This window comes from Emydura macquarii, unplaced genomic scaffold, assembly GCF_026122565.2.
Source record: "Emydura macquarii macquarii isolate MOO-44397 ecotype Brisbane River unplaced genomic scaffold, CSIRO-AGI_Emac_v2 contig_1644, whole genome shotgun sequence".
In the NCBI taxonomy this organism is placed as follows: domain Eukaryota; kingdom Metazoa; phylum Chordata; order Testudines; family Chelidae; genus Emydura; species Emydura macquarii.
Window position 1 is genome coordinate 27447822 of NW_027131781.1, and position 72089 is coordinate 27519910.

The 72089-nt window shown below is 48.9% G+C and overlaps 1 protein-coding gene across 1 annotated transcript; it reads right to left on the reverse strand.

The window, feature by feature from the left end:
• Nucleotides 1-2836: 2836 nt before the first annotated feature.
• OAZ2 (ornithine decarboxylase antizyme 2) lies at nucleotides 2837-22629 on the reverse strand. Its single transcript, XM_067556066.1, is given in 6 exon segments — nucleotides 2837-4531; nucleotides 8025-8110; nucleotides 10655-10830; nucleotides 18745-18816; nucleotides 18818-18893; nucleotides 22334-22629. Coding segments are annotated over 6 exon segments (840 nt in total). The 3' UTR covers nucleotides 2837-4397.
• Nucleotides 22630-72089: the final 49460 nt, after the last annotated feature.

The following is a 72089-nucleotide window of genomic DNA, read 5'->3' on the forward strand; positions in this document are numbered from 1 at the left end:
GAGCTTTAGAAATGGAGTGATAAGGCTGAAAATTAAACTGTCTCCTCACAACTTCCCTTGCCTAGATATCTTCATCTAACCCTGCTGCTAGATGTCCCCTCGGGCTGCCACTGGGCAGGTGCTCTAGAGGAAGGGCACCCTCAGGACATTGCACAGGGCATAATTACCAGGCCTAGTGTTTCCAAGGAAACAGAAGTCAGAAGCTGATATTCATTTCAGCCTCAGGTGGCATGTGCCACTCAGTCAACAGAGCCAGGACTTCCAAAGCAGGGATGACACGCAGCTTTATCTGGAGGGAGCTGACAACAGAAGAGAGCAGCCCACCCTGCCCCAGGCCCCCTCACAGCTCGCTGAAATTTTACAAGCATCCTCGCTCCTACTTGTCACAGACACTCCACCGCTGTCAGATCATACAGAGCATGTTTTGCTGTTTACAGCTCCATGTGTGCAAGTCTGATGGGCCTGAGCAACGGAATCCCGCCCCCCCAAAACTGAATTTTCCCAAAGCACAGGGGGCTGTACCTACGTTTTGGTTTAGACACATCTCTAAACAATAGCACAACACCACACCCCCTCTCACGTATTCCCTGCAGGAGGTGCCCTCAGTCCAGGATTTTCTCCCCAGGCACAGCTGAGCATCCCAGCAGTTAGACCAACACACTGAAAGCTCATGATTTAGGGCCAGTTACCACTGCACTGGAACAAAGCAAAGGCTGGGGAAACCACCTTGCATCCGCTACCGCCAAGATCATCTTTGACAGCACCTTAGAAATAAGGCACAGTGAGCCCAACCTGAACCGAGGCTGTGGAGAACTATTATTGCTCATGGCCTGGAAACTGGAAAACAGGCACCAAATGCCCATTGGCCTGAAGATTAGCCCTACAGATCACTGTGAACCCAGACTGCCACCCTTCCCCCCTCCCCGCCATGGAAAGGAGTGAGTCCAACTTATTTTCTATTTTTGCTTCCCTCTAATAGATTTTTTTCCTACGTTGTCTTCAGTCTCTTCTTTCTCCCTACAGTGTGTTCTCCACCTCCTCTCCTGTTTTTGTCCCATCTACATCCCTAACCTCTCGTGTTTTTCTAGTTTAACCCATTACACACACCCATCTCCCCTAGGACACGGACACCTTAGCCAAAGGAGTAAGCCTACGGGCAGAAGACTGACATGAGGTTTGTTCTGCGGGATTGTCCAGGATTAACACCCAAATCAAGTCTGCTGCCACGTTTGTGGGAAAAGAGTCCTTCAAGACCTTTATTAGCAGCTCCACATTTTGCCTCAGCCTCTGGCTAGTAGGTATGGTGAGGGACAAACTCCTACCAGTTTCTGGAAGGAAGAAGGCAATTGTCCCCACTTCCCCACACACCTCCAGGCTGCTGGGAGAATGGCAGGTCTCCACCCTTCTACCTCTCCCCTGGATTTCACTACTGCATCCTCCTTCCCACTCAATTTACCTGTGCAGCTGCTCAGCTCTCCATGGAAGCAGAACGAGCCAGCTCAACTCACATCAGATTCAATGCTGTCCACAAGACTCCTCTAGCAAGACTCTGCGCAAGCTCTCTGCTGCAGCCTGGCAAACCACATAGGCAGCAGCGGTGACACTGGACCAGTGCCTGCACACTCAGCGTAGCAAGTCTGCCTCAGTTACAGCCTGTTCTGCTGAAGGTTTTCCCCCACAATTCTAAGAGCTAGAAATTCATTTTAATCGCCCTAAAAAAATAAAAAAGTCGACATTCCACTGAATTGACATGTGCCCATGAAAGCTGCTTCTTGTGTTGTGGACACCTAGTCCAGCACATTTTATGCTGCAAATTAAAATCTCCCATCCCACCACCTTAATGCTGGTACATTATTCTCACCTTTTATACACTGGTTGGGTCCTCTCCTCATGCTTCACACTGATCTACATTCAATTTTACACCTTTCTCCAAAGCCATCCATTCTTCAAATCTGTCAGATGTTACCCAGTTTAATCAACCCTCCATTGCTTACCAACTCTCTTCGTTTTTGCATCTGCTCATCTAAGGTGCAATTTATCTTCCAGCTCTTTGAAAGGTGATGTTAAAATAACGATCACACACACGGCCAAACATCACTGCTTACTGCTCCCAACTTGGAGGCTACGCTATTCACACCTAGTTACAATTAAATTGTTGGGGAAGTAACACCCATCTGCCACAAATATAACTTTGCATAGGAAGTTACCAACTAATTTTATCAAGATCTAGAGAAAACCATTTAGAGAGCAGAAAAACAAGGTTTAAAAAGCTGCTACATCTCATTTTAGGTTTTGGAGAAAAATCTGCAGCAGCCTCATCACTCAAACACTGCAAAACAAATACATTGTTGGGTGTGTGAATTAGTACAATGTGGAATTCCACTACACATTGAACGGCTATGTCTGCTCAGAGCTAGCCGAGATCTCAGATCAGCCAGTCAGTCTTAACAGGGACAGTGCAGGGTTAGTCCCTTCAGTGCATTTAATTTTACACCTCCCACCACTTCCTTGATGGGACTATTCCACAGTTTTCTAAGGTACATGGGAAAAAGTCTCATAAGAACAGACTACATAATAGAACATATAGATTAAAAATATATATTGAAAACATAAATTGAAAATATAGATTAGAGGATGATGGTGAAATGCCTTTCAAAAGCCTTGGACTCAGCTCAGTCTGGTGACAACTGGCCTGGCTACCTATGTGGAAATCTCCCCCTCCCTTCTCAATATCAAAACTCAACCAATCTAAACCCTGTCATGGGGGGCTTGGAGGTCCAAGCCAGCGTCGGAACACTTCCATCTTGGGGGGAGGGGAAGGAGGGAGAGAGACACCAACTTTAAAACCATTTATTCACACACTAACAACATGTGATCTGACCCCCCCCAAGCCCGCTGAAAATAAACAGTGACTATGAAAGTTTATGGAATGGCTTCAGCTTTCAGACAACATCCTCCACAAACATGAAAGCAGAACAAAGCATACAAGGACAATGCAATGGATAAGGCAGCCAGGTCAGCGAGAGAGCTCACAATGCATCCCCAGTGGAGGATTTATAAATATATATTTCTCATGTAGCATTCAAAGAAAGCCAGTTAGACTAAAACCAAATGGCATCAACACAAGAGCTTAACCCCCTTCTCCATGGAGAGACGCACGCGTGAACAACAACCAGCAGCTCCCCCCTCCTCCACTCCCCCAAGTCTCAGGTAGGGAGAATTGCAGAACTGATCTGGGAGGAGGAAGCTGGTACAGGAGCCTCCTTCACCATCCTGGTGCTGTGGCATGTGCTACATTCCACTCCCTTGGGTGTTTGATGCAGTTCTTGTCTCAGCAGCCCCTGAGGCCTCCAAGGGTCTCTTTGGAACAGGTAAGAGGCATTGACATCTGCTTGGAGAGGAGGAAGATAATGAAGGACGTGATCCATTAAAAACTAAAGCCTCCTTACCAGTCTCACTAGGGACTGTGACCCCCCCATTCAGACAAGATAGCTCACACCTTTCTTAAGGACTCCCAACTGCTCCAGGCAATTAACACACAAGCAGCCATAGAAGAGCTCACCTGAACCAGAGGCAGTGCCCTCATGCTCATTTTAATCAATTTAAGGAGAGTAATTACCACTGCAGCACTGCCAGAGGCCTAGGCTTGTCTCCTCCTAAAATAAGTGCCAGTGTAGTAACATTAACCTGAATGCCCCTTTCCTGACTGCTGCCATAGTGCAGCAGTAGCCTCAAACAGAATAAGACTGCTTAAACCAAAGCTGGAAGAGCAAGAAGCTTTTTTAACAAAGGGGAAGCTGTGTACAGCATTGGTTAACCCAGTACAGAAATGTATCGGCTTTTTAAAATGTAGTGTCATTCAGAGCGAACTCAAGCACATCCCTTCTACGTGTCTACACCCAAAACATGCCTTACAGTTAAGAGTCTGAGTGAACATAAAAATAGACAAGTCTTTCAAACGAGTGTGCCACACATCAGGTGATCAGGAAAAAAAATCAAAATTGATTTAAGAAGTCAAGAAGTTGATACTGCTTCTAGCCACCGTGTTCTCCCTGGCGTGCCAGGAATCCATTCCCAGCCCGAACATGAGGCACTGCTAGGCTAACAGGTATAACACACCGCTGCATTTAAAGAGCTTCTATGCCAGTTCATAAACATCTTCCATTTACTATTTGAAGATTACGTGTAGGTGTGCGCGCGTGTATATATATATATATAGTTCTCTATGTAACACATTTCAATGAAAAGTCAACTCGGAGGATATACAGGCCAACCTAACAATGAGAAATGCAGTTTCAGTCCAACAGAAACTTGTTTTCCCTTTCCGCAGGAAAGGATATTTAACCCCTTCTCCCCTCAAAAGCATCTTCAGTTCACGCTGACGTATTCCACAGTGGCTATTCTTCATCAGAGGAAGAGTTCTGATCCAGAGAGTACACCATGAACATCACGTCTGGTCGCGATGGAACGGAGGGGTGGCCAGGCCTCACAATCTCAAAGCCCAAGAAACTGAACGTCTTCAGAAGTGGAGCTACCCGATGGAGGGGGGAGAGAGAGGAAGAGAAAAAAAACCTTAACTTTAGGTATGAAGCTCCTTATTAGCGGTATTCCCCAGCACAAAGTCCACATTGGGAATCAACATTCACATGGGCTAACTCTACATTTTCAGTGCTGTACTGCCCACCAAAAAGGCCATTTTTAGGAGGTCTGTTCCTTTAAATCAAGGTTTCATGTTTACCCTGTCCTTTCCCCATATCTGGTTTCATCACCTGTTGTATCTTGTCTGTCCTTTATGCTGGATCTCCATCTCCCTCTCTCCCCACTCCTTTGGGTATCTTGTCTAGAGCTCACTGGGGCAGGGACGGAGTGTGCTGTGCCTAACACAAGACCAGAGGCCTCTAGGTGCCAATGCAATACACAATTTCAGAAAATGTACGTACCAGAGATATAAAAATCATTGCAGTACCTGAGCATCTCACAGTGACCTAGCCCCTCACTCCCAGGGAGGCTGTGAGAAATATTATTTACAGATGGACAAAGGAGGCCCAGGGAGATTAAGTGACTTGCTTAAGGATACACAGGGAGGCTGTGGCAGTCACAAATTCTGCATAGCTCCACATCCAGTGCTCTTAGACACAAGACCATCCTACATCTGTTGGTAGAATCTGCCAAGTGTATACACCCTACCAAAGTGCGACCTTCCCACATCACCTAGGAAAGCAGTGAGTGTCGTACAACAAACTAAAGAAATGCTTCTAACCTCTGCAGAGGGGGAACTGTCAGTTCCGGCTCATTTCATCACACATACATACTAGGTAACAATGACAAATCTCCCAACACCTACTGTGGTCTTAGTAAGCCACATATTTAAATACTAACAAGTTCAGGTGTGCAGTGTTGTAGCCGTGTTGGTCCCAGGATAGGAGAGAGACAAGGTGGGTGAGGTAACATCTTTTATTGATCCAACTTCTGTTGGGGAGAGACGTTGGTCCAATAAAAGATGTTACCTGACCCATCTTGTCTCTCTAATAAGCTCAAGTAGTAACTTGCTTCTTCCAGCTCCCTGTAAGACACTATTGTTGAGTCACTCCACACCACCAGCTACAACATTATTTATAGACCAGACTTAATTGGGAGTCTGCATACATCTTCCCTGGCAGATGCAAATTTGAGCTGGGGAGCTGGCAGAGTTCACTCCACATGATTACATAAAAAACAAGCAAGCAGCCAACAGCATTCTCCAGCTGACGTGGGGACCCAGGGCATCTGACACACCTGGTGGGCTTGCCTGTAGCAAAAGCCTTTGTGCCCAGATGAAGAGCACACTCACTCAATGGCAGGCAAGGACTGACTAACGACAGCATCCAGGGCTTGAAGCACACTGGGTCACAAAGCTGGGAAGGAACATGTCTAAAAAGTGAGCCAGGTTGCTGAAGGTAATGCAGTTAGTACCCGCAGCAGGACAACCACCATGGGCAGTGCTTTCCTCACCTCCAGCGGAAGAGGAGCTGACCAGGGCTGCTGCAGGAAAAGCTGGAGCTCTCCAATTCCTCTCAGGAGCCGCCACCATCCCCGTGGGAAGGGAGGGGGAGGAAGGACAAGGAAGTGCCCGGCATCTCAGGGCAGCTCTGCTCCCTCCTGCAAGCAAGGAGTGGCTCTTCTGCGTCTCCCCTTTCCCTGGGAAGGGGGGGGGGAGGGGAGAGGATCCTGCTGCAGCCCCACCAGGCCTGGGAAAGGAAGTGAAGCCTCTCTGGGGCTGCAGCTAGAGCAGAGGAGGCAGCAGAATTGATGTGCAGAGCGGGGGAACAGGACTGCTTTTAGGGACAGAATGAATTGTTGGGCAGGGGGACAGACAGATGCGGAGGTGATGACAGACCCCACTTTTAGAGCACTTGAAGCACAGATGGCTGCCAAATGGAACTCACTGGCAAAGCCACCACTGTAGGAATTATCTACAATGGCTTGGGACATTCTTCCCCTCAAGCAGCTTGCTGCCTTAGTACAGTGTACGATTTCACCACCAACACATCATTCATACAACTCTGGCAAAGTGGGTCAAGCCCACAAACCCACACACAAACAAGTAATGGACAAACAAAGGCAGGTAACGGGATACCATGGATACACTTGTTACTAAGGAACCACAGCAGGGTGATCTATGGTAGCTACACTGGGATGACTACCAGGTACTCCTTCAGAAGCATACAAATAATACTTAGATACTCTAAAACCAGCTGGTGTTCTCTGATTAACCGGGCTTTTAAAAAAGGAGGAATCGTCATGGCAGATTTGTTCTGGCTATGAAGTATTCAGCAACTGGAAATGTGCACTCCAGAGCACGTGATATCACACGAGGAAGAAAGGGTTTGAACACTGAGTCAGTTGTTTCAGGATCAAGTATGAAATTTTACTGTAAGGTAAAATATTTTTAGTTGCCTTTGCACACATCTCCCAAATATTACTTGCCTCCAGAGTGGGTAACTCAAGTGTGCTGCCAGCTTTCTATTCATAAGAACAAAAGTTCCTCATTTTCAGAAAGACACTGTTCAGGTAACCTATTTATAAAAATATTTTCCTGTGTTTAGCGCAACTGAGGGGCTCCTAACAGTCTGAAGATAAAACAACCATGCAGGAAGAGATAGAGAATAATCCTCTTTTGAAAAGCAGAGGATTAAAATAAGAATTATAAAGAGTTTTGTTATATCTACTCCCCACTCCTACCATCACATTGCTGTTTGATTACTAGACATTCACTCACTCATTCTTGTAAGATTTAAGACTGGCTCATTCATAACCTTGTGCTTGGACATAAATTCCCTCAGGCTTCCGTGCTCCAATCACCTATCCATTACATCTATCATTAGATACTAGCATAACCCCCTGCAGTCATAAGCATCTACAGTCAGGATAAGAATTACCCACAGGTCTGGAAGAGAACGGAAGTGCTGGGAGATCAAGTGGTCAAAAATCCGCTCAGAAACCATGACAGGGATCAACCTCAGGGCAAACAGCCAGGTACAATCACCTCTCAAAGTGCATTAGTTACCATGTGGGGTAGGATAGCCACTCCATTCCAAATCATGTGAACCTGGTATAAAAAGCTTCAGCTTCACTTCTTGCTGAGAGGAAACATTAAATGAGTCCTGACTAAAGATATCAGAGATCTCATGTTGCTACTCAAGTAGTAAGGGAAAGGCAATTTTCTGCATGGAATCTTACTGTCCCTACGACTCAATTCCTACTGATGCGAGTTGCTATGGACACCCAGCCACAGAGAAATCCAATATTCCTTCTGTACAAGAAATCATCAGTCATTCAAATAAGTAAACAGAAATAATTTCCTATTGGGCAAGTAATTTACAAGAGCTCTAATTAACAGTGTGCTTGTGCAGCGATCACAACAGGAAACTTCCTACTGGCGGAAGTGGCATGGAAAAGACTTGCAGATGACAGCATTTCACAGAGTAGCGGTTTCACTCTAGACCCAAGGGAGAGAAAAATACCACAGAGGTTGAAGTTCTCACCTCTATCTTCTCTGCTTTTTCTGAAGCAAATAAAGACATAGCTTGCTTTCATTTTCTCTTCAGCAAATTCCAGCAGTGCTAGTAATCTGTCAGGGAGGAGGAAAAGGAAAGAGCAGGTCAGTCACACCAAGCTATCAGCCCCAAGGAAGTGGCTGGGCGCTGCCAGCCTAGCCCGAGGAGGAACTGCTTCGGTGTTTTGACACACACGAGACGCTGTCCCACAGACACCCGGGTTAACACTGGAGGAGGAAACAGAGGACCTTCCTGCTTCACTGCCTGCCTCCCCTCCTCCCCCAAAACCAGAAGCAATCCTGCAACTAACTCTGTCAAGATAGAGCCTGTCTTTTTGTTGTTTTATTGCACCTAGCATAACTAGGCCCCACAGTAATACAAGTTATTAATAGGAGTCACTGAGTGAGTCCTCCAGCCCTCTCATTTCATGTAAGTGTGAGGGAAGTGTCCATGAATTTCCTTGGTACTAGATGGGGTGAGCTCTCCCACATTCACGCCAGGGCGCTAGGCACTAATATCTATCCCACCAGAACAACTGCTCAAGTCTGGGAGTTAGGCCTGTTCTATACTGAAAAGTTTTATCAGCAAAGCTATGTCAGCCAGGGGTGCAAAAAAGCCACAGCCCTGACCGACAAATATGCCAACAAAACTCCCGGGTAGACACAGCTATGTCAGCAGAAGCCCTCTTCCAGTGACATAGCTAACTCTGCTCATGGAGCTGATGTTTCTACACCCACAGGAAAAAGCCTTCTGTTGGTGTGGACTGCATCTATGCGACAAAGGTTTGCTGGCATAGCCATGCTGACAGTCTCTATGGGGTTTAGACATACCTTTAGTCTGCTCTAGCAGAAAAGTATTTGGTAACCAAGATCTCCATATTTCAGACGCAACAGTTCATAGCTGCTATTGATCCAACCTGTGTCCTGTTTTCTCTCACTTAACCTTTAAATCAGGGGTTCTCAAACTTTTTTTGCTGGGACCCCCTTTGAAAATATTTCCGGCTGTGATGACCTCCCCCCCAAAAGTGATGATCCCTCCCATTCCATGCCATCCTTACCGGCATGCATGGCGGCTTACAGCTCATGACCCCCCCCCCCCCCCCATAACAACCTCGCAACCCCGGAGGGGTCACAACCCCCAGTTTGAGAACCCCTGCTTTAAATGATTCGTGAAGTTTCTCATACAAAAAAAGTAGGGTTGGGGGAGGAGAGAAGGTGAAGAAGTTGCCTCAGAGCCAGTGAGAATTTTGCATATTGTTCACAGAACAGGTCTCACATTGTTAAGACTGATGAAGCTGTTTTCCATCACTGCCATGCTGGTGAGGGTGCAGAAAACTTCTGAAATATTTTCTACCTACTAGTAAAACAAACTGCACTAATCCCAAGTACTACAGCCCCACTGATCAGTTTAGTCTGGACTCTTCAGTCAGTCATTGACCTAAGACTCTAGCACTGCACCACTGGAAGTTATGAATAGGAATTTAATCCAGACCTAATTAAACCTCAGCCAGCAAGATTGGAGAACATCTAGGGGGATTAATTTGGAAAGGATTTTGTTAATATGATAAGGATCTATTTTAATTATAAACCTCAACCAGGCTTATTTTACCTAACTAAAAATAATCTTATGAAATTGTAGTGACTTGGGCAGACAAATACCCTCACAGAAGAATCTGTGCCTGTGGATTGGGAGAGCCAGAATATTTATGAATTACGGAAAACACAAGGAGATTTCTCTGGACACCATTGGTACAGGATGGAGTACAGTGCAGATGTACATAGTACACAGTCTAGCATGGTGTACATACATGTTTAAGTTCCATATGCAGTTGGACCCAATTTTTAAGGAACACACAAACCTACATTGGGGATCAAAAAAAACGTGGAAAGGCAAGTGAGGATGGAAGGGTGTGGAAGAGGAAGGAAGATCCTGATGTGCTGTTTGGTAAGGGCCCAATGAAATTTATACACAACATCTATAATCAATCTGTGCTGTCCACTTCAACACAAAGTTATTGGATCTCAGAGTTCAGAGATTCTTCAAAGGGTTCTGGGATGGCTTCAGTAGAACAACGAACAGCTGCACTAAGAGTAAGCTAACTCAAACTGATGACACAGGGAAATTATGCTTTGGGACAGTGTAATTATCTGTACGGAAATAAAAATGCTCACCCCAAAAAGCTTGTCCAACTGGTCAAGTGCCAAAAATTTGGGGAGATAACCCCCTTCCCCCAACGCATCTAGTATCTGTTCCTGCCGGAGGCAGGTTACCAGAGCAGGGTCACTGCTGGTCTTACCTGGAATGGGAAATACTAAGTACCAGACAGTCATGCTGATCCTTTATACTATTTGAATTCTTACGCTAAAAAGGAGAAGAGCAAATCAATTTTGATCCCCAGGGGAAAAAATACATTCAGAACCACAAGAACAAGGAAGCTGTTTTGGTGTAGAAGGGAGTAATGGAATATTTATATTTACAATCTAAGAATGGAGGTATAGCACAAACCCCTCACTTTATCTTGTCAACGCAACTGCCAGCGTCAGATTGGTTATCAGTCATACCTTCTTCCACAGGCAGCTCACCCTGCATATGCTACTCAAACATCTTTAGGATCTTACCCTTCTTTGCTCCCGTCAGCTAATAAGCCATCAGGGATTTCCACAAAAAGGCTCTGATTGGAGAGTACTGCATCCCAGGAGGAGACCTTCACTTCCGTTATCTTGTACTGGAAGTGGACGATGTGAGGTTTCCCTTCATGCACTGGGACATCTTGGTTAACAGTGAGCTTCTCGTCCTTCGGTTTTTGATGGGGAGGGAAAGAAAAAAGGGAAAAATGAAATACAGCCCGAGCTAATAAAATAAGCTCAGTTATTTCAATGTCTCTCAACACTGGGTAAAGTTGGTGCTACCTGTAGGGTTCCATTTAGAAAAAAAATCTCAATAATTTAGATTGGTTTTACAAAGCCTTAGCATGGTTTGAAAATTTTTAGTGCAATTTCAAATTCAAGTTTATAATGATCTAAAACTACTACAGCTAAGACTATAAAGAGGTAAAGAACACAAATAAAACAAATCCACTCGTTCTTTAGGTTTTGGTTTTTTGTAAACTATTGTCTGATACTACAGTAGATCGTGTTGACATACTGTAATGATCACCGTAAAGAGAACTCAAGCTTCCCCATTCAAATATCCTCCAGTTCAGTTATAACTTGTTTTGCTGATACCACATTGAAAAATTACACTTATGAACAAGAGTAGTGTCATTTCACTCCGTAACAGGTTACACTGACAAATAAAAACACAGCTCTCTTTGATTTCAATACTTGTCTAGTAGTTCAAAGTATCTGCTGCTAAGGTCTGGCAAGTTGTGCGCCCAGTTTTCAAGCACCACCACAAGAAAGCAAGCAGCTGGTAGATTCCAGGTCATGTCAGTGTGGAGCACCATCTGTAGCACATAGTAGTGATCCAGTTTGGCAATGAGAAGGCCCGGATTACTCTGGAGCGGTCTCACAATCACAAGGAATGGTCCTGGCCAGGGGCAGAAGGTAAAAAGCATTCCCAGATGGGTGAGGCTATTTTTAGCACCCAGGAGATTGATGAATATTGTTGAATTGGGAAAAACCTGATGGTCAGTGAGTTGGGTTTTTTTTTATATAAAGGGAGTTAAACTCCGTTCTGACCCAGCAACTCTTGACAGCAACCAACAGCCCCATGGTCCCCACCCTAATCACTTCCTCACCCCAACTGTTACAGATAACCACAGTTGCTGCATTTTTCTGCTAAATGATCAGCTTTGAAATAGTTAAGGATGACACTGAAGTCACCATTAAGTTTCGGAGTCAACACTCCTTGGAGACAAATGGTGCCATTCATAGCTCCCAGGTTTATTGTTTCAATCTGTCTGGCTGTAGACTAAGGAAGACAAAAACATTACAAATGTGACTGATGTGGTGTTTTCTGTGCAATCCAGAGGCTAGAATCTAATCTGGAAATAAATTTAGAATAGGCAACCAAATTCTACTGTAGGGGGAAGATTCTAGGGACAAATTTGCTACTGAATCAAAAGAGGAGGAGGAAGGGAAAAAAAAAAAAAAAAAGACTTCAGACATACTCATGACCCCTCTTGCCTAATGGTGTCAATGGATGATGGGATGGAGTTAGATCCTAAGCACACTTTGAGACCGTTCGGTCAATGAACAAGTGCATAGTCCCCTGAAGAGGATGTAACCTGATGAAGTGAAAAAAATCCATTGCTAATGTCATAACTTATGCTGGAATCTTATTTTTAAGTCAGACTATTTCACCAAATCAGTACTATAACTCCCACCTGCTTGGTTCATGCTATTCTGTTAGACAGACCTAATGTACTGCATACAGCAATTAAACAGAGCAACACTGCTTCAGACAAACACCATCTTGTCAAAACATCCATTATTAAAAAATGTACTGTCAGGAGCCTGCATCTATTCTAGCCAGCAAACCCACACTACAGTGGCAACTATGCTGCAACCAATTTTAAGTGCTACTTTAGTTCAGAACCAATGTGAACAGGGATATCTTCTTCTTCCACATAATCACAGAAGCCGAACTGTGGTACAGATTAATCTTCTACGTAGTCAAACAGCACAGTTCTAACAGTTGTTAGGAAAAAAAAGCCCCTGGTGTTTCAATGTCTTGCTAGCTCAGTTTCAACCAAAGAATGGCCAAGGCCGAAGTGTCACAGTAAGGTTGATGCTACAGTCATAACTCAACAGCATTGAGCCTTTGTTTACAGATGGATTTGAGGAGCGTGAGCCTCAGATTTACATTCTGACTAGTCAGCTTGTCATAAAATGGTATTAAAAACAGATCATTGGTGTTTGCTTCTGACTACTAAAACTGAGAGGACCCTATTTGGTTGTAGTGTCCAAGGCTGGATCAGGCAGCTTCTCACATCTCATCAAAGGGTGTTTGGGTTTGCTAAGCTGAGCAAAGGAAGCTGCCATCTGTTCTGAATGCACAAAACACAGAATATCAGTGCTGAAAAACGAGTTGACATTTAGTCAGACTAAGACTTATCCTGTGGGGAACAGGTTTATTCATTAGATGTGAAGTGAGCCTGCATGGTTGCGCACACTCACTGTATTTACTACAGCTTCAAACCATCAATCCTAACAAAACTAATGGGGGGTAACAGCTGTGCTTAAGTGGTGCTTAACTTGTGTGGTAGCCAAATCAGCTTGTAACAACCGGGAGTGAGTCAACGTTAAAAGCCATGCCTTAGCCCATGGACAATCCTGAACTATGTTTTAAAAATATATTGTTAAAACTGTTTGGCTCTATGCACTAGCCAACTAGATTCCTCACCAGGAGGCTAATATGGTATTTTCATGATGTTCTTGTTTCTGTAGTGCAGAAAGTACTTGAAATTTCAGAAAGATCTCCTTTTTCCACTTTTCTGCTTAAGAGAGATTACAAGAGGGAAGCACACAATCAGAGTATTAGAGTTGGAAGGGACCTCAGGAGGTATCTAGTCCAACCCCCTGCTCAAAGCAGGACTAACCACAGCTAAATCATCCCAGCCCAGGGCTTTGTCAAGCCACAGCTTGAAAACCTCTAAAGATGGAGATTCCACCACCTCCTTGGGTAACCCATTCCAGTGCTTCACCACCCTACTAGTGACAAACTTCTCCTAATATCCAACCTAGACCTCCCCCACTGCAACTTGAGACTATTGCTCCTTGTTCTGTCATCTACCACCATTGAGAACAGTCTAGCTCCATCCTCCCTGGAACCCCCTTTCAGGAAATTAAAGGCTGCTATCAAATCCCCCCTCACTCTTCTCTTCTGCAGACTAAACAAGTCTAGTTCCCTCAGCCTCTCCTCATAAGTCTTGTGCTCCAGCCCCAAATCAATGTTTCAGAAGTCAAAAAACTAGGGCCAGGGGAAGGGAGGAAGGAGTGGGCTGGGACTGATAGGTTGAAAAGGGAGGCCTATGTCTACACAGATAGGATGGCAGAGGCTTAGGGTATGTCTGCACTGACAGCGGCAAAGTCGCCACCATCAGATCAACTTATCTGGATCGACTGAGCCATCAGTGTAGACCTGCTCAATTGATCAGGAAGTCGAGGTACTAAAACCAGCTCCTCAAGTGGAGTAGGATTGTGTTGACAGGAACACAGTTCCTGTCGGCTCAGTGCAGTGAAGACACCACGCAGAACAGAAGTACAGCAGTCTACAGGAGTTACACAAGCTACTCTGTGTAGCTCGGGTAACTCCCGTCGACTGCCACCAAATCGCCAAGTAAGTGTAGACCAAGCCTTACAGAATAGGGGAAAGCTTCCCATGTATAGCCTGTCCTCTCTGCTGGAAGTAATTATGCACTTCTGAGGGCTTTTTTCAGATACTTGAGTAGCTATGATGAGGGTTCCTTTCCTGTAAAACAACCCCTCCACACTTGCACAGACACCCTGTCCCACACACGCTATTGCCATAACCTGGCTGTTTATTCCAGTAGTGCAGCATAATTACATGGATTAACTTGTGGCCAGTTCCCCCAATTGTTTGGGAATTAAGTTTTATATGAGCCCCCTTTCTCACGCAACTGTTTCTTTATCCATGTACATTAAAATACAATTAAACCACTATCTCCGCATGTCAAAAAACACTTGGAGCTGGGAAGAAAAGTCTGTTTCCAAGAAGGGGAAGCAGATCAGGAGTCTTTCAGAATCTGCTCAAAGTGAAGTTCTATTTATGCCATTAAAGTTTGGTTTCAGGTCAACTCTGCAGGACACATGCAAACTAGTGCTAGAGGAGAAGGTGTCAAGATAGCGATGTCTTAAAAAACAGACAAAAACTTTTGCCTCAGTTATCAGTTCTACAGTCTTGAACTAAATCTCTCAATGAAAATTTGTCCTTGATTCTCTAATCTATTTTCATCAGAATTTCCTGTGCACAAGAAATCTAATCTGATTATATTTCTTAATTAAGCCAAGAGAAACAGCAGGAAGGACCATGCGTACTGACAGTTTATTGGGGAGAAAGGATGTTATGATCCACCAGAGCCAAATGACTTGAGAACCCCATGTGTGCAGTTTCCTCTTGGCGTATGCAGCACCCGCATCCTCCTGCCAAGTTTACCACCCAGAGCACGTACTTCAGCACAAAGTCACTGCCTGCAATACAATAGCAACGCTGACTGCTGACTTTGCGTTGTGCAGTACAGTCCTCTTGATTAGAGCTGAATCTTTTAAGTCTCTTAACATTAAAAATGGCAATAAAGGCAGCCCCAGCCTTTTCATTTATAATACTGCCTGTTACATGTACAATCTGTTTAATAGTGTAGTCCCAAATGGGCTGGGGGGAGGGGAGGAGGGAGGGATTCTCAGGAACAGATGTCCATGGACAGAAGTTAAAATCTGGGTTCCAATCACTAACAGATCCTTCCTCCTTGGGCTGATGGGAGCTGTCTTGTGGTAGCTTATCCCATAAAGCAGAAACATTTGTGTCACTCAAAGATAACCCCATAGAACTATTAAGGAGTTGTGCTTTGTAGGAAGGGACAGCCAGTTCTCACTGGCTGCAAACTGAAGGGAAAGAACAGGACTGATGGCAGAAAACCAAACTAAAGAAAGATACAGAGGGGTGTACTTCACAGAATCACAGAAATGTAAGGCTGGAAGAGACTTTAAGAGGTCATCAAGGGACCAGCCTCCTGCACGGAGGGAGGACCACATAAACCTAGACCATCTTTGACAGGTTTTTGTCTAACCTGTTCTTAGAAACTTCCAATGAAGAGGATTCCACAATCCCCTTAGACGCCTATTCGACAGCTTAACTACACTTAGAGTTCAAAAGTTTTTCCTCATATCTAACCTAAAAATCTCACTTGCTGCAGATTAAGCCCCTTACTTCCTGCCCTATCTTCAGTAGACATGGAGAACAATTGTTTACACTCCTCTTTATAACAACCCTTAAAATATTTAAAGACTTATCAGCTCCCTCCCTCAGTCTTCTTTTCTCAAGACTAAACATGCCCAGGCTTTTTAATCTTTCCTCATAGGTCATTTTTATTGCTACCCTCTGGAGTCTCTCCAATTATTCCACATCTTTCCAGAATTGGACACAGTACTCCATTTGAGGCCTCAACAGTGGAACAGTTATCTCCTGTGTCTTGCATTCAATACTCCTTTTAATACACGCCAGAATATTAGCCTTTTTCACAACTGCGTCATATAGTTGACTCATTCAATTTGTGATTCACTATGACCCCAACACCCTTCTCAGCAGTACTACCACCTAGCCAGTTAGTCCCCAATTTTCAGGTAGGCACAGTACTTTGCATTTGTTTTTACTGAATTTCCATCTTGCTGATTTCAGACCAATTCTCCAATTTGTCAAGGTCCTTTTGAATTCCAATCCTGTCCTTCAAAATGCTTGCAACCCTTCCCAGCTTGGTGTCATCTGCAGATTTTCTAGGCACTCTCCACTTCATTATCCAAGTCATTAATGAAAGTACTGACTAGTACGGGACCCAGGACGGACCCCCCCCCCAGATATTACCTCCATTTTGACAGCAAATAATTGATAACTATGGTCTTTCCAATCAGTTGTGCACCCACCTTATAGTAATTAAATCTAGACCATATTTCCTTAGTTTGCTTATGAGACTGTCATGTGGCACTTGGTCAAAAGCCTCACTAAAATCAAGATGTACCATGTCCACTGCTTCCCCACCATCCATTAGGCCAGTAACCCGGTCAAAGAAAGAAACTAGATTGGTTTGGCATGATTTGACCCTGACAAATCCATTTTAGCTATTCTTTAACCCTATCATCCTCTAAATGCTACAAACGGATTTAATCATTTATTCCAGTATCTTTCCAGGTACTGAAGCTAGGCTAACGGATTCTCTTTGCTCCCCTTTTTAAAACAGGTACTATGTTCGTCATTCTCTAGTTCTCTGGGACCTAACCCATCCTACATGAGTTCTCAAAGATAATTGCTAATGTTTCCGAGATTGCTTTGAAATAAAAGATCAGCCAGAGGTATTTTACTATGCAATCTCTTCCTATGTACATTTTAAACAATACCTAGGGTAGCAGCTGAAAGTGGGGAAGTAGCCCCCACCCTTTTGTAATGCTATCAGTAATTTTTAGGATGTAGCATTCCTAGCTTCCTGTCGAACCAGGACGATTGTCAGCCACTTTGGTTTAGCATTTTATCTTTTTGGTCCCTATTTCCTATTGTTCAGAAGATGTTTAGAAAGTTACTTCATGTGTTTACACAGCAGTCTCATGTGTACCAGCAGGAACACAGAGCTCTGGGAACAGTACTGCTGAGTTCATTGCTGAAAGCAGACCAGCAGGGAGAACTCACTTGTTTCTCAATTAGCCGGGGGTATTTTTTCATTAAACCAAGAACAGCATTCAGGTCTGTGTTTCTACTTTGACTAAACTGGCAGTGTCACTTTAGTTTAAGGGTCTTACCTTATTTGTTCTCCTAGTTCAGTTACTTTTACCCTCGTAATTCAAGCACTGGGTATAAAGTACGGGAGGCTGCAGCGAGCAAGATGCAGTGTATTCAAGATGCAAGGGTATTCCTTGGCCTGCTCCTGTGCTGGCATCCCTGCACTGCCAAGCCAAGCTTAGCTGCACAAGACTGCCTTATCCTCCGCCCCCCCCCCCGTCCTTACCACCCCTCGCTGCTTTGTCCCCTGCCTCTTCTCCTAACTCCCACTGCCCTTCCTGCCCTATCCCTAACTCTGCTATCACCCCTACCTGTTACTGTCAGTCTTCTGCCCTGCCTCTTCTTGCACTCATAACTCCCCCTTCTGCACCCAACCCAGCATCCCCTCTCCCTGCCACTATCACTCACACCCTGCCTTTTGACCCCACCTACTGGCCATGACTTCTCAAAACTCTGCACCCACCCAACAACTCCTAGCTCCCCAGCTGCCTCCCTGAGCTTTGCCTCTGTTTCTTCTTCCGCTCTGACTCACCCAACCCACCCATGCCTCTCCTAGTGTGAGGCTCCTACAAGGGCCAGGGTTGGATCTTTGTCCCCCTAATCCCCTGTGGTGACAGCTCTCATTTTCTGCTCTTTTCCCCTGGTAGGGTTCCCGGCTGGCCCAATCCTGCCTGTTCTCCTTTCCCGTCTCTTCCCAGCCTGTGGCTGGAGGAAGAGCAGTTGGCACAAGCAGCAGCAAGCTTGAGCCGATCTCTGCCAAGCAGTTGACTAGGGTGCTGGGCAGCAGTCTCGCTTCCTGCCAGGATGAAGGGACTTCTCTAGACCACAGTGTCAGAGCCTGGGATCCTCCAGTGAAGCACTGAGTCTGGGCAGCGGGACCTGCTGTGTTTGGGGGACTCCCCACCAATGGAGTGGTGGCACCAGGCCTTCTGATTGTTCAGGAAAGCCTCCCTGTTTCTTCGCAGACCATCTCCTTGTTGTGCCCCAGCTCCCCCTGCCACGAAGCGGGGGCACCGGCTGATTTCCCTGCAGCTCCTGGCTGCACAGGGAGAAGGGCCAAAACTCTGCCCCCAGCACCTTTGATTAAGTCAGAAGTGGTATAGCCCCTAGACGCAGTAAGGCAACCCAGCCCCGCAACCTTCCCAATCTGAGCATTGCTTATAACAAAAAAGTAACATTTCTTTAAGTGCACAGGAGAACCCAGATGTCTCAGTTATAACAAAACAGGAAATTAGTTCTCTAGATATCAAATTACGCTCACCTTATATATCAGAGAAGGATCCCTGCCACCCCCTCGCCCACCGGGGATCTTCGACAGTGGGTGAGGGGCATCAGGAGCACCACAGAGGCCCTGGAACAATGTGCCTGGAGCACTGTAGCTGTGGACTGTTACTCAAAGGTAAAATACTACTGCAAAAGAGAAAGAAACAGCACAAAGTTACATTAGCAAATGTTTAGTGGTTCAGCTATCAAAACTCCAAACGACAATTCGAGAACACTCATGTTAACATCCCCTGACAGAATGTCAGTGACAAATTTCATGTTTCTAGCATGTGGGCGTGTAACTCAAAGATGCCTGAGCTCTGTTTTACCAGAAAAACTGCTGTGCTACTTGAAATAGGGGAGCGGCTTCTTGTGAAAAGTTGGGAGTGTGCTGAACAACCTCATATCAATAAGGGAGGTTTGGGAAACTGCCAATAGCAGATGGCTAGAAAGGCACTACCAGATGAGCATACATTATCTATAAACAAACACCTACAAATAGACAGGCTCTAGAACGAGAAGGTTTAAATTTCACTTTTTCAAAAGGGGGAGGAACAAGGAACTAGTTGTCGAAAAATTTTAAGCGCACTATTAAATGTTTATGGTGTTGACATTTTCATACTCAAATGAAGCCTCGTGAGATCCAACGTCAGGCTGAAGGACACTTGCAAGTTTTCCTCATGCACTTGTGTCCTAAACCTTGATTTCTTGGGGGGTGAGCACAAGGGAGGAGAGAGTTCAGAAGCTTGTTACTTAGGTTAAGAAACCTTCCCTTACAGTTCATGTTTTAAAACATGGCTACAGGGTCACTTGAGCAAAGACTAAGGGCACGGCTACAGTAGTGCAGCAGAGTGCTCTCCCATTGGCTTAATTACTCCAGCCCCCACGAGTGGCACTAGCTGTGTTGCTGTGAACAGCGCTGTCTGTGTAACTTATATTGCTCAGGGGAGTGGTTTATTCATGATCCTGAGTGATGTAACTTATGCCAACATAAGCTGTATTGTAGACATAGCCGAAGTCTCTTTCAAACTCCACCAGATATTCCAAGACTTCTAGCAAGTCAATGAGGGAAACTATTTTACTTCTGGAGCATTGCTTCTTCCGCTGGCATTGTAATGGCTCCTTTTTCTGGGACACTGCTTAGCAAGAATACTACACTAACAAGACCTGCAAAACCCCATGCAAAGAAGCAGGTGGTCATTCTTCAGTATTCCTGTTATGCAAAATCCAAGTATGAAGTTACATAAATACCACCTTCCTAGTTCCATTGAAAACAGTGGTGTTTTGAGTAACTCTCTAACAGAGATAGCCAGTAAGGAAAACCCCACAATAAAAATGCAGCAAACATCCACATTAAACATCATAAGTTTGCATTAGGTCCTCCCACACCCTTTCCTATAATTTTTGTACACATTAACTTAATTGCAAAGTAATGTTTTCCTACATTGTTTTCCCTCTGTGCCTGCAAGAATCATGTAAGTTTCCAAGGACTAAGTCCTGACTGATCCTTTACCTCAGGACTACCCAAACCAGTTACACAGTATGTTTGCATGAAGGGGGATTGTTTGTATAGCATGTGACTGATGAAACATTTACAGGAGAGCCAATCTCAACTTGCAAAAAAACAACTGTAAACACTGTGGCAAAATGCAGACCAAAAAACACTGGCTACAAGTACTAGTAAAATGCTGCAGAGTTTAAATATTCTTCCCCTCCGCCATTTCAAATATTCTAACACATAACATGCTTTGGCACTAGTCTGAAGGCACAGTACTTGCAGAAACAAACGCTGTTTAAACAGACTAGTAACAGACAGATACAAAGCAGTTTTACTTAAAGTGATGTATGGGCAGGTTCGTCTACACACATGCTCAGTTGCATTTTGTATTAACTCGGTCCTTCCTCATCGCCCACATCACCGGAACAATCAATTGATTGTCACACCTCTCTAGCAGTTGTTGGCATAGAGCTGCATGACAAAACGCTTTGCTGTGCAATGCTCATTCCCTTCCCCAAAGAATGTTGGAAGCTTTATTCCCCCCACCCAGTGAACAATGTAGTATTGATAACTCCCCCTTCAAGTCACAATCATTGCTTCAAGAAGCTGAATAATGAAGTGATGAAAACCAAGTATTTTCACCCAAGGTAGCTCAGAAGAAGCATTTCCTAATGTCACTTTTCTTGGTAAATGTGAAATTTATTACAGTGGTTAGTCCTACTTCCTAACCTTAAGGTGTGCTATGAATCCTTTATGCTATGCCAGGCCCTTCACAGCAGCCAGAAACCTCTGCCAACATATTTAAAGAACAGCGAATTATTTGATCTCTTCCACTGCTATGTTTTCTTGGACCTCCATATTACTGCCACACACTCATCCTCCACCCTCTATCTATGCCCCCAGAAAAAGGCCCAAGCCAATCTAGCCAAAAGTTGTACCTCATGCTACATGCAGAGGTAGTACTATGGGGCAACTCAGCTCTGCTTATAGGGGGAAGTAGATGTGGAAGGAGCAGATTAAAAAGCATCGTTCACTTTCCCAACTCTGTACTAATGGCAGCTTTGGAAGGAATGGTATACGTCTTAGGCCTTGTCTATACTACAGACTTTTGTTGACAAATGCAAGCTTTTGTCAACAAAACAGTGAAGGTGTACACACTACAAAGCTCCGACAAAACACTTCTGCTTTGCTGACAAAACAGAACTACCTTGACGAGCAGCACAAAGCTTTTTGAAGCAAAATTAGATGGACAAAGCATCAGTGTAAACACTGCGCTTGGTTATGTTGGTGTAAATGGCATCCAGGCCGTGTCCCACAATGCCCATCCTGATTGCTCTGGTTGGCAATTTGAACTCCGCTGCCCTGCAGACAGGCACACAGGCATTGCCCCAAACCTTTTTTTTTTGAAATTCCACTTCCTGTTTGTTCGGCCTGGAGAGCTCACATCGCATCTTCCTAGCTGACCATGGCCGCTCCAGGCAGCAAACACTCTCCTGCCTGGCACACACCTAAGCTGCTGCATCTGCTGGCTCTGTGGGGAGAAGAGGCTGTGAAGTCCCAGCTCTGCACTCCAGCCGTAGGAACGTCTATACATACAGTCAGATTTCTCGTGGCATGGTGGATGAGGGCTACAATCGGGACACGCATCAGTGCTGTGCGAATATAAAGGAGTTGTGGCAGTGTACCAGAAGGCAAGGGAGTCAAACTGTCGCTCTAGTGCTGCTTCTAGAAGAAGCTGGACACCATCCTTGGCAGCAACCCCACCTCCACTGCCAAGAGCCCCCTGGATACTTCGGAGAGGGATGGAGACAGCAGAATCAATGCCGAGGATAAAGTGGTGGACAAGGAAGTCAAATCTGAGGATGAGATGGGCTAGGCGACATGGCTGTCTGGTACCTTCGAAAGCCAAGACCTCTTCTTGACCCAGGAGGGTTACAGCTGGTCCCAGCACTCCCTCTCTGGTGCACATGATGCAGGTGAGGGGAGTCCAAGTAAGTGATTGCTTTGAGTTGATACCGCTCAGTTACACAGAGGTAAGAGCTGTCCTTTGTGTTATATGCCAGAAGTGGGTGAAGGGATAGAAATGTACCGTACTAGTTGGGTTTGCATCTGCTTCACATTCTCTGGTGCAGCTATGCAGCGGGGAGGAACAGTGCACACCGAGATTTCATGGAAATCCTCCACAGAGATCTCAAGGAAAAAGCTTTCCTGGAGGTACTCGCCAATCTTCTGCCAAAGGTTCCTTGGCAGAGCTACTTTGTTCCTTCCCCCGTTGCAGGAAACCTTCCCACACCAATCGACAGTCACTTGTGCAGGGACCAAGGCGGCACACAGGCGAGCAACATAGGGACCCAGTCTGAAGCTGCACGCATGCAGCAGAGGCATCCTTGCTTACCCTCAGGAGCGAGATATCGGCTTGAATGACCCCCAGCTATGGTAAGTGACGGCAGAATTTATAATTTTGTTGCTAGATGCTTACTGTAATCCCCTTAGAAAACCACCAAGACCCTTCCCCCCATTTTGAGTGCACCCTGCCCTGGGTCGTACTCACCATGTTTAGAGCATTTGCCAAGCTGTGTGCTTGCTGAGGGACAGTGAGAAAGAGGTGTATTTTACCATAATGATTCGATGCGGAGAGTGCACTAACAACCATGCTTCTGTTTATTGTCTCTTATGCTTCTGCAGATGTGGCCTTCAGGGGAACCCACTACACACGCAGGTGGAGTGCCTCTGCCAGATAAGGAAGTGAACGAGGAGGAGCAAGGACAAGCTGAGAGGTACTCCAATCCTCAGATGCCGAAAAACAAGAATACAGGGCATGGAGAGAGATTGTACATGAAAATTTCAAAACAGGATAGGCAGGAGATGAATGAGAGCCAGGAGCAGATGATAAAGGTGATGGAGGAGCAAACAGAGACGTTGTAGTCCCTAACTGCACTGCAGGCAGAATATGTGCGCTCTTCTCCCCCCCTGCAGCCCATACGGAACTGCTTTCCATGCCCCTCAAACTCCTCCCACACATTGCTTGCATTGTCCTGGTCCAATGCAATATCCCATTCACTCCATCCCTTCGGACAGCTTCCATAATGATACCTGGAGTTACACACAGCTATGAGAGCCTACATCAGGAGACTGCTCTTCACTATTATCTCCCTTTACAACAAGTGCAGTGTGTGTTAATTGGTATTTAATAAAAACATGCACTCTGAAAGGTAATCAGTCTTTGTCTCCTACACTTGGTGGTTGCTGCTGCAATTAATACACAGTAGCAACTGGAACATTTGCAGATGACAACTCATGGTCAGGAATCATCAGCCAAATTTCCATGCAGGGCAGCAAATAAATGGAAGAGTGCTTTAAAGAAAGACATTACTGTTGCTCATTGTCAAAATGGTGCCTCAAAGCCTCCCTAATTCAAATAGCCCCTCCCACTGTGCCCCTCTAATAGCCTTGGTATTTGACTGCTCAAAATCAGCAACCAAGTGATCTGCCTCCACACTCCACCCCTGGAGAAACTTTTCACCCTTAGCCTCACAAATATTATGCAGAGTACTGCAGGCTACTATGACTATGGGAGTATTTTCCTCATTTAGATCTAACCTGCCATAAAAGCAGCGCCAGCAAACTTTTAATCTGCCAAACACACATTCAATGGTCATTCCGCACCTGCTCAGCCTATTGTTGTAACACTCCTTGCTGTTGTCCAGGTTTCCCATGTAAAGGGAGTAAGGGGTACATTTATGGGAATTTCAACATCCACCATTAGAATCTTCCGGCTTAGAAAGAAAGTCCCTGCTTGCAGCTTTCTGTACTGGCCAGTGTTCCTGAAGACATACGCCTCATGCACCTTCCCTGACCACCTTGCATTCCTGTCAGTGAAACGAACACGGTGATCCACAAGCGCCTGCAATACCGCAGAAAAATACCCTTTTCTATTGAGGTATTTGATTGCAAGATGGTCCACGGCCAAAATTGGGATATGCGTGCCATCTATTGCCCTGTTGCAGTTAAGGAATCCAATTGCCGCAAAGCCACCCACTATTTCACGCACATTTCTAAGAATCACAGTCCTTTGCAGCAGGATGCAATTAATGGCCATGCACACTTGTGTTAACACAATCCCCACGGTGGACTTCCCAACTCCAAATTGATTCACAACTGACCAGTAGCAGTTTGGAGTTGCCAGCATCCACACGACGATTGCTATGCACTTCTCCACCAAGACAGCAGCTCTCATTTTGGTGTCCTTGCATCGCAGTAGTGGGGTGTGCTCCACACACAGTTACAGGAAGGTGGCTTTGCGGCTCCGAAAATTTTGTAACCACTGCTCATTATCCCAGAGCTGCATAATGAGGCGATTCCACCACTCAGTGCTTGTTTCCCAAGTCCAAGAGCGATGGTCCACTGTGTGCAACTGTTCTGTGAACACCAAAAGTAATCTGGCATTCTTTTTTTCCCATGGCACACAGCAGCACATCTCGGATTCCTGTTCAGATTAGGAGCTCATGATGCACTGCATAGTCAGACACATTGTGTTCATAGCACTGACCACAACAGCAGAGAGCAGTGCAGGATGCATCCTTTCAGGCAGAGATGGCAGGCGCACAGTAAACAGGGACCATTGAAAAACGGCATGAAACACAGTCGGAAGCCATGGAATGATGGGACAGAAAAAATGCATGAGAGGTTCAATCCGCGCCCATGATGCCCTGCGATCCACTCCGCCTTCCCACAACTCCTAGCTGCAGAAAGTGGTGAGTAGCACAGTGGGATAACTACCCACAGTGCACTGCTCTTACTGCCAATGCTAGAACACCAACTGTGGATGTATTCCAACAGGAGTCTTGTGTGAGCATGCACAAGCGATGTACTTATAGCGGTTTTTGATCGTCAACGTAACTTGCGCCAACAAAACTCTGTGGGGTAGACAAGGCCTTAGCCTCAAACAATTTGAGGAACAGTGTTGCTCCCAGCATTTATGAACACCAATTTGTTTTTATACATTTTCTAAACCCCTCACATTTCACTTTCTGCTTATTTACTGAACACCATGAAGATTATCCTCTTCTCTCCTGCTTCTCTCTTTCTCCTTCCCTTTTCCTGGTGTTGGCTCTTTCTTTTTAAAAAGCTGTATTCCTTCAGCTACAACATATAATTGTGTATTTATTTACATAAAACCCTTTTAGCTAAAAAAGGACACTAGATTGTCTAAAAAGCACATGTAATATACTCCCTACCTTCTAAATACAAACTTGTTTGTGTTAAGTCCTATGCCAAATACGAGCTATTTTCAAGTGTGCATTTGTGTTTAGTGGACACCATTTTATCCTGCTAAACCTTTAGATACCCTAAATTACTGTCCTACCAGTATTTTGGATAGCAGTCTCCTCCAAGCTTCTTTGGCCTGGACAACAAGGAAGCATTTGGAGCGATAGCTCACCAACTCTAGATTCCAGCCTGGGTCAACTCCACTGTGCTGAGAGATCCTTTGAACCAGAAGCACCTAGGTTGCTTTCTAATCTAATGGCCATCACCAAAATATCTGTTTGGCTCTCAAAATCCCCATGTGACTATTTTTTTTTAAACTGGCACACTTGTTGACATGGAATCTTTTCCATTTGGCACTTCCACATCACTATGGTGAAATTAACCACGGAGACTTTTTAAACTGCACACAACAGGTTCTGAGTAGACACGGGAGTGTTCATTTCTGAACACGCTTCTACAAAGAAGAAAAATTAGTCTGTTACTCAACCCTAACAAGTCAATTTATGAAGTGTTTTGTTTGTCTCTTTAAATATTAAAAAGATATCATGTGCACAGAACACCTCTTCAAACACATCACACAGAAAATAAGGCAGATACACCCTCCAGTGCCTATTATTGTCTGAACAATTCTGATGAAAATCTTAAGAAATAACACTTAGTTATTCAGGGCTCAAAACTATGAACTGGTTCAAGTAATAAAATGCCTTGCTGAAAAAGAAACTGCTACACTTGAAGATATGGTTGGGCAAATGTATCACTACTGATTATGAATTTTTGTCAGCTGACATATTGGATCAATCTTTATTCACTAGATGAGGCTTGAAAATTGCTTCTATTTAGAAGCTCCTTCAGAAGTTAAGAATTGCTCTGAATTTCAGCTTCATTCACCATCTAGTGATTAAAACTTAAATAGGTCAGCAAGAATTGCTAACTAAACGTTGATTCCTAGATTATCTGCATTATCTTATTTTGGAACCAGAAGTGGAAGAAAGCAGCATGAAGGGAGAATAAAGAGGATCAGTGCTGGAATTGAAGAGAATGAGTAAAAAAAATACATCTTGAGAAGAATTCATAACCGCTCCACATCTAGTTTAGAATGTAACATGAACAGAAAAATGTTAGCCCATTCTAGGGACATGTGGTACCCTGTATCATTCAAGGGTGAAAATTAATTGCACTATTACACTAAAGCCACTAGTTGAAAATATATACATTCTCCACATGCTCTTACCTCATAGACAGGAATAATCCATGCATAAAATAAATACAGTTTATCCCAAATTTGCAGAAGAAAGATAATATCCTATTCTGAAGCAGCCATGATTTTCTTTTGTAAAGGTTTTGTTTTTAAACCTCAGCTTTCTTTTTAAGACTACCAGAGAGAGGCTTACTAGTCTCTAGTTTCCATTACTTGCTATTGGATAGTCATATGACAAACAACTCACTGTACATACTGTGCTGGGCAGAAGTAAAACTCATTTGTGTGGCACATTAATACCGCTGTGGAAAGTGTCCACTTTTCCCACATGTACTAATGGTGATTGCTTAGGTTGAAGGTTTGGACACTTCTTTTTTTTTTTCTCATGCACATAAGGTGCTCCCAGGAAACAGGAATACCCTCTTTGGAGACCCAAAATGTCTACCTCATGACAGAGAATATCACAAAAAAGCATTTTAGGACAACTGGGGTTTAACAAGAAATCCAGATATTTAAGTCTCAGGATACAAAAGAATACCTTTGGGTAATTTTATATGGAATGTTCAGCTAATGGAAGGCCAGCTTTTGAAGAACAGGAAACACTGAGGGAAAGTATTAAGCAGTGGAAACATTTTGTTTTTCTATTTATCACAACCAGTTTCACATTAGTGAACACCTGCCTCAAGACAATACATAGATTAAGTCCTACAGCTGTAATAACCAGCCCTCACTGCTTCAAAATCGCACTAAAGCACAAGAAAATTACTGAAGGTTACAATCTTGCTTTTGTAAGGGGTGGACAGGATCACCTACCAGATCAGAATGTCAAAGTTTGGCATGCTAACTTGCACACAAGTATCTTAAAGAGACAAGGTGGGTGAGGTAATTTTACAGAACTAACTTATGATGGTGAGACACACAAACTTTTGGAAGCTTACAAAGAGCTCTTGTCTCTCTCACCAACAGTGGCTGGTCCAATTAAAGATATTACCTCACCTACCTTGTCTCTAATATCCTGGGACCAACAGGGCTACAACAACACTGCATACACAAGTAACTTGACATGCATGGGCACATTACCTTGGCACACAAATGTATGCAGTAAAATTGCATGGGCATGACTTTGAAAATATGGCCATATAAATATTTTCTAGCTGTGATGTTTATAATCCCTTGTACTAGGTTGTACCTTCAGGACAGATAATGCATGAGGAAGATGAGTAGTTGGGTAAATTTGTGTGTTAAAATTTTTGAGTTAAGTTTAAAAAGAACGCAAGACATTAAGAAACACTAAGCAACAAGCCTTTAAAAATTTTGTGTACAACATCATGATATTTCTCATGCTTCATATATGATTGAAAATAAAAGACTTAAAATAAATTATTTCACTTTGTGGATACTCAAAAGCTAGACAGACTGTTCATGTCTAATTCTAGTGAATGCAAGCGAAGATCATCACCTCACTGCTGATCTAATTTCTAGATCCCTGGATAGAATTAATTCTTTGTTTACATAACACTTAAAAAGGTCTTGAGGGTTTTTTTTAGACAGTGCTGTTCTGAGAAGTCAAGTACAAAGTCATTCTGGTTTTGCACTTTTTAATGTTTAGAAACCACTCCTCAGCCCTCCCCCATGTAATGACAGAATTAACACTGAAGGGATCTGCAGTATGAGTGGGTCCTTTTTCATTTGAGAGCCCAGCTGCCTCAAAAAGTCTATCCTGATTTTACCAAAAGTAGGACATTGTACTGGTGTCAGATCATTTTTCCAAGATGTAAACGAGTGACGCTTCATTCGCAGTTTTCAGTCAGAGACTCGGTTCAGGTAAGAGCTAAGAATTGCTGGCCTACGAATTCCAGAAAGAAAAAACCCTTCCTGTTTTGCAAACCAACACGTAGATTTTTTTTTGAAGTCGCCTGCCGTGCTTGTCTCCCCGTTAGAGCGACAGGCCGGGCAGCGACAGGCCAGTCGAGTGAGTGGTGTTCTCGCCAGTCCCTTCCTCAACCTCCACCCGAGAGAGGGGCGGAAAAGGGGCGTCAGTCACCGCTGCCGTCTGTGGACGCGGCCCCAATTTTCAGCGCTGCCCCGAGGCCTCGCCCCGCGTCCCCTGGGCTCCCCGGAGCGAGGTTTACACCGCGACCCCGCTGTAAAATGCTTCCCGCCCCCCGCCCCAGCCCTGGGTTGCAGCCCCCAGCGAAGCGCCCCGCAGGGCCCCGAGCCGCTCTGAGGGCCGGATCACGGTGCCCCGCTCCCCCGCACAGCCGACCTCCCTGCGCGGGCCCGCCGCGGCGAACGGCCTCCCCCCTCCGGGCCCCGGCGCTCCTGCGGCTGAGGGACCGAGCCCGCCAGGCAGGCCCCGCCGGAGCTGGCCGAGCGCGGGGCCTGGAGCACCCGCCGAGCTGCCGCAGGCCGGGCCCGGGCCTCTCCCGCCGGTGCCGGTACCTGTCCTGCGTGTTTATCATCCTCGGCGGCTCCTGCTGCTGCTGCGGGGCCGGCCGGCCGGGCTGCTCTGGGCTCGCGCTGTCTCGGGCCGCTCCGCGCACAGGCCGCACCACCAGCTCCTCCCACTCCGAGCGCCGAGCTCCGACTGAGCCGCCTGGCCCCGCCGCCGCGCGCGGCCCCGCCGCAGCCACGCCCCTTCCTCCGCGCGGCCACGCCCCCGCCGCCGAGGAGCCTGGGAAACCGCGGCCTAAACAAAGGCACCGCTGCGCCCCGCCCCCCTTCCCCCCGCGCTGCGCACGCGCCAAGCCCCTCCGGCTCCGGGCGCGCGCGGGTTTGCACATTGCGACTAAGTCAGCAATGAGCGTCCCCCCGCGGCGATCCTCGGTCAGGCCTCCTGAGCCTGGCTTTCAAAATGGGGCTGCAGAAACAAAGCCTGCGGGGCGCCCCAGGCAGCCGCTTGCTGGGGGCTGAGCCGCCCATCAGCATCTTGCAGCTGCACCTTTGCCTCCAGAATCAGCGGGGCTAGACACCTCCTTTGTAAACAAAGGGAAGGGGCGTGCTCCTGTGATAACGTGACTCCAGGAGAGGGGGTTTAAGAAGGACACCAAATAGCAAAAGCCTAGGCAATGCTGCAGTCCAGGCTTGCTGATGTGATCTAGCAATGGAAGGTATTATCTGACACTCCCCCCCCCAACCCCCTTGCCTCCATTACTGTAGGCTTTGAGCACCTCACAACACCCCCGTGGGGTAGGGCAGTGCTACTATCCCCATTGTACAGATGGAGACTTGAGCCTCAGAAAGACCAGGTGACTTGCCCAAGGTCACACAAGATGTCTGTTGCAAAGTGAAGTGTTCAATCCAGGACTTCTGATGGCCACCCTAGCTGTGGGAGCACCTTTCCTCTGCTTTATTCCTGCTTTCTAATATTTGAATTGAAGAGCAAAGGTTTGTAGACAGCATAATTTCTATTTTTGTAACTGGTTCATTACCTGCTGTGTGCATCACAGATTGCTGTTTGGGCTTTTCTGACAGGTGCTCAGCCCTTAATCCTTTCTGCTGCATGCTGGTGCACCTCTTCTGTCTGCTTCCTATGCAGTTTTTTCACTCTAATCCATGACAGTTTGGGCTGCCAGCACAACTGAGCTAGGATTTGACGCGCACTAAGAAAATGATTCATCAGTTTTCAGGACAGAAGTAAATATAATGATCATCTAGTCTGGCCTCTAGCATAACATAGTCCAGAGACTCCTGCATCAAGCATAGAATTTTTGGTGGAGCTGGAGCATTTTGTGACCTGCAAGCTGCTCTACACAAGCACTTCATGGGATCCAACTGCAGGTACGGGACCTAATCAGTTAGTCCAACAGCGTTGCTAAATCCCAGGAGTTGCACCATATTTGCCTCTTTTCTTCAAACCCCAGATGCTGGAAAGGAGAGAGTCTCTGGATAGGGGCGACCAACCTATGGCCTGTGCGCCATACACAGCCCACCAGAGCATTTCATAAGGCCTGCAGCCTGCTTCAACACAATATACTAACGGCCGATTCGTTAGCATTTGTCAGCATGTTTACATCATTTTAGTTTACACAAGGAAGTACTGCACATAGAAACAACCTATCTAAATATGTACAAAACAAGATGAACCTAAAATATAAATCAATACAGGTGACTTTAAATCTTATTAAAATACGTAGCATCAGTTTGGCCCACACAAGGTTGTTATGTGGCCCTCCTGTGTAATGGGGTTGGACACCAATGCATTAGAACCTGCGTGTTGTTCTACATTGGGACGGATAACTCATTCTGCCAAGGCTGGAGTCGTATAACATCTAATTACAGACACAGCAGGTAGCAAATCTATAGTTAAGGTTGCCTGACACTTTACATTATAAGACCAGTTCTCAACTGATTATAGCGTTGCCAGACTTTTACCAATTGGGATGAAGTTTTCCATGCTGGGTGTCTGCCTCAGACTGACTTGTTTTTTCGAAAGTTTCAGTTAAAATGGTTCAGCCATTTCCAAGAATGAGATTATGGGAAAATACGTTGTTTCGCCCATATTAAAAAGAAATCTTACAACTATTTTGGTGAGAAGCTCTAGCACATCCAGGTTTTTCAGCAGGGACATACAGGTAGGTGGAAGGTGTCGCTTTGGTGTCAGGGAAGTGCTTTTTGCTGTTTCTATGGGAAAAGCAGCCCAGATTTGGTCAAATTATAAACTTCTGGGAAAAGATCTCAATTTACACATGCTCAGTAGAGACTTATAATTTGGCAGCTAAATTCTCTAAAGATTCCATCTGCACTGAGCATGCTCCAGCCCAGGGCTGGAGTGTCTCAGCAGGATTTTTCCTGCAATTGCTCCTTGTGGCTGCCAGGGGCTTCTGTGGCACTGGGTTCAGGAGCAGAGAGATTCTCTCTTGTGTTCTCAGTGCTCCCGCTGTTGGTGCCCAGCCCGCATGGAGGAGAAAGAGAAAGAATGCTTGCTTTATGGGACCCTTCCTTTATTCAGGGCACGGGATGGTTGAACCAACTCTGGGGATCAATCAGAGATGAATAGTGAATGAGGCTGTTGTCTGTAGGACATCTGCCTCCTTTCAAAAGCTATTATTCAGATACTGTAGTGAATGAGGCAGGGGATTGCAGGAAGAGAAAGGGCAGTCTCCATGATTAAGTCAGTTGACTGTTGCGCTGGTGAATTGGGTTCTAGCCCTGTGTATGCCACAGCATTCCTATGTGATGCTGGGCAAGTCCCTTAAATCAAACTTTTCACACTAATTGTGTGTTCCTCATTTTCTGGTTACCCAATATGAGATACCTGGAGTCTGATTTGCCAAAGTGCTGGACACTCAGACCTATAACTGAAATCAATGGGAATGGTGCTTTGAACATATTAAGTGCTGTATAATGCTAAGTACACTGAAAAACCAGGTCATCCCAAATTAGTGGACACTTCTTAATCTCTCTGTGCCTTAGTTCCTCATCTGTAAAATGGGGATAATACTACCTCTCACCTCACTGGGCATTGGGGAAATAAATTAACTAATGTTTGCAAAGCACTTACATGCTATAGTGATGTGTGCTGTACAATAGATAAATAATTTTGCAGTCAGTACAGGTTTTGAACAGAGTGCAGTAAATGATGTATAGGGCCGCATACTGGATTATGTGGCTAAAATAAAATATTGAATAGCTACTCTGATTGAGCACCAAACATCATGTGTGCTGATGAGGTGGGGTGCTGTGGAAAACGTGATCGTATAATCAACGAGAATCGTAGTGCAACAGAGGACTGAATTAATGTGTGTGGGCAGCCTTCATTCTGGCATTTCCTAATTTATGAGTACTTGACTTTGCAACCTTAACGTTCTTTTAAAATGGTTTTTGGGGAAGTGATACGTACTTAAGCTCTAGGAATGGGAATATACATCTGGGACCATTAATGTAACCTGGGTAATAATAGTAAAGTTAACGGTGACCCAGACAGGAGACGGTAACTAGCAAAGCAGAAAAAGGCCTAAACTGAATCTTGTGGGATTTCACAGAGCAAGGTTCTTGGTGCAGAGGTGGAGCTGACATCAGAGGTAGGGTGCTTGGCGGCAGAACGATGGTGAAGTGGAAACAGAGATGCCTTCATGAGTGTTGAAGTGGTCCACTCAGTTGGATGGAAAGACCCACAGTGTCCCAACCCTGTGCGGTGGTTTTTATAGATAGTGAAAGCAAGGCACAGAGAATTTAAAGCCAAAATTTTCAAAAATCATCAGTGCTTCTGGAGGCCCAAATAGGGCCTCTGTAGCTGAGGCGTTCAAAATCACTGGTCTGGACACTCTTAAAACACGTGGCCTAAATCGTTTGCCCAGAATCACAAAATAAGGCAGTGGCAGAGCTGGGAATAGAATAGACTCCCAAGTGCTCAGAGCACATAACAACCCAGAAAATATCCACTGTCCTGGTCCCAGAGCACTCCAGGTGCTCAGAGCTGGCCCACCCCAGAAGCACTTTCACACTCACCCATCAGGAAGGGAGCAGCAACTGTGCAGGAAGTTGAAATCTAACCAGAGTCCTAGTTCAAACAGAGCCCATTATGCCGCCCCCCCCAATCATTTAATGGCATGCCTGCAGCCGGAACTCTATTTATAATACTCAGGAAAAACAAACTGAGCCTTTCCCACAGTGCCTGCTTCTCAGGCTGATTGTTATTGGGGAAGCTGGAATGTACTGGGTATTATTTTTGTATCCCCATGGGGAAAAGCCATCACTGCCTGTCACTGCCTGTCCCCATCCAGGCCAAGGGAAGCACACTAGGCACGCTGTCTCTTTCCTACTAGTTGTAGTTCCCAGATGGCTTTACCAGCTGCCTTTCAGATGCTGGCTTAGAATCGGTGACACCACCATTTACAAGGTAGCATGAAGTGCACAGTTGCTTTGAATGAGTGGGGCGGGGAGGGGGAGAGAGAGAGAGAGTTGTCCAGTGGTTAGAGCAGAAAAATGGCAATCAGGCCTTTTGGTCTTTTTCTTGCTCTGGAAGGGGGTGTGTTCCAGGGAGTACAGCAGAAGAATGAGACACAGGATCCCTGAGTTCTCCACTTGGAGAAAGGGAATGGGGCCCAGCATGCTGAGGTTCTCTTATCGTCTTTGCCGTTGGTTTGATATATATGACCTTGAAGTTACTTCATTTCTCTGGGCTTCAGCTTCCCCTTCAATAACATGGGGATAACATGCCTCTCTCTTTCTCTCCCAGGTGACAGGTGGGAGCATTAATTGGTGCTTTGAGATCCTCACCTAGAGAAGAGCAGCAATGGGAAGTGCCAGCCCAAAAGGAAGATGTTCTAAGCAACGCACAAGAGAGGCTTGGACTCTCCGCTGTAGATCTGTGCTCCCCTTTCCCATCAGATGAGCCTATCCCCATCCTAGAAACAAGGGCCCAAGAGGACAACAAAAGAAACCATGTAAACAAACCTAGAAAAACAAACCCAATTAAACAGTCCAGGAAATCCACTGTCTGCCCATGGGCTGGGCAGTTATTCCCCACATGGCTGTCATCAGCTAAGGCTGTGTGTTCAGCATTCTGAGCAGGGCAGGAGACACCGACAAGGGAGCAGTGCTAGAGACTCCCTGAAGTTCACAAGGGACTTTGCCACTGCTATTCATTTCACACGGAAGGTGCCCAGACGCTGCAGTGATGGGCAGCACTATAAAACCCTTAGATAGATAGATAGATAGATGTATGGGAGATAGAGAGTGAGAGATGGTTCAGGGAATTGAGAAGGGGCATATTGGAAAGACGTTCCTCCCGACACAGTTTGGTGGGCTGCAGTAGGCAACTCATTTCTCATCAGCCAGCCAACGGCATCAGGTGGGAACCTCTTTTTGATACTCCAGCATGGGGACAGATTTGACGCAGTGGAGAAACACTCCCTAGGCTAGTTCCTTCTGGACAGGTATTCACACTGGAGCGAGGTAGGGCCTCTCTTGGTAGCCCCAGAGCATAAAGGACAAAATGGGGAAAACGACAGTCTTTCTCTTTGTGCTTGTGTTAGGATGGCAAGGGAGCGACTTGACTAACGCCCCGTTAGCAGGGGAAGGACTGGCATGCTGGAAGTGCTAGGAGCTGCAGCAGCTGGGAGCAGCAGCTGGGGGCTGTGTCAGTCGGGAGTGGAAGTCATGGGCTGTGCCGGCTGGTTCCTGTCTGCTGAGAAGAGCGGTTAGTATTAGGGCTCTTGAGGGCTAGACACGCAGCCTGCTGAAGTTGGGGGAGTGTGTGTGGGGGGGGGGAAGTGTCTGACTTCAATGGGCTTTGAATAGTCCCTGGAGAGAGACATGCAGGGAATAGCCCCAGCGAGACAGCCCCAGCAGCGAGTCCTTGTGTAGTGGGAGGTAGGAGTCTGGGTACGTTCCTTTTCTTGAGGAAATTCCCAGTTCCCTGACTGAGCAGGGAAAAACGAGGGTTTCAGCTGTTAACAGCTCAGCTGCGAAAGGGAAAGTCTATTTATAAATTGGCTTTTAGTAGGCAAAGCTCCTAGGTTTGGATTTCTCCACATCACGCCTCTCACCCAGGAGCAGGGCCCTACCCAAGATTAGTCCTTTCTTTAGCCCACTGCCCCTGTCTCTAATAGTTCCACTGAGCCAGGATCCTCTCGCTGCGTCTGGGATGGTGATATTGTGACACTTTCTGGGGTTATCTGAGGTGTCCAGGCTGAATTGTTACCACCGGTTTACAGAGTGAGAGCGCTTTGTCTGTGCCCTCAAAGGGAAACCTTTCCCCATGACCCGTTGCTAGCAACTCAAGCGCTCCACGAGCCCCACTCTTTTTTTCTGTTAGCAGTTTCCACACCCCACTTTGTTACGCTCTCATGCCCAGCCCCTTATCTCGTGGACACCCACAGCATGGACTGATCTGCTGCCTCCGTAAAAGCAGCCCTCTGGTTTCACCTTTGTTTAACACTCTCCTGCGCACAAGGCACTTAGGGTTGTTGTAAAACCAAACTAAAGTTTATTTAACAGAGCTTGAGAGAAAGATTCAAGTAAAAGCATTTGGCAATATAAGGTTACAGGTAAAAGAAAAACATAAAACACAAATCAGAGCCTACACTTACTAAGAAGTTCCTTTCCTGGCTAGTAAGGTCCTCTCTTCTGCAGGTCAGTCCCTGCAGTGCTGGTCCAGTTTAAAGAACTGGGATCCACCTTTTAGGACTCCCTCTGGCAGAGTTTCTTCTCTTCTAGAACTACAGTCTATTGTTTCATAGGCCGGGGGCCCCGACTCTTCCAAGACCCCTTCTGGGGTGTATTTGTTTTCGTAAATGCTCCAGTCTCCACCTGATTCAGGTGGTAAACCAAGTGCTGTCTCCACGGGTATCCATTGTTCTCAACATTGATAGAGTTGTCCCTGAGACCCCATGTCATGAATCTGTTCTTGGCAATGCACCCCCTTTAAGAGAGACGTGGGGTTTGCAAGCATATGGGTGCAATTATCTCCAGCCCAGCAGGTGCTGTGGGGTGTGTCCCTCTAGCTAGTTGGCAGTTAACAGCCATGAGGCCTTGACTGGAAAGTTTCTTCCCCTTTCAGAGGCCCAGATGCAGAAAACCAAACAGGCTACATCAGCAAACAAGGTTACATAAAACTATGTTGGAAAAGAAAACCCATAGATCGCGTTAGTCATGATGCTGCCTCTTTTACTTCTGAGCCCTCAGAAGTATGACAATCTCCTTCAGAGTTCTCTGCATCTCCTTTACAAGTCTCAGTTTCCCCTTCTACGACACAGAGACCCATTGGTGGGTCACTGCTCCATGTCAGCAACGCCCATCCGGCCTGACAAACTCACTACACCTGATGCAGCTCAGTCATGGTATTTGCCTGTAAAGAAGGTTGTGTGAAGCATCAAATGAAAGTTGATATCAAACGGTCATCAGAAGTGTTGCGTGAGGTATGTACAGGTGATAATTAAGAAGTCTGTATTTACTAAAAATATATTTAAACCATGTAACCAGGCAGGGTGGATAACAAGTTTGTTCTAGACAAAGGAATGTTGATTTACCTGTGTGCATAGGTCTCCAGTGTACATCTAGCATTGTATAAACCAAAACACTGAGAGAGCTCCATTTGCACGCAAGTCAACAAGAAAAGCCAGGCTGATGGGCCAAATCAGCATGGGAAGACATGGAATACTAAAACCGGGGTGGGGGGTTGTCTTGTCTCTGGGGTGCAAACAATCAGTTTTGGGGAAATAATAAGGAGACGCACAAAGACATTTTGTTATCCATGTCACTGAGGAGCACGCGGCGGAGGGGAGTGATTCACAACCATTATGGATCCTGGTTGTGACTGAAAACAAGCAAGGTCTGCAGACAGACTTTGGGGGGTGAGAAACTGCTTTAGCCAAGGCCTGTGAGCTGCTAATATTCTGTTTTGTCTCTCAGAAGCATGTTCTGCTTTGGGTTTATTTGTAACCAATTCTGTTTCCACTAGCTTTACTCAGTATTGCTTAAATCTCTGTCCCTTATTAATAAAGTTAGTCTTGGTTTATTATAAGTTCATCTCAACGATGTTATAGTAAGTAAAGTGTGAATCCTCCACTGAACTAGACAGGCTGGGGTGTGTACTGTCTCTTTGGAGACAGCAAACTTGGTAGTTTGTGAGTGTCCAGTGATGGGTTGGATCCTACAGGGCGATGCTCTTTCAGGGGGCTTGGGGTGCACCTAAAGTTAACCAGCAAAGCAAAGGCTGATAGTAATCCAGACAATCCCAAAAGTACTAACAGAGTGGCGTTCCCAGGAACTGACATCCAATTCAGCGCCAGCAGGTCTCTCTTTCACGGAGGAACGGGGGCATAAGGTGACTCAAAATCCTGGGTGCCCTGAGAAAATGTCACATCATCTTAGCCAGGGACTCCATGTCCTCCGCCTGGGAGGGCAGGAGCTGGGCTGGCTGTCAGCCTGTCTTGCTGGAAAGCACGACAGCCTGCTCCCATCTGAGCCAAGTTCCCTTCGTTTAACTTCTCCTCTGGTCCTGGCACCATTTGCTGTCAGGGGCTCCTCCCTCCCAGAGCAGCTCCTTAACCCCTTCCATGCTGGTGTGCGGTATATAAACCCCACGACACCTCACCTCAGGTGATGAGTCACTTCAAGAGTTTTGCAGCCAATACTTTACATTTTCCATGTTTTAAACTATTTCTAGTCCAAACATTTCACAGTATCCATGACAAGCAGCTAGTTGTTAGCTTTTGGTGCAGATCCCCTTTGATGAAAAATGAGAAGATGGTTGGACACTGGAGTAATATACCTTCCTGCAAGTCGGTCACACCTCTCCCCTGCCATTGATGCAATAGGACTAGCTGATGGCTATTCTGAACGCATTTGCTCTGGGCTCTCTTGCCTGGACAGAGCAGAGCATCGGTCACCACATTCTCTGCCCTTGATGCGTTTAGTTTACATATCACATTCTTGGCGTGCCACTGTGATGCTGGCAGGCCAGAATGCCAGCTCTTGCCACTGCTGCAGGCATTAGCTAAGAACTTACAAACTCATAGTTGAATATTAGATCAGTTCACTTATTGGCTAGTGTTGCTCAAAACAGGTATCAGTCTCATGAGAATGTATTTAGTGTTTTGACTCTGTAGATTGTAAGTTGCTGCATGCATTAATCCAATTTGTAATGTCTGTGTGTTCCATATTATAAAGAAATAATATAAGTTTTGCTTTATAACTTAGAAAATTTTCCTTTATTTCCTTCATTCAGCCTCCACATCCATAGGACGAGCTTCCTTGCATGTAGCATTTCCAAGATGCAGTAGGGCCATTAACCAGGTCTTTATGTTGCAATTTTCCTTGATGGCTCGTCTGGTTTTGATTATTCTTTTGGACCGACAGGGGAACAGTCTTCCCACCTAGGTTCACAAATTGAGAGCAAACATTTTCAATCTCTTTGCACTCTCACAGGGCCAGAGATACCAAACTGAAGCCAGAGATCCCCAGGGGCTACCTCCTGGCTCTGCCCCGAAGGACTCTTTGAATTGATAGATCACTATAACGCTGTCACTCTTAGGGTTTAGGTAGCAACTTATTTGTATATATGTTTGCTTGGTTTACTCTGTAAATAAGTCATTCCTTTTTCTTAGTTAAACTATCTAAAAGTTTATTACAAGATTGACTACAGGTTGATGTGGGGTAAGTGACTGGTCTCTTGAGACTGGGAGCAACCTGAATACTGTGTGATTTTTGGTGTAAGTGACCATTTATCACTAAATCCCGTTTGCCAGGGTGGCAAGATAGACTGGAGAGTGTAAGGGGACTGTCTGTGACTCCACGGTGAAACTGTTATAGGGATCCAGCTGTTCACATCTGGTACTGGCTTTGTAAAATCTAATTATAGAACACACCACCATTAGGGGTGTCTGCCCTGTTTATGACAGTCTGCCCTGAGGTAGGCACTCGTGGTGAGCCACTCCAGATAGTGTAACAATTGGCATAGTTTTGGAAGAATTCATGTGCCGCAGGTCAGTTGGGTTTATAGATCATAAACCCCGCCCTGTTAAAAATGTAAATTTGTTACTGAGAGCTTAAGGGTTAAAGAGCACTCACACTGAGTGAATTACAGCTAGATGAGGGGCTTGGGGCAAAAGACCTTGAGCATTGGTGCTTGCAAAGGAGATTATCTTTGAAGTGGAAAACCTCAGATCAGGATCTGAGAGTTTTGCTCCTAAACTATGACCAGGCATCCAAGGACTCTACAGTCCCACACACAGCAGGAGAATTGGCCCAACTGCAACACCTGGAATCCCAGAAAGAATGTGAACATTTAATAGTGGCAGAGCTGTGGATCAGGGAAACTGAGGCTGAGAAGAGAGCCTACCAAAGAAACATAGAACAGTCAAAGCCAGCCCTGAAATGGAGGCAAAAGCCCACCAAAGACACATGGAGCAACTAGTGGCTTAGGGAGAATTCACACATTGCAGCTCAGCGTGCTGGAGCAGCAAAAGGAGCAGACTCAGCCAGTGAGTCCAACCTCCCCCCCAGTACCAGGGAGTGGGAGAAAGCCTGCCCAGTTTATCAAGAGACTGACTGCGTAGAAGAGCTCCTGTCCACCTTTGAGAGACTGTATGGGAGCCAGAAGATTCCAGAGGATAAGTGGCTGCCCATCCTCTTGACAGATCAAGTGGAAAAGCCGGACAAGTTTTTAATGATGTGGAGGAGGGTGATACTAAGGTGTGTAAGAAATTTAAAGAAAGTGCATTGAAAAAGTTTTAAGATCACCCTTGAGTCCTGTCAACTGAAGTATAGAAAATGGAAATCTTAAAATGTTTGAACATCACTCGTGTGGAATATGTGCATAAAATGTGTCATTTTATGAAAGAAGTATGATAGAGGTGGGTGCTGAAGGCAACTATGAAAAACCGTTTAATCTGGTGGCACAAGAACAATGGTTGTGGCCAGTCACTGATGAGGTAAAAGTGGCCATCGGTGACAAAAAACCCAACCTTCCACAGTTTGAGGCAACAGAAATTGCTGATAAATATATTGAGTCAAGGGCTTTGGGGGCACAAACCCCACGGGAAGGAAAATCCTCCTGTTTTCCTGGGTAAAAGGGAGGAGGGGTCTAGGAATAAATCTAACCTCAACTTTGTTAAAGGACCTCGAGAGTGCCCAGATTTTAAAACCTCATACCCTAAAACGGAAGGCAAGTAGTCCCTCATCACTGTCAGGGGCTCCTGGCCATATAAAACCAAATTGGCCAAAACTTAAGGTCACCCCACAATTTGCACCCACAAACCCCACAGTGAGTGCTAATGCTCCCACTGTGATCCCAGAGGAAACTGCAGAGGAAAAGCCTGGCCTCAAACTATATTAAGACTGAATCGTGGGACGGTAGTGAGGCATTTATTAGGAGTACTAGAGTGAATAGCATTGACTGTACAAGGTGGAGAGAGATGGCATTGCAAGTCATTATGGTGAAGGAGAATTTAGTAAGGGAAGAGGACAGGCTTCCTGGCAAAAGTCTAAATATTTTAGCTTTCAATTTGGTTGAAGTTTCTGTGACTGTGCTCCTGGCTAAAATCCACCTTGAGTGGGAGGATTTTAAGGGTGATGTTATTGTAAACAGAAATTTGCTGCCTGCTGATATTTTAATAGGTAGTAACATTTTAGCCATGTCTAAGCACGTTTCTGTTATAACCCGGACCCAGAGAGAGAGAGTACGGATCTGATTCCCTTCCTTTGTCTGTGGTCAGCAGGGAAGGCTCTGAAGGGGAGGGAAATGCCCTCAGCCCTGTGTGTGTTGAGAGTAGCAGCTTGTCTTCAGAGGAGGAATTAGAAAACTTTTCTGTTGTGCTAAAGTCTGCTCTGGACTTACGTGAAAGGAGCAAATAAAAAGTCAAAAGGAGGCTGTGACTGCCCAACAAACTCACCCTTCTCTGGATCGAGAGACGGTTGCAGCAAGCAAATTTTTTTTTTTTTTTTTTTTTTTTGGTAGAAAGTTTGTTGTATAAAGGCTCTTACAGGGAAAAAGTGTCCTGGTGAGCTTTGCAGGTAGGTAGTTGTGTAAGATTAAAGGGACCCTGCAAAGCACCTTTGCCCATCATTAAAGAGGCGTTTGCCAGAGTGTCTGTAGATATTGTTGGACCTCTCACGAAACCTTCCAGGAATGGAAAGAGACATCATATATATGCTTGTGGTGGTGGAGTCTGCCACCAGCTATCTTGAAGCCACAAGCCTTGTCTAATATTGAAGCTGAAATGGCTACAGCCTTATTTGCCATTTTTAGCAAAGTAGGTTTTCCCAGAGAAATCTTGACAGGCCATGGTGCAGATTTCATGTCTGGAGTCTTTAAAAAGTGATGGGAATTATGTGGAGTGAGCCATATAATGGCTGCTTCTTATCACCCACAAACTAATGGGCTAGCAAAAAGATTTGATGGAACTTTAAAAGCTATGCTAAGGATGTAAGAAGTCACCAGGCGTGAGAATGACTGGGACGTGTTACTCCCTTATTTGCTATATGCGTACAGACGTGTCCCCCAACAATCTACTGGCTTTGACCCCTTGGAGCTGCTGTGGGGAGGCAGGCTAGGAGACCCCTAGATTTGATTTGAGGCTCTTGGGAGGGCAGTACAGAAGAGACAGGACAGCCGATAGGAGAGGATGTCGCTTGTTTTAAAGAGACCTTACAGGCAATGATGCACTTAGTGCAGCAGAACCTCAAAAGAAGTCAAGGGCTGCAGGAGGCTTGCTATGACCAGCCTGCTGAAGAAAGATCATTTGACATTGGTGATTTGGCACTAGTGCTGATTCCGGTGAGGAAAAACAAAAACACAAGACCCTTGGGAAGGACCTTTGGAGGTGATGGAAAGAGTGCATCAAGTCATATGTTGTAAGGAAGCTCCACAGCAGGGAAGCAGGGCAGACAGTTACTTGCCCTTGCTCTGGCGTCTGTCCTGAAGAGGTAACAAAAGTCTTGTTTCAATATATATTGAACTCTGAGCGAGACGGAGTTAATAAAAAATGCCTGAGAAGCCTAGAATCAGGATGTTGGCAGAGAAGAAATACAGGAAGGATGGCAAGAGATATGGAATAGTTTCTTCTTTCTGCTGTATAAAGAAGGGACATTATTTTACTCTCTGTACCAGTGGTACTTAATATTAGTACAAAAAAATTAAAGCACTGCAGTGTCTTTTAAGCCCAGGAATATGCTGGAAGGGGAGTGGAAAGTCAGGATGTTTCATCCAATATTGTAAGGTGGACATATGCAGAAGCACAGAACTTTATTCCATGCCAAATTGATTTGATAACGAATTCATTTAGTTCTATGATTCCATGTAACCCCACTGAAATTTCCTTGAAGACACCATGGGCCAGGTGCTAACACCCTTCCTTACACCGACTAGCATTTTATTCCACTGAAATCAGTGGGACCACCCGTGGAGTAAGATACAGCTGAACACGAGCAAGAGTGGATATGGCTCTTCGTGATTCAAGCCTAACCTCAGTACCAGACAAATTGTTTGAAAACTATAGTAAAGAACAGAATTGTCAGACACAGATTAACACAATTTGTTGGAGAAGAGTCTTTCGTAACAGGAAATCAAGCCTCAATCTATGAGAATTCTTTGAGGGTGTTTGGACAAGAGTGATCGAGTGGATATAGCTATGAAGGCTTTCTGAAAGCCTTTGACAAGGTCCCTCACCAAAGGCTCTTAAGCCAAGTAAGCAGTCATAGGATAAGTAACTAGTTCCAAGATAGAAAACAAAAGGGTAGGACTAAATAGTTATCACAATGGACAGAGATAAATAGTGGGGGTCCCACAAGTATCAGTACTGGGACCAGTGCTCTTCAACATACTCAATCATGATCTGAAAAAGAGGTAAACAGTGAGGCGGCAAAGTTCGCAGACACTATAAAATTATTCAAGATAATTAAGTCCAAAGCTGACTGCAAAGAGTTAGAGGGATCTCACAAAACTGGGTGACTGGGCAACAAAATGGCAGATGAAGTTCATTGTTAAATGCAAAGTAATGCATAGGAAAAAATAATCCTACCTATACATACAAAATTATGGTCTAAATGAGCTGTTACCATTCATGAAAGAAATCTTGGAGTCATGGATAGTTCTCTGAAAACATCTGCTCAATGTGCAGCAGTCAAAAAAGCTAACAGAACGTTAGAAAACAGATAGATAATAAACCAGAAAATCTAACACCACTATATAAATCCATGGTATGCCCAAACATTGAATAATGTGTGCAGTTCCGGTCATCTCAAAAAAGAAGAGCTATTAGAATTGGAAATGGCACAGAAAAGAGCAACAGAAGTGATTAAGGATATGAAACAGCTTCCATAAGAGGAGAGATTAAATAGACTGGGCCTGTTCATCTTGGAAAAGATGAATATGATAGAGGTCTATAAAATCATGAATGAATAAGGAAGTGTTATTTACTTCTTCAACACAAGAACCGGGGTCACCCAATGAAATTAAAAGGCAGCAGGTTTAAAACAAACAAAAGGAAGTACTTCACACAATGCACAGTCAACCTCTGGAACTAGTTGCCAGGGGATGTTGTGAAGAACAAAAGTATAACGGAGTTAAAAAAAGAGTTAGCTACGTTCCTGGAGGATAGGTCCATCAATGCCTATTAGCCAAGGCAGTCACAGGGATGCAACCCCATGCTCTGGGTATCCCTAACTCTCAAATGCCAGAAGATGGGATTGGACAGTAGGAGATGGATCACTTGAAATTGCCTGGTTCTGTTCATTTCCTCCTACGCTCCCGGCACCAGCCACTGTTGCCAAACAGGATACTGGGCCAGATGGACCATTGGTTTGGCCCAGTATGGCTGTTTGTCATGGGGTATTCTCACTGCTAGGGCACTTCTTCCTGGCTGCTCTGGGAATTAGCTCCTTCCTGGTCTGACACCCCCTTCTGTCACTCGTTTGTGCACCCTGCTGACCCCCCCTCTGTGTGACGCATGGCACTCACTTCATGGCGTGGCCCTCAGGCCTGGTCACTAGGTCCACAAATGAATCATCCCAGGCAGCTTTCAAATCCACTGCCTCAACTGTGCCACTTCCCCCGTGGCTGGTAGGGGATCCCAGGTCTTTGCTCTACTCTGAGTTCAAGCTCAGGGGCCCTCTAATCTGCAGCCACAGTCTGCACAGTCTTAAACCCAGCTGTCATTTCCCTGAGCCTTTTCCTACACCCCTTCCCCTGGTTTTCCTTCCTTCCCTCTCTAATGTCCCTCACTGCAGCCCCCCTCTGCCAGCTGCCGGGCTTTGTCCTGGCCTGTGTTTCTTGACAGCTGGGCTCCATCTTCATCTACTCAGGCCACCTAATTCCCCTCAGCAGGGGCCTATCCTGTTAATTGGCCCCATCTCAGCCTCATCAACCTCTTCTAGACGAACATGGGGTGAACACCCCTAACACATTGTTATGTTCTTGTGTTCCTGTGCATGCCAGGCTCACAGCTTTGGGCTGGCCCACCCTTCAGTGGCCACTAGGAGATTACTAAGATATCTGGAAAACCTTCCAACCATGATCTCATGGCATAACCGAAACTGGTGTAATGGAAAAACTAAACGAGAACCCCACAGGGAAGACAGAAAACAAGTAGTTACAGCATTCAGGAATGTGGCTCCCAGGTACAGACTCTGTCCATCAGGAATGCTCAGCCTGCAAGGGCGCTCACCCACTAGCCTAGCTTCACTTAGCAAACGAGTTAATTGGAGAAGGAGGGATGCTGGCTGCAGTGGAGGTGTGTGAGCAGGGATCTGGAGAACGTTCCCTACTAGAAGAATCAGCAGCAGAGCTCTGCCAGACACCCAACACTCAGAAATAACTGCAGCTCCTCCTAACATCTAGCTACATTCCAAAAGCCAGGGGTTCCCATTGCAGTGCCCTGAGCCATGCAGTACGATCAATGGACCATAGATGATGCTACTAAAAAGAAGGCCTGTTTGTCTCTTGTGACATAGCCCCTTTGCAATTCAAAAGGGCCTGCTAGCCACTCTCGGTCCTCAGCTGGGGATTCCCCCCATGGTGGGGGCTCGACGGAGAACTGGCAGAGAGTTGGGATGGCCAGCATAGCTGGTTACACCTTTGGCTAAGCAGCAGCTGAAATCTGGAGCCTTGCAGGGTGAGAAATCAGAGACAGCGCTGGGGCGCTGTCTGTGTCACTTGTTACTGTATGTGTCTCTGAGCCATGGCAGGGCCAAACTACAGGCAGGCAGCTCTCGCGTGCAGAAGCCACCGCTGGGCAACTCTGCCCTGTTCTAAGATACGGTTCTCTGCCGGTTTCTCTCCAGGGGCCCATGCAGACTTTGAGGAAAGCAGCCTCTGCCTACTGATGGCTCACAGATTCGGTCCCAGCCAGAGATGTGGAAAGCCCTGCTGACTCCATGCTCCCCTCTGGGAGGCATGGTTTCAGCAGGTGGCTCCAGGCATCAACTCCCCTCACCCCCGGCTTTGCCTGCTGCTGTCTTTTACTGCACCACATTTAGCACTTAATTCCCCTATTTATTGTAACAAGGTCTGTGGTCACTTTGCTGCCAAGACGTCTAAAGACAGGCCGCTAACAGCACCTCTTTCATAAGCTGGGCCCTGGCAGCTCCTGGTGTATGGGGAATGCCAGGGGTGGCAGATGCACTCTTGTCCTGTGGCAGGTCCATATGGCAGATGGCCCGTTGGGGGCTAGAGGCAACTGGCCCAGGGCTGGCTTCAAGATCAGGGTGCTGCATCCCAGCCATGCAGTGCAGTACAGTATCTGGCCCACACAGCCTGGGAGGGTGGGGTTAAAGAGACATTTTACCTGTATCTTTTCCCTTCTGCCCTCTTTGCAAACTCCCTCCTCCAGTTGCCTCCTGCTGCTATCTCCTTGGGGAGCTCTGGGGTGCCGCACCCATGATCTGGGACACAGGAGAGGGAGCCCAGGTCCTGTAAGGAGAACATAAGCAGCTCAGACTTCCCTCTTGGTCCTCACAAAAACCCACTGTGCACCCAGGGGGGAGAGGGGTCTTCCCAGGCTGTGTCTTCACAAGCAAAACCCCGGCCACCCCAGCCCTGGCATGTCAGTCGCTATCTGAGCTGGGACTGATTCGTTCCCAGCTCATCTGATTCCCCACCAAGAGGGTACATTACAGGTGGTAAATTTTAGACACCCATCAGGCTGTGTAAATGTATAAGTGTCTTAGCCTCACCTCCTCCCCTTTCAACACCCTTCCACAGCCGACTGTGACCCAATTGGAAAGCCCTCCTGGCTAGAGAGGGAAACCAGTGGATTTCTGAAGCACTGTCCATAAGCTATTGGCTAAGAAAGTACAACACAACCATCCAAAAAACAACCAACCAACCATCCAAACAAACAAAACCCCCCACCATTTGAAATGGCCTGTTGAATAAATAAATCTAGACACACCTAAGAGACCCTGTTATCTGTCCTTACTACCACCATAGTCAAGCGGCTCACAAAGAGAGGAGGCTGTGGAGATCAAAAACAAATATTCCTCTGGCACAACCAGTGTCAACAATATGCCATGACAGCCCCACAACTGTGGTAACTGATGAAGAGAACTGATCACAAGGGCTGAGCAAAGGAGGAGCATGGGGACAGCCCTCGGGCCCAGTGCAGATGCAGGCTACCCATCAGCTTGGACGAGAGGGAGAATCTCTTGAGCAACATTCAATCTTTCCTCATTTATATCATCGCCTTCAACTTTCTCCCCTCTCCCAGGTGCCTCGTCTCTATAGCCAAGCTGCACTATTCTCTTCCGCAGAGTGTCTCCTCTTGTTACGGTGAGCCCTTGTCAGTACACCCCACATACCATTTCTAATAGCAGGGCCCAACTCAGACAGAGCAGCTGTACCAGCTATTCCTGCCATGTCTTGGGTGCCAGAGGCCTGTATGCACATTCCAGGGCTGTTCTGGTGTCTGTGCAATCCGGGTTGTGAATTCATGACTAATCTGTTATCCACCCTCATCCCCAAATTCTGGTGCAGAATTCAGCCCTTTGGTAGTTTGGCGGGGCAATTAACCTCTCCTTGCTCCCCTCCCTCAGACTAAATAAAAGCTGATGCCATTTAAATGTATTCCTCACTAGGCTCTCCTGAGTGCTCTGCAGTCCCTCTCACACGTAGCAGCCTTTGTTAGCTAGATTAAGTTGTATGCTTGGCTCACGCTTCCCACATGACCCGGGAGCTCGTCACTCTGTGTCTCAGTCTCCATCTGAGAAATGGGAATGAACTGGCCAGGCTGTAGTGCACCAGCACCCCCTGCCGGTCACGGTGAGAACTGATCAGTGGTATGTCAAAGGCCCTATCTTGCTAGCAGCAACTAGCTCGAACAGCCTGGGCTTTTGAGCAAGAGGATCCTGGTTTCACTGTGAAGTTACACATGACATGGTGGTAACCATGGTGGTAAGCACCACAATAACCACAGCATCCCCACTGCACCATAGATTTGTTACAGCAGTGTCAGAAGTGAGACTTGAATTCCTGTGAACTGCAGACAGTTGAGAAGCTTTATCTAACTAGGGGGGTAGGCAATGAACTGGGTGGTATGCAGGTGTACCTCTGCCCTTCGCCAGACAGAATCAGAACTACCCCGTGTGTCATAGGCTCCATATAGCTAGTGCTGAATGGAGATTCTCCTTCAGCTTCCATAGCAGGAATCCGTACTTGGGGAGCAGGAGGGTCCATGTTCAGTCCCTGATGAGGCTATGATACTCTAAGAGGTCATCCTGTGCCAGATCATGACGGGGTCTCCACTCACCCTTAGGCTGGCACCTCCTCCTGGTCACTCCAGGGAATAGCTCATGAGGTTGACACCCCCTCCCGCAGTTGCACACCGTCCTCCATCTCTCTGTGGGGCTGCAGCCCTTCTCTCACTCCAGGAGCTGCTGTTGCCTTTCCGTGACTGGGCCCTCCGGCCAGGTCACCAAATGGTTTCCTCTTCCAGGAAGCCTTTCTTTGCCAGCAGTCCCACACTGTCTTCCCATTCACTGCCCCTCTGGTGCCACTGCCTGCATGGCTGGCAGGGGAACCCAGGTCCACCTCCACTCTGGGTTCTGGTTTAGGGACCTTCCAGCCAGCAGTCAAGATCTGTTCCCTCCTAGACCTCACGGCCTTTCCCTGCACCCTATCCTGGCTTCCCACACCCTGGGTTTGCCAACCCAAACACCCCTCCCTTTCTCTGGGAAGCCAGAGGTCATCGGTTCATACCCCCAACCGGGCCCCCGGCAGCAGTCTCCCCAGAAGACTCAAATCGCATGTCACAGGACTCCCTTTTCCCAGGCAATGACTGCAGACTTTCCCAGCAGTCCTTTCAGTTTCCAGTTTCCTGTCTTTATAGCCCCAGCCCAACTCCTTCCTTGGCAGCTGGGCTCCCTCACTCCCTCAGGGGATTAACTGGCCACCAGATTCCCCTCAGCTGTGGCTTGTTGGGTTAATTAGCCCCCCCACCCCCAATGCTGCATTAACCCTTTCTGGATAAGTGTGGGGGAAACACCCCATCACAAGCATGCTGTGGTGAAGCCGCTTGGTGGCCTTGGGCCCCATCCCAGCGCATTGTGAGGCTGTGTTAGGATCTGTAAAAGACTTTGGGATCCTGGCCTGTGAGGCGCTTTGCAAAGCAAAATGTTATAGCAGCTGTTCCAAGCCAGCGCATGCTCAGCCCGGTTTTGAACACAGAGAAACTTCAGCTCGGCCCAGCTTTCCCGCAGATTATTTCTAATAGCTGCACAGCCCTGACACTGTCTGCCAGTTCTGCAGGGATACAACCGAGCCTGTCTCTTAGCAACTGACACCCCAACAGCCAATGGCAGCGGAGGCTGCAAGGCAGGCACCCGGTGTTACACGGTCCCTGCGTCAGCAGGCTTGCCATCTCGGGAAGTGCCCCCTCGGGGAGACATTTTGCCTGACAAGCTTTTGTCAGCATGACATCGTGTGTGACAGCCACGAACTCTCACCGCTGCTCAGAGCAGCAGGCCTGGAGCCAGGGGCCTTCCAGGAAAGGGGCAAGGAAAGGCAGCCAGCCAATAGCAGAGCAGGAAGGCTGTGTCAGGCATACTGTGGCTGGGCCTGCATCGGGAAGAGCTTGCCTTCCCCATTCCCTGTGGATTTCGCATTGGCACAAGGTGCTGAAGGGCCATGTCTGGGGACCAACTGCCCCAGTGTGCTGTAGCGCCAGTGTGCCCTGCCTGCGGATACTGGCAAAGGCCACGACATGGCACTATGCCACAGGAGAGGTGAATTCAGACCCCTGGCCTCATTCAGTCCTCGACCTCTCAGCTGAGCCTGGCAACAAGGCACTTAACCCCTGGCTTGATTTCTCCATCTGTAAAATGGGGGGATAGATTCATAGATTCCAAGGCTGTGAAGGGAGCGCTGTGATCGCCTCGTCTGACTCCCTGCACAGCACGGGCCGGAAAACTGCCCCCACATAATTCTGAGGGCAGATCTTTTAGAAAACCATCCAATCCTGTCAGTGTCTGACAGAGAATCCACCACAGCCCTTGGTAAATGAGCGCAGGACTGGGGAAGGTGGTGCAGCACCTGCTGTCACCAGGGCATGGTGCTGCGTGTAAACTCTGCCTGCGCATTAGCCAGCAGGGGCAGCAGACCTGCAGTGAGAGTCTCTTGGAGAGTCCTTCGAAGACTCACTTTAACTCGTGTAATACAGAGACCGTCCGGGGTGCAGGGCTCTGGGATCCCTGGCGATCTCAGCAGGGCCCGCCGCGGTGGCCCCGCGCTGCCTGGGGCGTTTTTGCCCTGCGTGCGTTAGCAGCAGAACAATCAGGGTGGCTGCGAGCGGAACCTGCCTCCAGATGTCTTGGCCCTCATCCCAGCCGCCGCTGCATGGCAAGCGGTGCTGCAGCTGGCCGGCGAGAACTCCACACACAGGCTTTTCCCACTCCGGACCCAGCTCTTTGACGCTGTTGTTGTGCTTGTTCCAAATGGATAGAAACACTCCCCCCTCCGCAGCACTTCCGCAAGCCTTTCCCAGAGGCCTGGCAAGGCCGGCGAGCAACAGGAAGTGCAGCAGGTCGTGGGAACGGAGGCTGAGCAAAGTCTCTGCAGCAGCACAGAGTAGGCCCAGAGCTGTCCCTTCGCACTCCTGCCCCATTTCATCGGCCTTCCGCCCGCCCCAGCCCTGGCAGGGCGAGGAAGCAAGAAACAATGCTGGGAGCCCAGGGCAAACGCCCACGCACCACACATGCATCGCAAACACAGCCACCACACACACACACAAACACCTCCCCACGTACATACACCACAAACATGCACCACATAGCTCACACAGTCACACACCTCAAGCTCCCCACCATACACACAGCAACCCCCCCACACCTCTGTCACACACCACAGCCACTGCAACAACCCCGCACCTCGCCGTCACACAGCACAAAAACCGCAACCCTCCATCATACACACAACCCCCCCACAGCTCACACAATTACACACCACCATACATACCGTAACCCCCACCTCACACCTCTCAAAACACCTGCCATGCATACTCAGCTCCTTCACAACTCTTACTGTCACACTACAAACACCCACCATGCACACACCCACAGCTCACACAGCTCCATGCCTCACACAGTCACACGCCATAAACACCCGTCATGCACACAGCATTGCTCTGGCTACAGTAGCTGCTGCAGCAGCATCCGGCAGTTTGTCTACTTCCCAGAAGTCTGAATAGTCATCTCCAGTGTGGGGAGAGTCCGTGTCGTTTGCGATGAAAATGTTCACTCCTATTTTGCTCCAAGATCTGCTGGGAATGGTCTGAATTTTATGGTCTCTTTTTGGTGTTTGGCCCGCATTACCCCACAGGTAACATACCTGCTTAGCAGGCCTCAGATATCATGTTTGGCCAGTATACGGCATCTCTGCCTTTCCAGATATAGACTTCTATTCCAGAACAGCTCTGACATGTTCCTGGAGGAAGATCTGTTCTCAGTGATCTGGGTATTGTGATCTGGCTGCTTTTATATACACTGCTATCTTGGCCCCTCAGCTCCCCTTCCCGGTGCTAGTATTCTTAAGAGGCAGGTCTGGCTTCTCTCCCGGTGTCTGGCCATCCTGACAGAATGACGGATGTGAGCACTGGTAAAGCCTTGTCTTGTAGATTTGTTCTTGGATTCTTTCCAGTCCCTGCCTTGAAGCTGGCACATAACTAGCTTGGTTGATGCTTTCTCTGTCCTTCCGTGTTCTCTGTATTTCTAGCAGGTTGAAGAGCTCCTATTCAGTTGCCGTATTTCCATATTGCAAGGCTGTTCTGGAGAGGCAGTCAGCTGTGTATATCTCACGCCCTTCCTTGAAGTGTCCATCTGAGTTGAAACGTTGCAGTTTCCATAGCATGCACTGAAGATGTTTTGCAAAGACTAGTGCAAGATATTCCTTTTCACTCTGGGCTTATCTTTGGTTTGTGCATGATAGTGACTTGATGCCAAAACTACCAGCTGTCCCCTTGTTGGCATGATGTCCTAGTCCCATCTCACTGGCACCACTTTGTCTGGCTACCTCTTCCTTCACTCTGTAGTATTTCAGGATGAGATAGTTATCACCAGCTCCTTGGTATGTGTGATGGCTGCTTCTTGTTCAGGTGACCACTTCCAAAATGCATCTTTGTCCACATCGGAGAGGCTTGGAAGAGACTGTGTCAGAGAGTTTATGAACCCTAATAGCTTGAACCGATTCAATAGCTTTAGATGTGCGCATCTGCTCTATGGGTTTTACCGGGCGGAGGAGGGGCAGGTCGTAGCCTGGGCAAGGTTAGCAAGGGTCTGCAGTCAGTCGCAATTTCATCTTGTTTTTATTCACATTTCTAGCAGACAATTGAGGCTGTGGTCATGATCTGCCGCAGCTTCTGCCAGGCTGTCTCTGCGTCCATGCACCAGAACGTCATCGGCTGTGATGCCAGTCCCTGCGAGTTCTGTTATGCGTCTGGCTGGCAGCTTTGAAATTCTGCTGCAGGATTGAGCCCCGGTGGTATTCTCAGCATCTGCGTCTACCTGTTGGTATCCAGGATGTGGTGAGATAGCTGCTTTTCTTGCCCTGAGAATATTTTGCTTTTGTACCTACAAGGGGCACAAATATTTGATAACAGGCTCTTCAGTCTCGCTGAGAAAGTTATAACATGATCCAATGGCTGGAAGTTGGAGCTAGACAAATTCGGACGGGACATAAGGCATACATTTTTAACATAAATTAATCATTGAAACGGTTTTCCAAGGGTCATGGTGGATTATCCATCACTGACCATTATAAAATCATGCTTGGATATTTGTTTCTCTAAAAGATCTGCTTTAGGAATTATTGTGGGCGAAGTTCTCTGGCCTGTGATGTGCAGGAGGTCAGACTAAATGAACACAATGGTCCCTTCTGGCCTTGGAATCTGTGACTCTATAAATGTAGGCCAGACAAACAAAGTCAAAGCTTGCAGACAAGAAAAGCAAAGAAAAAGTGCACCATATAGAGGAAACCAGCAGTCACTCAGAGGCTGAAATTTTTTCACATGTATGATATCAATAAAGTGCAAAAGAGCAAAAATAAATAGTTTGTAAAGTTCAGACTAGCAGCAGATGCAAAGACAAGGCAGCAGAACACAAAAAAGTAGGAAATTGAATGCCAGATAGACAGTGGGGCATCAGCGAATGTGCAGGCTACAAAGACTTCCTCTGTCTGCATTATGCAAGAGAAGATAGTGAAATTGCAACCAAGCAAAGCCACATTAAAATTATATGAGGATATGGTCATATACCACTGGGACAATGTAAATTACAAGCAGAATATCAAGGAAAAAGATACAGGCTGAAAAGTCAGGTAGTGCAAACACAGAAGCCACGGCTTTCAGCTAAAACAAGTGAATTCACTAACCCAGTAACACTAAACTTGGGATAAATGATTCTTGCACTAGCCATACAAGTAAAGCAGAAAACATACTCAGAACAGACAATGCACTGTGACATTCCTGCAGCAAAGATTACCAGGATGTATTTGAAGGACTGGGATGTTGTCCAGGTATGTTACCCTTGGAAAATATTCAGTCAGGACAACATCTGCCTTGCAGAGTATTCATTGCATTAAGAGAAAAAATAATTGGAGCAATAAAGCAAATGAAAAAGAAGACATAATTGCTAATGTCACAGAGTCCATCAGTTTGCTAAGACGCATGGGAGCCATTGAGAAGCCAGGCAAGTTGCATATTTGTATAGATCCAAGCTATTTAAACAAAGCACTAAAAAAAGCTCATGACCAAATGCCTACAATTGCCACAACCCTCATATATTTTTCAGTCCCTACTTCCCAAAATAGAGTCCCCCCATCACATAAGTGTGGCCCACGTTCTTTGTTCCCAGATGTATACATTTACTGTTAGCCATATTAAAATGCATATTGTTTGCTTGTGCCCTTCTTACCAAGAGAGCCAGGTTGCTCTGTATCAGTGGCCAGTCCTCTTCAGTATTTACCACTCCCCCATATTTTATGTCATTTGTCAATTTTATCAGTGATGATTTTAGGTGTTCTTCCAAATCAGTAATAAAAATGTTAAATAGCGTAGAGCCAAGAACAGATCTCTGTGGGAACCCACAATAAACACCCTCACTCGATGATTCCCTGTTTGGAATTATATTTTGAGACCTATCAATTAAACAGCTTTTAATCCAGTTAATGTGTGCCATGTTAATTTTATATCGTTATAGTTTTTTAATCAAAATGTCACGTGGTATCAAGTGAAACTCCTTACAGAAGTCTAAGCACATGACATCATCACTATTACCTATATCAACCAAACTTGTAATCTCATCAAAAAAAGACATCAAATTAGTTTGACAGGATCTATTTGCCATAAACCCATGTTGATTTGCATTAATTACATTACCCTCTTTTCATTATTCATTAATTGAGTCCCATATCAGCCACTCCATTATCTCGCCTGGGATTGATGTCAGGCTCACAGTTAGAACGTCTAGAACTTTCCCAGCGTTCCAAGACTGAATGAAAATCAATTTTAATAGTCCAGCTCTTTTGAAAAATGCCTGAATGAAACTTATCTGCATCCCCTGATTTAAAAATGTCCAACTTAGTAGCTGCTATTTAATATCCTCCTGAGACACTAGTGGAAGGGAAAGTGTGATCTCATTTCCATATGAGGCGACTGCCTCATCAGATTTTTCCCAGATTCAGGACAGAAATATTGATTAAACACTTCAGTCTGCATTATTGTGTGTGTATGTGTGTCTGCTCCCCCCCTGCTGACAGGGATCGTGTGTGTGTGTGTGTGTGTGTGTGTTCATTGCCCGTACTGGCTGGGAGGAGATTGCGTAGCACCACAGGGTCTGTGGCACACGTGTCAAGGGGATCTGAGGACTCAACTCTTGTGTTGGGGTGGGTTTCTGAGCCTGTCCCATGGCCTCAGCAAGGCTGCAGCAAGCAGAGCAGCCCTGGGTGGGGAGTCAGGGCTGACTCCATGCCACGGGCTCTTCCTTAGATCAGGCAAGCAGGGATTCGTCCTGGCTCGTCTCCCTTTTCCAGGGAGGCAGCGCTGGAGCTACCCAGACTCCTGAGATCCCCTTGCCACTGTCACTCTGGGTTGTCCCCTGCTAACCATGGGCTGGGGGCAGATGCCCATGTGGATTCTTGCACTTTCCTGTGCTTTTGACCCTGCAGCATCCTTGGCCCATCTCTGGGACTACGGGGTACAGCAGCTCAGGGATCTCTGCTCTGCCTTTGCGGAGCAGACTCTCTTTGCTCCCTGCCTACACATCTGTGAGGGGGTGAAGATGCTGTGACATGCACATGACACCCAGCTCTGTCTCCAGCTCACTAGGGCCACGCCGTGCAGTTGTCTGGCTCGCCCAGTGCCCAGCCAGGAGAGGGGCGTGGATGGAAGCATGCTGCTGGGGTGCTGAGCTGGGGGAAATGGCAGAGCTTCCCAGCTGAGGGAGGTGCCTGCCTTTTGCTACTGCTCCTCGGGGATCCTATGGCACAGCCCCAGCCTGGAAGCGCCGTGCTTTATCCCACTCGCTGTGGGAGCTCTGCAGAGAGAGGGGGCCATGCCATGTGGAGACTCCACCTGGATCCCAGGAGCAGTATGGGCCCCCAGACCCCAATCCAGGGCAATTCCAACGTTAACCCAGAAAGCCCTAGATGGTGTGGGTCCTGGCTGCCTATGATGTGGGCATCCGCTGCAGCCAGCAGCCTCCTTGGTTGAAGCACAAGGGGAGAACGCTTTGTCTACACTACAAGCGAGGGGGTGAGCGAGCCGGCTGCTCACTTGCACACACTCATGCTCGTGTGAGCGTAGATAGTCGGGTAGCTGGACTTGTGCTGCTGCCACAACCACAGCACCATTCACACTGGCTGCTAACGTGAGGAGCTCGCACGAGGATGCGCGTGTGAGCAGGGGGAACCGCACCCATCGCTCAGAGCCAGAAGAGGGCCCTTGTCCCTGGGGCTCCCCGGGCTCCGACAGAGACACCCCTTCAGGCGCGTGTGTGTTTCAGTTCTCAGGCCCATCTGACTGCCTTGGTCTGGAGTCTATAGTGCTGTCACTGCTGCCCTGGTCTGACGCCACCGTCACCCTCCCATGAAGCAGCAGCAGATATCCAGGCCTTGCAGGGCAGCATCCCAGCCAAGCATGAATCAGTGATGGGGAGTCTGCCTCTGTGCTGTGTGCAATGCATTTTATTGACACGCCTGCAGCGAGATGGTCTCCCACAGCCCACCCCCAGGGCCTGGTTCCCAGGGAGCAACGCTGCCAGCATTGACCCCACTCAGATCCCCAGGCAGCCAGTGCGCTCCCCCCCCACTCAGCCTGCTCCAAAGCTGCCTTGCACGCTTCAGAACTGACAGCAACCCCTCCTGGCTCCCCAACAGTCAAAACTTGTTCACATGCTAAGAAAAAGCTCTTGGAAGTGTAGGTGTAACAGCACCCTCTGGTGACACCTGCCTTCTCAACTCACAGGCACAGAGCCAGGCTGTGAAGCCCAGCGAGCCCATCACACAGCGTGGTCAGAGCCATTTGTGCTGGGCAGGGAAAGGCTCTGTCCATGGCCCCTTCCCATCCAGTCTCCGCCCCAAGCTCCGTCCGCCTCATGCTCACGCACGTTCCCTCTGCTGCTTGGGAACGGGCTATGGGGCAGCTTCTTGAAACAGAGCAGTATCAACTTCCTGACGCCAGCCCATGTGCCCAGCCCTAGCCAGAGATCTCTTGACCCCCCGATCCAAAACAGGGAAGTCTCAGAGCTTGGCGTTATTGTGTGGGCCTGGCACACTGAGGCGCCAACCCTCAGGCCGAGGCCCTGTGCACAAGCTGACGTTCCCGTTTCCAGCTGACTCAGCTAGCCCAGCCTTGGGTGGTATGTACAGCTCCGCCAAAGCCTCTCACTCCTGTGGCATCGCCCCCCACCCCCAGCCCAGCCCAGCTCCTTCCCCTGCCCTCCATCTGCTGATGCCCCTCAATCCTGACCCATAGCTGCTCTCTTACTACATTCCAGACCTGAAGTCTCCTTAGCAGAGATAACCCGAGCACCCTGAGTTGTGCAGGAGACCATATAGCATGCTGACACATAAAGTGCCTGCAAATCCCAGTCATGGACCAGGGTCCAAGTGTGTTAGGTGCTGCACAAACACAGCCCCAGGACTGTAAGTCCCTGCTCCAAGACCCTGTCTAAGTATACGACAAGAGACAACAGTTGCAGCCAGACAGGGGAGCACAAGGAAACAATGAGACAATAGTGGGCAGTGTGACCGGCTGTGCTCTGCTCACACCAGCAGCCTCGCCCTTGTCAATTTTGTTGCCGGGATCCTGGGAACGGAGAGTTTTCAGGAGGGTTTGGAGGAGCACAACAAGGTGGCTTTATGGCTGTCTATGCGGAGCGTCTTCCAGGTGTGAGGGGCAGCCGGGCAGGCAGAACCGAGGGGCTTGTTTGAAAATGTAACAAGTGAGTGGGGGAAGCGGGCCTTGATCTTCCCCGGGGGGTGGTTCCTGGCTAGGGCTCTGCAGACGCTGCCAATGCCTGAGCTGTGTGGGAACCACCGCAAGGCCCGGGCATGTCTGTATAGACACAATTCCTCCCCTGCCTGCGTGTGCCGGCTGTACACAGTAACCCCTGGCAGCGTGCCATATTGACTGGCATCTTCTAGGGAAGAGCTCAGCAGCCCTGGCTCATTAGGATTTTGGGATCCCGCTTGCCCCCTTGGCCGATGCCCCTGCCCCCCGGCCCCCACCCTCTTAGTCTGTGCCAGGGAGGTGGAGGCACCAAAGGCTGAAAGTTAGGGACCCAGCAGAGGAATGGCATGGGGGCAGGCCACTGCAGTGTCCCTCTCTCAGCAGCAGGTGGCGCTGTTGTCAATCATATTTCCCCAGCTTTGCCAGGCCAGCGCATAGGTGCCCATGGGCAGCTGGCCAGGCTGGTGCGGGGGCCTGCAGGCCGACCCAGCTGGACGGTCTGTGCCCAGCCGCGCAGATGCGTGGCAGAGGCAGAAGCCAAGCGGGGATGGGTTTCGGGGTACGGGGCTCCCCGGCCTGGCTTTCTTTAGAGTAGCGCCTGGCGCCAAAGGAAAAGACACAGAGGTTCCCATTGGGAGCCAGCTGCATGTCAGGGAACTCCCCGTCACCTGCCCTATGCTACGCACCCAGCCCAGGCGCATGGCCCAGGAGCTCTGCCCATGCCCCGCCGGCCTGACCCGCAGCCTCCTGCTGGTCCCGTCCTGGCCTCTCCATCGACCCAGCTCTGCCGCTGCCCCTCAATCCCAACCCACGGCCCCCTTGTTTCAGCTCTCGGCTCCCTCCATACCCAGCTCTGCCCATGGTGCAGTTCTTTAGCAGCAGTCTGGCCACCAGGGCAAACAAGGTGCCAGGGCTCAGTGGAGACTCCACAGCTTGTGGCCGAAGGTCAGGCTGCAGCTCATTTGAAGAGCTGCCTTGACAGCTCATTTTTCCACTGCCTTTCCCCCCCGCGCCCCATCTCTTGGGGGCAGGAAGAGCCAGTTCACCAGGTGGAGGCCCTGCTGGTGGGCAGTTCCCCTCTGCCCCCCCGTGACCAAAGAGAAGTTTGGCAAGTTTTGCCAGGGTCAAAGCATGTGGCCAGCTGATTCCTGGCACGGGGAGGGTCTGGCGTGTGCGTTGGCCTCACCCCGCCCTGGGAAGGAGAACAGCAGCAACAAACAAGCAGCCCTCACTGTTAAAAATTGACTCCTTATTTCCAGTCTGAACTTGCCTAGCTTCAACTTGCTGCCATGGGATCAGCTTAGACCTTTCTCTGCTAGACTGAGGAGCCTCTGATCACGTATTAGTTCCCCAGGGACGTACTTATAGACTGTAATCAAGTCACCTCTTAACCTTTTCTTTGTTAAATTGAGCTCCTGGAGTCTATCACTAGAAGGCAGGTTTTCCAATCCTTTGATCGGTCTCCTGGACCTTCTCTGAACCCTCTCCACTTTATCAACATCCTTCTTGATTTGTGCATACAAAGAGTGGACACCGTATTCTAGCACCAGAGCAAAATACAGAGGAAAAAGAACTTCTCTTCTCCTACTCGAGATCCCCTTTTATGCCTCCCGGGTTCACATTAGCCCCTTTGGTCACACCCTCACACAGGGAACTCATGTTCAGCTGATTATTTACCACAACCCTCCTCTTTTTTTCCCCAGAGTCCCTGCTTCCCAGGATTGAACCCCCATCCTGTATGTGTGGCCTGCATTCTTTGTTCCTAGATGGATACATTTACATTTAGCTGTATTAAAAACACATTGCTTGCTTGCACCCAGTTTACCAAGTGATCTAGATTGCGTTGTATTAGTGACCTGTCCTCTTCCTTATTCACCACTCCCCCACTTTTGGTAAAGTCTGCAAATTTTATCAGTGCTGTTTTTACACTTTCCATCCTGACCGCAGGTGGGCATTGAACTTTACTTACCCTCCCTCTAAAATTTGTGGGACTGTCTTGCCCCCCCCCCAGGACTGTACGCTGAGCAGGGCTGGGTGGGAGACTGCAGGGAACACTGCTCATATTTCTGCAGCTGGTTCCCCCCATGGGCTGCTCCTGGTGTTGCTGTGTCTCCAGCACAAAGAGGGTATCCGACACTCCTCTCCTGCTCCGATCTGGTAACATCTTCACACAGGGGTAAATGATGCCACACGATGCAAGGCATAGGTGAGTCAGGCTGGCTGTAGGTGGCACTCTTCCCCAGCCAACACCTCTGTGTGGCAGCTGCGGGTCTGCTACAGGAGATGATATTTATCACGAGATGTAAAACTGAGTTCCTCGTCTACCTAGGCAATTAAAGACATCAGCTGGGATAATTACATTCTGCCTCCCCCACAGTCCCTCACCCCCAGCTTCAAAAGGAGACAGGGTTCTTCCTTACTTCTTGTTGTGTTGTGTGTGTTGTTGAACAGTCTCACGTGCTGCCCCAGAGGTGGCTGCATTTGAGTTGTGGGCAATGTTCTCCTGGCTCTCTAGCTGCATGGGGGTTTAAGTTAGGCAGAGGGTTAATAGAACTGGTAAGTGAGGTGCAGATGTTTCAACACCCAGAGCCATACCGCTTGGGAAACTCTTTGGGATCCTCTTGGTCTAAGGGAGTTTTATAACTGCCTGGCACTTCCCAGCTCTGCCCATGGTGTGGGGGTCACAGGTGCTATCCCCCAGGACCGAGCCCCCCACCCTGCCCTATAGGTGGCATCCCCACGTATAGGGCCAGCTGGGCATAACCTGCTCACCTGGAGATCTCATGCTGAACAGCAGCCATGGCTCCGAACAGGTACTGACACGGATCCCTGCCCAACCCCATTGGAGTCCTGGGGTGGGGCTGGGGCAGGAGATGCCCATGCCCATCCTTTCAGATGTGTGTCCCGGCTGCAGACTTGCTCATTGCAGTGTGCCCTCTATGCCCGTTCCACAGTGCCGCCACAGAGAGACCCCATGTCAGACACAGTCGGCCCAACATGCCCTGAGGCGCTGTGAGTGTCTGTGTGCACTAGAGGGGGCCCCATGCCAGGATTTCCACACCCACCAGCAGAGAGGGGCCCTGCGGCTATGCACCTAGACAGACAGGGAGGAGGCTGCATGCAGGGGAAGGGCCCTGTGAGCTTCACCCTCTCGAATGCTCCCAGGAGCCGAGAACCCAGCCCAGCACCACAGCTGCGTCTCCCCACTCTCCCTGCAGTAGCAATGTAGTGGCAAGCAAACAACATGTGTTTTAATACAGCCACCCATGAATGTGCATGCCCGGGAACAAAGAAGGCAGGGGCTCTCTCCTGGGAAGCAGTGGTTCACATTCGGGGGGTGGTGGTGGATAATCAGCTGATGGTGCGCTCCCAGCGGGACCGTGTGGCCACAAGGGCAAATGCGAGCCCAGGATGCACAAACAGGGGAATCGCGAGTAGGAAGGTTATTTTTACCTCTGTATTTGACTGCTGGAGTACTGCTTCCCATGGGCAGCTGGTGAACGCTACATTAGGGGAGGCTAGCCCATGGCCCCTCCCCTTCTGCCTGAGTCCACACCCCTTCTGCCCCCTCCCTCAGCACTGCCCAGAGCTGTCTCCCCCCCCACTATAGCAGAAGGAACCCCACTCCAGCCAGCACACCCCCCATCCCATCCAGATGGCCCCAGCTGCCCCAAGTCCCAGCCAGGGGGCCCCAGCGCCAGATGGCCCCAGAGCACCAGAGGGGCAGTCCAAGCACCATGTGGCCCAAAGTCCCAGACCAACAGCTGGCTCCTCACTTCCCTCCACCCCCACCTGGTTTGGGAAGGGGGAGGCTAAGCAAGGGTACAGGGGGGGAAGAGCAAGAGCTCCTGCAGTGCCTGCCCAGGTGGGAAGAGCAGGATGCAGCAGGAGGGGGCAGGGCCTCAGGGTGGAGCGTGGGTGGGGTCATACCTGGCTGTTTGGGCCCTCGCCTATAAGAGCCGGTGCCCATGCTGTGTCCAGTTGTGTTGCCCCAATTCAAGAAGGATGTTGATAAATGGAGAGGGTTCAGAGAAGAGCCAGGAGAATGATCAAAGGGCTGGAAAACCTGCCTTGTAGCGATTGAGCTCCTGGAGTCTCTCTATGTAGCTTAACAAAGAGAAGGGTAAGGGGTGACAATGAAAAAGTCCAGAAGTACCTCCAGGAGGAATACATATTGAGTAATGGGCTCATCAATCTAGCAATGGTCTATCCAATGGCTGGAAGCTGAAACTTGACAAATTTAGATTGGGAAATAAAGGTTTTTAAAACACCGATGGAAATTAACCATTAGAGGGGGAAAAAAAAAAAAAAAAAAAAAAAAAAAAACTTACCAAGGGTCATGGTTAATTCTCCATCACACACAGTCTTTAAATCAAGGCTGTGTGACTTTCTAAGAGACATCTTTTAGCTCAGTCTGAAGTTGTGAGCTGGATGCAGAAATCACTGGGTGAGATTCTCTGGTCTTTGTTATGGAAGTCATCAGACCAGCTGATCAGAACGGTCCCTTACAGATTTGGAATCTATAAGTGGTGCTGGGGGAAAATTTCAGGGGGAAAAAATAAATTCCCCTGAAATTTTTTGCAAAAAAAGTCCAATTTGATTGTTTTGTCCCTAGAGCCTTTGTGTGCAGCTGAAGGGACTTATTCTGGGGTGTATTAACCAGCAGTGTCATAAGAAAGACATGGGAGGTAATTGTCCCATGCTACTCAGCGCTGGTGAGGTCTCAGCTGGAGTACTGTGTCCAATTCTGAGTGCCGCACTTTAAGAAAGATTTGGACAAACTGGAGAGATTTCAGAGGAGAGCAACCAAAATGATAAGAGGTTTAGGAAACCTGACCTACGAGGAAAGATTAAAAAAGTCAGGCATGTTTAGTCTTGAGAAAAGACGACTAAGGGGACCTGATAACAGTCTTCAAAGGGCTGTTATAAAGAGGATGATGATCAATTGTTCTCCATGTCTGCTGCAGGTAGGACAAGAAGCAAAGGACTTAATCTGCAGCAAGAGAGATTCAGGATAGATATTAGGAAAAACTTTCTAATTAGAAGGGTAATAGAGCCCTGACCTAGGCTTCCAAAGGAGGTGGTGGAATCCACCTCACTGGAAGCTTTTGGGAACAGGTTGGACAAACATCTGTCAGGGATGGTCTAGGTTTACGTGGTCCTGCCTCAGTGCAGGAGGCTGGTCCTTCATTGAGGTCCTTTCCAGCCTGACATTTCTAGGATTCTATAGATTGCATGGCCAGAAGGGACCACTGTGGTTATTTAGTCTGACCTCCTGCACAGCTCAGGCCAGACAAATTCCTTAAAATAGTTCCTAGAGCAGACCTTTTAGGAAAACAACCAATCTTGATTTTAAAAAAATCACTAGTGATGGAGAATCCACCTTGATTGTAAGTTGTTCCAATGGTTAATTACTCCCACTGTTAAGTGTCCTATTTCCAGTCTAAATTTGTCTAGCTTCAGCTTCCAGCCATTGGATTGCATTAACCTTTCTCTACTAGATCGAAGAGCCCACGATCAAATATTTGTTCCCCGTGGAGGTACTTTTAGACTGTGATCAAGTCACCCCTTAACCATCTGTGTTAAAGTACACAGATTGAGCTCCTTCTGTCTATCACTATAAGGCAGATTTTCTATTCCTTTAGTCATTCTTGTGACTCTTCTCTGAACCCCCTCCAAATTATCAACATCCTTCTTGAACGGTGGACATCACAACTGGACACAGGATTCCAGCAGCAGTTGCACCAGTCCAAATACAGAAGTAAAATAACCTCTCCTCCCCTACTCGAGATTCCCCTGTTTATGCATCCCTGGATAGCATTAGCTCTTTTGGCCACAGCGTCACACGGGGAGAGCTCATGTTCAGCTGATTATCCACCATGACTCCCAGATCTTTTTCAGAGCCACTGCTTCCTGGGATAGAGTCCCCCATCCTGTAAGTAGGGCCTGCATTCTTTGTTCCTACGTGTATACATTTACCCATATTAAAAATGCATATGATTTGCATGTACCCCGTTTACCAAGCAATGCAGGTCGCTCTGAATCTGTGACCTGTCCTCTTCGTTATTAACACACAAATTGGGGGTGTGGCCATCTGCAAACTTTATCAGTGATGATTTCAGGTTTTCTTCCAGGTCACTGAAAAATGTTAAATGGCGTAGGGCCAGGAACTGATCTGTGTAGGCCCCTGTAGAAACATAGCACCCTGCCTTCCCTCTAAAGCCACCAGCCCTTTGTGCAGACGAGGCACAGGTATCTGTGGCTGCAGATTAGGGGCTGTCTGATTCTGGGTGTCACTGAAGGGCACCATTGGGTGGAGATAGGAAAAGGAGAACGTGGGGGTGGGATCCCCATTTCCTGCTCCTCCCAGGTCAGGCAGCACAAATGGCCCTTTTCATGCATCCCTCCACTCCTGTAACCAACCCACTCCTACCCTCATACCGGGGGGGGAGGGGGGAACGGACGACGGGGACATCACCCCCAGTGCAGCGATCATCTCAGGGCCCCATGTGGCCCCTCTGCCCTTCTCTGTGCGGGCTGGAGTCAGGGGCAGAGAGCTGGGGGAACGAGCCAGAAGAAGAGGATGGGTAGGAGAGCTGAGACACGAGGGAGAGGACAGAGGAGGTTTCAGGGGCTTGAGGCGAAGAGCGCTGAGGATTTATTGTTTGGATTGTAGTTGTGCCTGGGAGCTCTGGCCATGGACCAGGACCCCACAGCTACTCGCCACAGCTTGGGGCAATGAGCCCTCAGGCTGGGGTGAGGGACTGGGGTAGCAGGGCTCTCGCTAGTGCTCTGGAAATAGCTGTGCACGTAGCACTTCACAGCTGCAGCTCGCGCTGGGCCTCGGGCGCTGAACCCCAAGGAGAGGGGCACGCATCAGAGCCTGGGCTGCAGCCGCAGCCACAGCCGTAGCAGTCAGGCAGCTGTTTGGAGAGCACTGGGGTGAGCCCGAGTCTGCTGCCCCAGGCCGGGAGGCTTGCTGCCGTGGGCTGTGTAGACGTGACCCTACATGCTAGGTGCTGCACAGACCCAGAACAAACAGATGGTCCCTGCCCCAGAGAGCGTTCGGCGTACGTATATGCTGAACCCAGTCACAGAGAACGAGGCTAGAGGAGAATGGGTCTGCTTGTTTCAGTGCACTGCACGAGCAAAGTGCAGACCTGCCCAGCGTCCCTGTAACAACCCGCCTCTGTTAACTGAGGTGACAGCAGTTAACGAGGGGCTGAGGGCATGGGTCAGCCATCCCCACCAGTGGGCCGGGGAAGCCAGTGATACAACCAGGGCACCAACGTTGGTATGGAATCCTGGCCACGTGCCACCGGAGGAACACTGCGCACATGCAAAGAACGAGGGGCTTTGGGCGCTGGCCTGGCCGCCCTGCACACTTGGGATGGGGCTTGTGCCATCCGTGGGGCTGATGGCAGGGCACCTCGGCCTCTTCCAGACTCCCAGGCCCAAGGCGTGCAGCACGGCAATCCCCCCTCAGCCCTGGAGAGACTCCCGGGTGTTCGGGGAAGCCTGGCCCAGCGCCTGCAGTCAGTGCTTGTAGGCAAACTTAGGCATGGGATGGCAGCCCTCCCTCAGTGTCAGTCTCGGAGGGAGACCACACCACACCTCCTGGCTGCTACATCCTGCAGGAACAACTTCTAGCGGAGGAGAGGTTACAGCTCTTAGGAATCCCTGGCTAAATATGGTGGACCCCACAATATGGGGAGCCCCACCCCTCAGGCCAGAGGTGTTGCGGGAGAAGAACAAGCAGGCTATAGCCCTCGCCCTCAGGCAAGTCAGGCAGGTCAGTAGCCTATAGCCCCTAGCACAGTGCAGTGTGTTATCACTAGGTCGGCGGGGCTTTGGCTAAACATGCCAACCGGTGCTCCAGCATGAGCACAGGCAGACCACGGTCGGCTGTCCCTGGGCGGCTTCCTACCCTGTCCAGATGTGTACCTGGGTCGCAGGGTCATTCACCTCCTCGGAACACTCAGCCAGCAGTAACCCCAGCAGCTCCTTGGTGGCGGGCATCTCTGGTGATTCGGGAGTCATTGCTGAAATAGGAGGCATTTCTGGCAGGCTCAGGGGCCGGCAGTGGGTATCTGTCCCTCTCGCCATCTGCTCATCAACTGAGATATTGGTGGCTGGGCCTGCCTCTTATACTTCCAGTTCCTGTCCCACCCCCCTGCTTCCGATCTGGTGGGTGTGGACTTCCTGGTTCCACCCTCCAGGGGTGGCTGGCCCTCCTCAGTGTCAGTCTCGGAGGGAGGCCACACCTCCTGGCTACAATCTTTCACAGGCAGCCTCTGAGCACTGGGTAAAAGCCCCTTCTGGCCTCCCCTCAGCAGCGTCACCCCGTGGTGGCGAGGAGCCGATGGAGGGCCTCTCTACACTGGTGCTGGAGGGGTGATTTCCAGCTCGCGTGGATGAGCGCCCGTTAGCTGTGATTAGGCTGACATGCTAACCATAGAGCATAGCTGTGGTGGCGGGTGGGGCCGGCCACCCTGAGGACAATTCCGTCCAAACACTCAAGGCCATCGCTGGCTGGTCTGTCTGTCCCGGTGCTCACCGCCATGGCTGCTTTCAGGAGAGCCCCTCCCTGAGCTGGACATTGCCCCTTCAGCTCAAACACACCCTTAAGGTGAGGAGCCCTGGCCAGGCCCGGCAGAAGCAGGAACAGAACCCAGATCTTCCAGGTCTCCAGCCTGCGTGTTAAAGGGGCCCTGGGCTGGCAGGGCCCTCCTGGCGGGGTATGGGTGGTGCCATGTGGGTTCTTGACATCTCTTATGCTCAGCAGAAGCTGTTTGGTTCCAGCTGGCAGCTTTGCAACACACTGGGGTCTCAGAGGCCCGGCTGGGATCCTGCCCCCAGAGCTCCCACCCCACAGGGAGAGACAGGGCGGGGGGCAGTGAAGCTGCCCACATCCAAACAACTCAGCACAGGCAATATCTGGTCAACAATGATGTTGCCACCAAGAGAACTGGAATAAAGCAAAGCCCGGCACTGGGATCGATATCCAGCCCCCCCCCGGCCTCATGCTGGAATCTATGGGGCTAAGGAGAACCCAGGACTCCCCCCAGTTCAGCACACCAAGCAGACGCTGCCGTTTGTGGCTGACCTCCCGGCTGATGTACACAAGGTGGCTCTGTGCCAAAGGCAGCTCGCCCTGGCCATTCCCTGGCCCCAGGCACTGAGATGGGGCAGTACCGGGCGGCATTGCTGAGCCCTTGGAGTCTCTGGTGGCAAGTTCCTCCTCCCACAGGGCAGTTTTGGGGCCGGATTTGGCTCCCGTCTGGATGCCGCGGGGAAGCCAGCAGGGCCCATGGAAGGGCTCTGGCTTTGCCCTGTGGGGTGGCCTTTGGCCGGGAGCCATCAGGAGCCCAGGAAGGAGGCAGGAGCAGAGCTGAGAGGGTGAAGCGCAGTGAGGTGCCCCCACCTTCCCTAGCATAGCAGAGCACAGTCACCGGTCACATCCAATCGGCCCCACCCACGCTGAGACCTCTCAGCCTGCTCAATGTGTCATGGCCCGTTTCCTGCCTGGCCTGCGGCTGCCTGGCTTGCTCTGTGGCCTCTCAGTTGAGCACCCAGCAACCCTGTGCAGGCCTCCTGCTGCCCCCCCCCCAGCAGCTGGGCGGGTGTAGGCTGGTGGCACGGTCCAGCTGGGATGTTGCAACCAATCCTTGGGCCCAGGCTCTGAGGAAGGCCACAGCACCTTGGTCTAGGGGAATAAGCGTTGCAGATTACAAGCCTTTAGCCCTGGCCCCCAGCAGGGTGGGCTTCTCTCACAGTCTGTAGCCCTCTGGCCCTCACATAGGGCAGAGCTGTTAAGCAGTCTGGTGCCCCCGGCACGCAGGCAGGGCAGGTGAGCAGTTTACAGCCCCGGCCCGCAAGCTGGGTGGGGCTGGTGTGGCAGTCAATAGCCCCCCAGCCCTCCAGCAGGCAGGGCAAGCAAAATAGTCTACAGCCCCCAGCCTTGCAGGCAGGCAGGGCTAGTAAAGCTCGGTATCCTCAAGTAGGCAAGTTCCAAGGTAGCCAAGCACTCCTGGGGTGGCAAGAGAAGCAGGGGGGGAGGGATGCAGGCCCACCCAACTCCACTGCATCCCAGCCTAGGGCCCTCTCAGTGGCAAAGGTTTTGCCACAGAGTCAGCAGGGCTCCAGCCGCAACACACTGACTGGCTTAGCCTCAGACTCAGCCACTCTCTAGTCAGCTGTCCCTGGGCTACTTCCTCCCACCCTGTACCCAGGTACCTAGCCAGTTGTCTCCCTCCAAGTCGCTGGGGTAGATGGCAAACCGGAGCCCCACGAGTCCCTCACCATCGACCGGCAGCTGGTCCGGAAGCTCCTCAGGGTCATCAGCGGAGGGCAGCTCCTCCAGGTCACTGGGTCCCAGGGGACCCTCCAGTACACTCGGCTCAGGCAGCTCCAGTGGGTCCTCGACATCAGGCAGCTCCTCCAGGTCAGGGCCGGTCTCAGGGGGTTTCTCCCACTCAGCGGTCTCAGGAAGCATCTCCCAGCTACTAGGGCCCAGCGGCCCTACCCAGTCACTCCAGCCCAGCAGCCTAGGCAGGCCTTGGAGGCTCTAGTTGGTAGGGCAGTTGCGCCAAACAGCTGCAGGGCCTGGGCCACGGCCTCTGAGAGAACACATCTACCTCCAGCAGCAGCAGCAGCTTCCCCTTGACCGAACTCCTGGGGCAGCCTTTTATACTTCCCTTCCCTGCCCTGGCTCCGCCCCTCGGATTCCAGGGCATTTGGCCTGTTGTGCCTTGTTCTGCCCAGCAGGGGCCTCGCGACCCTTCCTCGGGCCCACAGCATTGTCTGAGGTTCTCTGCTCCGTGTCCCTTTCTAGTTCCTTTAGTTTAAACCTGTGACCCCCACGCACTTAGTTGTTTCCTGGGTCCAGTGACTCCTCCCCTTAAGGGGGAAGGGGCCTTTAGCAGTGGGTGGGCTCGCACCTGCCCACTTCCTGGGTTACAAATAGTACAGCGTGGCTGGGGAAGCAGGAATCACAGGGGCCATCTGGGTGACGTGGATAGATGGGCTCCCCTTAACCCTGCGAGTGCCAGGAGGGAGGGTGCATTCCATGGGACAATCGGACCTAACACACCAGGCCCTGCCAGCCCTGGCGGCACTGGGACTTTGGCTAGGTGCTTGGCGAGTCACGCCAGTCCAGTACCAAGAGCCCCTGGTTTCCCTGGTGTGAGGCGGGTGGTGTGCAATGAGGGATCACCCTCTCTGAGGCTGGCAGGGAGTGCCCGCTCTGCCCCTCCCTCCCGGGGTACCTGGGCAAAAACGCTTGGCTGCTCCCGATACCAAGACAGGCCTGGTGCCCCGGACACAAACCCCTCCCACATGGCGGGAGCTCAGAGCTGGCTCTGAACGCCGTGGGCGCACTCCCCCTCTTGGGGGGGGGGTGGTGGCTCCCGTCCTGCATTTCCTGCAATGCCCCCTGGATGGGCAGCACTCGACTGGCTAAAGAGTCTGTCTCCCAGCCAGCATGGCCTTGACGAACCGATGCTGCTGGGAGAAGGGGCGTGGGAGAGAAGCAGAGAGCGTCAGGGCAGCACAGCTGCAGCTCCATCCAGTGCAGAGTCGGGTGTCCTTTTAACAGGACATGGAGAGCAAAGTAACCCCGGTTCAGCTCCTCATCCCGCAGCAAGAGGGGCCATGCATGATTCAGGAGTCCCCTGCAGGTCCCCACATCAGAACGGACCAAGCCCCGCCTCTGGGACAAACTCCTACAGACGCTGGGCTGCTGTCAGAAGGCAGGTTTTCCTGGCCTCCATCATTTTCGTGCCTCTTCTCTGAACCCTCCCGGGAGCAGCCCTATAACTGGGCAGGCCAGGGAGGTTTGTCAGCTCTGTCCAGCCAGGCAGGCCTGTCCTTAGTCTGGCTGGGGCCAGCGGGAGGGGTCGTGCTAGTGCCCATGTTGTTCTTTCATTAAAAATTGCCAGCTGGATAAACAGGAGCAGGGTGTTTATCTAACATGGGGGGCTGACAGCGGCTGCCCTCTGCCTGGCCTTTGGGAAGAATCACTGGTGGGATGTGCTCCAGCCGACCCGTGCTCAGCAGGGCTGGGAAATGTGGGGCGTGCAGTGAGTGGGAGCATGACTCCAGGGCAGTGAGGGCGAGCACAGGCTTAGGGATCCTTTAACCAAGTGCTGATGCTACAGAAACTGAGCCTCCCCCAAGCTGTGCCAGGCACACTGCAGGCCCCTCAGCTGGACAGGGCAGGGCACACAAGGGGTTAATGTGCCAGTGTGACGTTCCCCGACCCTGCAATCCGAACTGGTGTGTAGCTGTGTCACCCCAATTCTTCACTCCTGGGCCCCGACTTACCCTGCTTTTCTGTGTGAACCACTCACTCCTGGGTCAGCCCACGCCCAGCCTCCTGCATGCAATCGGTCCCTCAGCTAGTGAAGGAGCACTTCTGGCCAGCCACTCATGGGATAGACCCCCAGCAAACACCCCCAATCCCAGATGCAACCCCGGGAACTGTCGTCTTTCAGGGTTCAGTGCTGCACATTGCACCCTGCAAACTCATTTACACTTGTCTGTCAATTTATCAAAGAAATTGATATGCATCAGCTCGGTCACTCTAAGTGAGGTCTCTGCACACACTCAATCCACATGCACTGTTTTAGATAAAGCAAACAAATACATTTATTGACTACAGCAAGATTTTAAGTGAATCTAAGTCAGATTATCAATAAGTCAAAGAGTTCATTGCAATTAACTAAAAGATAACTCGCATCTTAACCTAAGATTACTATGCCAGTCTGTATTCAGCTTACCACACAGGCTGGTTGTGATGCCTCTTGCAACCAGGCCCCTCCTCCCTGTGGGTAGATTCTCAGTCTTTGGTGTTGCTTAGAAGATGGATTCCAGGGGAGAGCCCCGAGACAAAGACACTTCAGCTTTAACAAGTTTCCACAACACCCGCTGGGGTCTGGTGATCGCCCCTGTCCAGCAATGGGCATGATTTCTTCCACTTGGCCAAAGTGCTCACAGTGCTTAGGCCAGGCCATTGTTCCTGTAGGCATACCTCTGCGGGGCACGGAAACACAGCTTTGTGTTCGTCTGCATCTATTCAAGCCATGCGAGACACACATTTGGGGATATGACACAGCTGAGTTTCATATCTGTACATGTGTGACATGGCAGGGAACATGCTACCATAACAATAATGTTCAGTATGCCGTGAGCATTCCAAAAGCACTTTCCATGGCCTGCTTTGCATCAGACAATACACAGTTACACTGTCAGGGTGAACATGAATGACAAACGGACCACACCATAAGGGTGTACATGGGGTACAGCGTGTCACAACCAGCCTTTCACCTGTGGAGACATGGGCTTTAAATCACAAGTGCAAATAGGCTGGGTGAGTCTGTCAGAATGTCCCCATCACAGGCCAGGGCACAGCCGGGGGATCCCCAGAGTGCAAGAGGAATCTTATGGGTTGTGACCAGCAGATGTCTGTACGTGAGCAAGCGAGCGAGCGAGAGAGCACCAACCGCTGGGCCACCAGGCTGCCGTGAGCTACTTTGTCAGGGATCTAGGACTGGAGCAGCGGTGACCTGTGAGTTACTGTTGAGGTGCATTGGCTAAGCTGTGTGGGCCCAAAGAACCCAGGGCTGGTATAGCAGGGGTGCTGCAGGAGCATCAGCAGAACTGGGGGGGGGGAGAGCAGGACTGCAATAATGGAGGGGAGGCTGTGGGTCGGTTTAAGGGGCACTGATAGATCTGGGGGGGGGGAAGCCCAGGTGGTGAGGCTGAGCTCGGACTCCCCCTCAGTGCCTGGCTCCCAGGCTGGGTGGAGGGAAAGCCACAGGCCTGGAGAGGGCCCTGGCAGGGAGCCGGGGCTGATCCCACTCGGGGCCGTTGCCCTGGCTGCCTTGGGGGATCTCTCAGGGCCACAAGGCCCACCTGCCCCCATAAGCATGACACCCAGCCACCGCTGTGGGGGAGGCTTCCTCTGACCCAGGCAACTGGCAGGAGCAGGGCACTGGAGCATCTGGGCCAGTGTGTGATCCCACACTCCTGCCCCCTGCCCGCTTCCATGCTCCCCCCGTAACACCCCTCATTGCAGCCCCCCCATCTCTCCCTATACTCCCCAGCACTAGCTGGTGTCCAGCTCACAACCTCCCAGCTGCGGGAGGCCCCGGGGAGCTGAGTTTCCAAGGAGACAGTGGCCCATTGGATCTGCCTTATATGGCCTGGGAAAGCTCCTGGGCTCTGCCCACTGGCTGGCCTCCGCCCTGGCTCCTGCACTAACTTCCTGGCTAAAAGTGCTGTGTTCCCTGCTCCTGCACTCCCAGGAGTGTGTGTGTGGGACCCTCTAGCCTCCCCTAATTGGAGGGGGGTTGTCCAGAGGAGGGGGGGGAACAGAGTGGAGCGTGTGTGCTGTTTGTGCAATGTTAGGGGCCAAGTCACACACAGTCACATTCCCCAGTAACACATGGCCAGCTCTCTCCGGGGTCTTCAGCCCCTCTCTCAGGCTTTTAGCACTGAGTCTTATCCCTTCTTGGGGCTTAGGTCACTTCCCCAACAGCCGGTGGGGGGACCCGGACCCAGACCCACCCATTACTCTGGTCCCAACCCAGGATAAACCTATAAACAGCAGCCACATTCTGCTTCCCTTAATAGTCACTGCTGTATTCCCTAGACTGCTCCCCACTTGGCCCCATCAGCTCTTGGTGCTCTGTCTGTTCCCTGCTCCCACAGCCTTCTTCCCCACCCCTGCTTCCCCTTCAGCTCCCAGCCAGCCACTGACCTGCTCAGCTCCTGCAGCTCCTTTTAACAGAGTCTGCTGAGCTCTGATTGGCTGCTTCCCTGCAGCCTCTCTAGGCAGGCCTGGAGGACCCACACTGCTCCTTTCCTGGGGTGGGGTGTGGTAGGACTGCCCGACCCCCAGCGGGGGGGCATCAAAGGGCTTGGTGGGCCCCATCACAGGCTCTGGCTCTGCTCCGCCCGGCCCCAGGCCGGCTCGTGGCGCACAGTGCAAGCCTGCTGCA